Below are 72089 nucleotides of genomic sequence, written 5' to 3'. Positions count from 1 at the left end.
AATTTAATTGCAACTCGCAGCAGAAATAAATAAAGTGATTAATAAACTATATGATCGAGACTTCTAGGTAGACTGGCTGAGTCCTCACGCATCCCCATAAGCTCCCAAGTCAGCTAATCTTAAGCACCTGCAAGTGTGCTCCCCATTTATGGTTCATCACAGGTGTTCACGAATACACGGTCAACCTCGCGGTTGAGTAGGATAACAATCTCAACACAGATAATATAATTAGTATAAAGATTCAAACACAAATGCCAAATCAACTATTCTCATAATCAGCCCTCAACCTCCCATTGAGTCGTAATTCAGCCCTCAACCTCCAGTTGAGTAGACACACCAGAGACAGATCTACGGAACCAGCTTGAGGCCTTACACCACCACGAAGGTATTAAACGGTGTCTGCTAGTAAGTTTATAATACATCACCTGAAGGCTCTTACCATGATGTCTACCTCAGCCAATACGTTTATATCACATCACCCGAAGGCTCTTACCATGATGTCTGCCAGGCTAAACCTGATTACCAATTTATAATCAAGCCAACAGATACAACAACGATGACTATAAACCACACCATTCTCAAAGATAACCCAACCAAAGCTATTAACCACAATGTGCAAGACATACGATAATCAAATAATCCAAACAATTCAATCCACAACATCCAATTAAATGACAAGATACACAAATAATAAGTCTAGTAGAATCGTTATCCTACCTGGCAAGCAAATACTCCGTATACAGCAATTCAACAAGTAGAAATCCAAATAAAGCTTCTCAACAATTCCGTCACCTAACATAATCAATTATTTAATTATAAATTATATTCATTATTCATTATTTTAATCAATTATAATTTAATTATATTAATTATGGTGGTCTATAATGCGACGGTCCACGAAGGGTTCTAGTCACTCCCTGGTAGTCCATGGTCATGGTCACGGTCACGGCTAACCTTACGGTGGTCTATAATGCGAGTTATTTTAATTACAAACTCAATACATTATAATATAAGACGGTCTTACCTTCAGACGATAATATAAGCTGAGTTCTTCCATTTTCTCCTTTCTAAATCTCCCTCTCTCTGATCTTTATAGTGAGATTATGAATTTTAGGAGTGAATAAGGTCTCTAACTAGGTCATACCATCTATTTATAGTGATAAGGTAGGTCATATAGAGCGATATTAGGAAACTACTATATTATTATTATTATTATTGTTATTGTTATTGTTATTGTTATTGTTATTGTTATTGTTATTGTTATTGTTATTATTATTGTTATTGTTATTGTTATTGTTATCATTATCATTATCATTATCATTATCATTATCATTATCATTATCATTATCATTATCATTATTATCATTATTATTATTATTATTATTATTATTATTATTATTATTATTATTATTATTATTATTATTATTATTATTATTATTACTATTACTATTATTACTTTTATTATTATTATTATTACTATTACTATTATTATTATTATTATTATTATTATTATTATTATTATTATTATTATTATTATTACTATTACTATTAATATTAATATTATTATTTTTATTAAAATAAATTAATTATTTACGATTTTTTCAATTAAAACCCATTTTATAAAAAAAAAAAATATTACTTTATGTTAAAAATTAACCACTTTTCATATTATAAAGTTAACCCTTCTAGATTATTATAAAATTACTTCATTTTAACATATAGCTATCACTTTTTATCATAAAATGATCACTTTTTTTTTTATTCTTTGCACCATACAGTTGCAGACAATAACTACCATTCTCACTTTCTTTAGGCTTTAACTAAATCAACAAATAGCAAATGACAAAAGAGAGTTTTAATGATTATAATTTCTGAAGTTTAATCTAAGATCAATATCAATCAATTAAATATAAATCTATTTAAAATTGTCCTATTCATTATGGGTAGGACATGAATCTTATAGGACAAGATTTGACTTCACTGTGCGTGTGTATTTTTGTGAGAGGTAGGGGTAGGGGTATGGCGGGTTTTTGGGGAGGGGGTGAGTTTCTCGAGGGGTAGGGTTAATCTCTAACGTTTAAAAGTGTAATTTAGAGAATATAAGCAGATATGGATAGGGAAAATTGTTCGTGGATAGAGATGGGGTTGGGTAGGAAGGGTTAGGTTGGGTATTAAGGGTGAATGCACATGAAAAATTGATATGGTGAGGTAATATTAGAACAAGTAAATAAGTATATTTTATTGAAGGTCGTACTATGAGAAAAGGAGAAAAACTCACATATTATATTATTTGAAAGGGTAAGTTTCTCTGAAGTATCATATATATAAACGAAACCATATATAAGTATCTAACATGTATGTTTTATATAACAGAAAAAAAAATACAACAATATTGGAGAGGGAAAAAGGAGTAAGAACAACAATAGAGAAATAAGGAATGGCAAAAGAGAATTTTGATGATTATAATTTCAGAACTTTAATCTAAGATCAATATAATTTCAATATAAACTATTTAATATTGCCTTATTCATTATGGGTAGAACATGAATCTGATAGGGTAATTGGTGTATTTTTTTTTTAGGAGTAGGAGTAGTGTTATGCTGGGCTTCTAGGGAGGGGGTAAGTTTCTTGAGGGGTGGGTTACTCTCTGACGCTTTATGAGTGCAATTTAGAGAATATAAGAAGATATCGATAGGGGAAATTGTTTACGAATAAGGATGAGGTTGGTTACGATGGGTTTAGGTTGTTTAGTTTGATGGGAACTGGAAAGGGTGAATGCACGTGGACAAATAGTTGATATGGTGAAGAATATTTGAAAAGGTAAATAAATAAATTTTATTTGAAGGAAGTACTACGAGGAAATGAAAAACGTAAACACACTATAAATATAGGCTAAATGCCTCTAAAGTATCGTGTATATAAACGGATAACTTTTGTACGTTTTATATAACGGGGGAAAAAAACAATATTGAAAAGGGAAAAGCAAGTAAGGAAGAAAATGAAAGAAATGGGGAATGACAAAAAAGGGTTTTGATGGCTATAAGTAGTTTATCTTGAATTGATTGATATTGATCTATTTCAAGTCATGTAACTTACTTACACTTTGTTTGCAAAATTAAAAATATAAAGGAAAAGAGAAGGAATAAGAAGAAGGGAGAAAAAAGGGATGAAAATTGGAATATGATAAGTTTGTTTCAAATTTATCCTATGTTTGTGGGATTTTGATTTGTATTTGAGATAAAAGTAGATCTCACAATTTATATCTTCATTATCTCTCTATTTTGCCTCCTTTGTTAATAAAACTCAAAATAAGTAATGCAAGACACTATAGTTGCAACTTATCTTAGTATCTGTGCAACGCACGGGCATAAAACTAGTAATAATTTAATTCGGAGTACTTGACAAATTCCTTGGAAAAATTCTATTATTATAAAAGATGTGAAATTAGACCTTCATTATCTTATGAAAAGAAACACCAACAAATTATTGGGGCCATAAAAGACAAACATGGTAATGATCATCATGGTTTGGATGCTATATCCTCTGCTTTCCAGGACTATTATCAAGATCTTTTAGGTAGGAGTTTTGTTCTTCAGCAACTTGATGCTGATTTCTTCTCCCAGGGGCCTTGTGTAGCTGAAAATGATAAACAGGGTTTAATTACTCCTATTACTTGTGAAGAAATTAAGTCTGTTGTTTTTAGTATGGATTCTCAGAGTAGTCCTGGGTAGGATGACTTCTCAGCTGTTTTTTCAAATCAGGTTGGAGCATATCATTGAGAAGGACTTTTGCAAAGCTGTCCTCAGTTTCTTCAGAATTAGCCACATGCCAAAGCAAGCTACTCCACTATCATCTCTCTCATTCCTAAGAAAGCTACTCCTAGTTCTATTCTTGATTTCAGGCCTATTTCTTGCTGCACAGTTTTTTATAAGACTGTAAGTAAGATCCTTTCTAACAGACTGAAGCATGTTCTTCCTTATCTTATAGGAGATGAACAAGCAGCTTTTGTTCAGGGTAGGAGTATCTTTGAGAACATTCTTCTTTCTCAATATCTAGTTAAAGGATATAGCAAGAAGTTTATTTCTCCTAGGTGTCTCATTAAAGTTGACATTCGTAAGGCATTTGACTCTTTGCAGTGGGATTTTGTTATTGATATGTTAAGAGTACTGGGGTTTCCTCCTCAGTTTATAACTTGGGTTCAGGGATGCATCACTGGAACTTGGTTTTCTCTAAAGATTAATGGTGGATTGTCTGGTTACTTCAAAGGTAGAAGTGGAATTAGACAAGGGGATCCTTTATCCCCTTATCTTTTTGTGTTAAGTATGGAGATCCTCTCGAGGTCTCTAAGAGTGCTTTGTTCAAAACCCCAAGTGTCCTACCATCCAAAATTTAGTAAGCTCAATCTGACTCACTTGGTTTTTGCTGATGACCTTATGATTTTTACTAGAGGTGATGTTCCCTTTGTCATGGCAGTTAAGGACACTTTACCTGAGTTTGCCAAGTTTTCTGGTTTTGAAGCTAATATTGCCAAGACAAACATTTACTTTGGGGGAGTTTCTCAGGCTCTTAAACTGCAAATTATTCAGGGTACGGGTTTCAGTGAGGGATTTTTCCCCTTCAGGTATCTTGGCATGCCTTTGGGAACAACTAGATTTTTTGTTAGTATGTTTGATCCTTTAGTCACTAAAGTTAAACAGCCCATTCAGCATTGGTCATCGAATCTGCTTTCTTATGCTGGCAAGACACAGCTTATTAATGCTGTGGTCTTTGGTTTGGAAAACATCTAAAGCTCAAGCTGTCTTCTGCCTCAGGAGGTGATAAAAAAGATTAATAGGCTTTGTAAAGATTTTTTTTTTGGGTATAAAGGATGGGCAAAGAAGGCTAGTTTTTCAAAGTTGGGCTCACATTTGTACTCCTTGGGAAAAGGGTGGTTTTAACATTAAACATCTTCGGATATGGAACATTGCCTTGCTTCTTCACTGGGTCTGTAAGCTCCTAGAGCATCAATTTGGTCTTTGGATTAAATGGCATCAGGCCTATGTTCTTAAGCATGAGAATATATGGTCAATATTGCCAAAAACCTACTTCTCTTCTAGCTTCAAGGGTATTTTAGCTGCTCGAGATTATTTAGTAGCAAAGACTGGTTCTATTCATATTGCTCAACATTTGCTGCACTCTTGTAGCTCAAATCAGCGTCTTCAGACTAGTACTCTTTATGGTTATCTCCTGGATGCTCCTCTTCAGGAGGACTGGTATAATGTTTTGCTGCACCCTAAAATTGTGCCCAGTCACAGAATTATCACCTCTCTTGCAGTTCACTGCAGATTAGCTACTATTGAAAATCTTCAAGCTCGAGGATTTCATCTTGCAAATCGTTGTGTTCTCTTCAAACAGGCTTAGGAGGATCATCAACATCTCTTTTTTGGTTGTTTCTATTCTCCGAAAGTTTGGAGTGGTTTACTGCATTGGATGAACCAATTTCATCAATCTTAAGACCTTATTTCTGTGCTCAGATGGATCCATCAACAAGGGAGGGTGCATCATTGAAGGATCATTTGGCTAAAGGTTACCATTTCAGCTGTTGTTTATGCTCTTTGGATGGAAAGGAATGCTCAAATTTTTCAGCAAAAGGAGACTCTTGCTACTGTTCTCATAAATCGTATTAAGTTTGTTGTAAGTGTTAGAATGTATATGCTCAAAAAATGCCCAAATTACTTCATAATGGTGGATGGTTTGTGTGCTTAGGTTTGTGGATCTATTGTTTAGTATGATATTATTGCAAAATTTGTAATTTCTTTTCAATATGAAATGAAATGATAATCTTTTTGCAAAAAAAAAAAAAAAATTAGACCTTCATTTTTTCTATGAAGTGATAACTAAACATTGCTTTCGTGAAGACAAAAAGGTTGCTGACTTCATGGATTCTATTGGACATTCATGTCCAACTCTTTCGAAGTGGTTTCAAAGCCCGTGGCTTTAACTTACCTCTTTCATTCAAAAGGATAAGATAGGTTGATCTTATCTCAGAGGATCAACCTAGTTTTCTTACCTTATAAAAAAATGAATACACTTAACATTATGTTTATCACGTGGATATGATGTTCTTTTTTTTTTCCTACACACAAATTTCAAAAATCCAAACCTAAGAAGATTCTAAATCTAGATTTGATTTTTTTCTCTTTTTTTCTTTTACCTCCATTGTGTACCAAATTAAATAATTAAAAAGAAAAGATGGTTTTAACACGCCTTACCATAAAACAGTCACGGACAAAACTTGTTGTTTTGCTAATACTTTTTGGGTTATTTTATAAGAATAATCCAAACTATACCTCTTCTTCCCATATTAATCAAAACTATGTTTTAACTCAAAATAATTTGCACCATGCCCTCATTTTTCTCAAAATGCACCAAGTAACCTACCACTTGTTAATCAGGCCACATTAAAAAAAAACTAAGGGGGTGTTTTGTTGAGGGGTTTGGAATGGATAGGAATAGATTTGGGAAAATCTAGTGTTTGGTTGTCTTGTTTTGGAATGGAGTTAGATACCTGATGGATTCTAACTCCATTCCAACCCCCTAGAATCTCATACCTAATTCTTCATCCAAGTTTCCAACTCCATTCCCCCATAGTGTAAAATATAAACATACCTGTAACACCCCCATACTCAAAGTGCCTTACCAGGACCACTCAGGTATAAGGATACTACCATCTCGGTTGCCCGAGGCAATGAATATCATAAGACAATAAAGAAACGTACTTTAAAAGTAATTATAGTTTAAGTGATTACCTTTTCAAAACCAAAACTGATAAAAGGAAATACAAGTTCTCAAAACTATCTACTATCAAAATACTATCAAGCGTCAGACACAGCGGAAGACTTCTAAACTGCAACGTGGTGACTCATCCCAGCTATCCCATACGCATCGTCTCATACCGCTCAATAGCGCTCACCACCCCGAATGGATCACCACAGTTTTTAAAACATTTAAACGGGGTCAGTACTAATCACACAATTTATATGATCCAACAACACAACAAAAAACATAGCTCAAATAGTCACACACACAATCACACCCACTCCGATCAATCTCCATCACCGACTGTCCACTGGACCAGCCCTGCCAGTGGGGGACCGCAGCCGTTCCCACCTAAGCCCCGCTCATTATACCGAGCGATAACCCTGTCCCATTAATGTGCACATCCCCTTCCGTGGCGGGTTCCACGAAGGGCGAAACTAGGGCGTGAGATCACTCCCGCAAGTGACCCCACTCAGCCGAGAACGCATCTCGAGAACCATCAACAAACACAACCACAATCACAATCACAATCACAATCATCATATCAAACAACTAACTACATCACATCACCAATATCCCATTATGGGACTAATACTGAGTAGGAAATCCTACCTGGAAAGCATAATTATCAGACGGTCTCTACAGCTGTATCAAAAAGGCTCTTCTACAAAACCTCCTCCCTCGACGCAAGGAACTCAACGGTATAATCAACGACAAGAATTGACCGTCTGAACTCCGGGAATTGCTAAGAATGCGATTAAGAAGATGAACTTGTTTGCTTTCTCTCTTAAACAGAAATTTAGGTTTTGTAAAAGTGATTTAGAATAATGACGACGAAGCTTAAATACCTTAATCGCATAATTGACAAAACCCGAGAAAACTCCCCGTAAAACCGGACACTCGATCGAGTACCCAAGGTACTCGATCGAGTACCCCCCCTACTCGATCGAGTACCCCAGCTACTCGATCGAGTACCCAACAGGTCAGAAACTATTTTATTTCGCAACTTACCCTTACTCGACAGAGTAAGGCCTACTCGATAGAGTACCCCAAGACTTATAAATACGGAGTATTACAGTAAATGCAACATTCCGTTTGACGTCTATGATTGTCTTGGTATTGGGTTTGATAGTTGATGATATTATGGAGCTAGCAGCATTAGAGGATGGTAGTTGATTATGTATGGAATTGGTGTCGTGAGAGATATATATGTGGTAGATACGATATAGTGAGTCATGTTGTGGAAGTAACATAGTTGGTAGAATGGGGGTTAAGAGTTCATGTTCTATGTTCGGTCGAGTTCTTGAGTCCTTAGCTAAGTTGTTGTGTCTTGGTCGAGTCAGTATGGTTGTTTTTCTGTATGGGTTGAACTTTGGGGACGAAGTTCTTTTAAGGAGGGAAGACTGTAATACTCAGTATTTATAAGTCTTGGGGTACTCTATCGAGTAGGTCTTACTCTGTCGAGTAAGGGTAAGTTGCGAAATAAAATAGTTTCTGACCTGTTGGGTACTCGATCGAGTAGCTGGGGTACTCGATCGAGTAGGGGGGTACTCGATCGAGTACCTTGGGTACTCGATCGAGTGTCCGGTTTTACGGGGAGTTTTCTCGGGTTTTGTCAATTATGCGATTAAGGTATTTAAGCTTCGTCGTCATTATTCTAAATCACTTTTACAAAACCTAAATTTCTGTTTAAGAGAGAAAGCAAACAAGTTTATCTTCTTAATCGCATTCTTAGCAATTCCCGGAGTTCAGACGGTCAATTCTTGTCGTTGATTATACCGTTGAGTTCCTTGCGTCGAGGGAGGAGGTTTTGTAGAAGAGCCTTTTTGATACAGCTGTAGAGACCGTCTGATAATTATGCTTTTCAGGTAGGATTTCCTACTCAGTATTAGTCCCATAATGGGATATTGGTGATGTGCTGTAGTTAGTTGTTTGATATGATGATTGTGATTGTGATTGTGATTGTGGTTGTGTTTGTTGATGGTTCTCGAGATGCGTTCTCGGCTGAGTGGGGTCACTTGCGGGAGTGATCTCACGCCCTAGTTTCGCCCTTCGTGGAACCCGCCACGGAAGGGGATGTGCACATTAATGGGACAGGGTTATCGCTCGGTATGATGAGCGGGGCTTAGGTGGGAACGGCTGCGGTCCCCCACTGGCAGGGCTGGTCCAGTGGACAGTCGGTGATGGAGATTGATCGGAGTGGGTGTGATTGTGTGTGTGACTGTTTGAGCTATGTTGTTTGTTGTGTTGTTGGATCATATAAATTGTGTGATTAGTACTGACCCCGTTTAAATGTTTTAAAAACTGTGGTGATCCATTCGGGGGGGTGGTGAGCGATTATTGGCGGGTATGAGACGATGCGTATGGGATAGTGGGATGAGTCACCACGTTGCAGTTTAGAAGTCTTCCATTTGTGTCCGACGCTTGATAGTATTTTGATAGTAGATAGTTTTGAGAACTTGTATTTCCTTTTATCAGTTTTGGTTTTGAACATGTAATCACTTAAACTATAATTACTTTTAAAGTACGTTTCTTTATTGTCTTATGATATTCATTGCCTCGGGCAACCGAGATGGTAGTATCCTTATACCTGAGTGGTCCTGGTAAGGCACTTTGAGTATGGGGGTGTTACAAATGGTATCAGAGCGACGATCCTGAAACCTGTAACCAATGAATCTAATGAACTTAGGGAGTCTAATTAAAATGAACCCGGGGTAAAAGTTGTAGGAGCTAATGCAAAGGCTTGGGAGACGTCCTAAAGTCGCGAACTCGCCCTACAATTTTGAACCGGTCACCATGGGATATGAGTCGGGATCGCTATGTGTTTATCTTGTGAATTGTGTACCAATATGGTGATGTATGGCATGAATAAGGGTGATTTTGTATGCTGTTGGTTGAAAGCATGTTGGATGATACTTGGTTTACCATGTTGATTGGAATAGTTGGAAAAGTATGTGAGAATGACGAATGATGTGGTGGAAAAAGGAAATAGTTTATATGTGATGAATAATGATGTGTAGGATGAATGATTTATAATGTGTACATACTAGTAACTTGTGGTTAGAAGATGTGACATGATTTTTCATAATCCTCTTTGCGTAAAGTTAGATAATAAGTTCATATAATTGTCTACTGTGGTATCGTATGCACTTGTAGATGAAGAATGTGGATGAAATAGATGAACTGATTGGAAAAGATGGGGTGTCAATTGCATGAGAATATGAATTTTGTGATTATGAATATGTTTAGGTGATGAAGTTGGTTTGTAATATTGTTGCATTAGTAACATGGAAATATGATTTGTAAGATACGAGTATGTTTTGTGTTACGAAAAGTTATAAAATTAAAACATGTGGGTAATATGTGATTGGTAAGTTGAATGATATATGTGCATCGAATTATTTGTTGCTTGGCTTTTGAAGTTAGTAACATGTGGTTAGGGATACTGGTTTTATGAGCATCGAGTTGTTTTTGTTTACCATGTTGTCATTTAAGTTGTTTAGAAGTAAAATCAAGTAGTTGTGTTTCCGATTATAGAAATGTTGTCTTTAAACTGTCATAACTTGAGATGTATATATATGATTTTGATGTGATTCCAATTGGAGGTGATAGCTTGTTCTTTTACGATTCTAACGATAGGTCACACGCCCAAAATGACCAAGAAATGAGTGAGTTATGGCTGTTTTACGAAAACTGGACAGTGCTGAGAAATTGGGTACTCGATCGAGTAGCTGGGGTACTCGATCGAGTAGGGGGGTACTCGATCGAGTACGTCAGTTACTCGATCGAGTGTCCCTGGTAATTTGTTTTACGTGCTTCTGATCTTCACCTACTCGATCGAGTAAGTCCTTTACTCGATCGAGTGGCCTGTACTCGATCTAGTGACCCCTATTTTGGGTCATATGCTTATCTTTTGACTTCGTTGCATATTATGTTTAATTCAAAGGCGTTATTTTGCTTCTTTATGCATTGTTTTACATGTATGTTGGTCTTGACGCGTAAGTTACCCAATTTTGTGGTGTAAAGAGTGGCACCTATGATGAGTATGAGTTCGGTGGGGAGGACATAATTTATATGTGTTGGGATTCGTAAGACTTAATTGAGGCATAGAGCATGTTGTGTGAGACGAGATGAGTGACATGATTGTATGTTGAGTAATGTAAAAGTAAATGAATGTGGGCAAGAGTGATGTAAGTCTAAGGAACGTGAGAATAAAAGGATTGAGAGTAAGGATGTGGATAGTGGCAACTTGAGATGTGTAAAGAATTATGGAGGAGATGGTTAGGAGTCGTGTGGGACAAGAATATATGTAGTGAAAGTTCGTTTTAAAGGGGTTGAGAAGAGTGGTATATAGTGAACTTTGTGGAGACATGTCGCGAGGTGGATTTGTAGACAGTGAATGAGTTTGGGAGATTTGGTTTATTAAGAGATGAAACTACGGTGTGATTTCCTTGGGCAATTAGCGGTATGAAAGGAATTTTGATTTCTAGAGATGTAATTGTTGAACAGTAAACGTTGATTCTATGGATGGATTAGTGGCAAGGGTGATTGATGACATAATAAGAGAATATTTGTGGTAAGAAAGAGTGAGATGATATCGATATGAAATAATTAGATGTGAGTTTTGGAGCAGTGAGAAAGTAACCGGAACACTAAAGAGTTAGGTAGAAGTGATAAGGAGTTGAATGGTTAATTGATTTTGTAGAGTGTAAAAGAAAAGAATGAGAGGAATAAAACTAAGAAAATGTTGACCGGAGTTATGTGATATAGAGGTAAGGAGTCGCCGAGATGTGTGCTACCAATCATGAGGATGTTAGTTAATGGTTATAGAGGAGTTTCGGGACAACATGATTAGTCTTGAGTTTTGAAGAATTCAGGAAAGTAAGAAGTTGGTAGAATATCTGCATGATATGAGATTTTGGTGGAGATTTAGATGATGATACAGTTAAGAATGGTATTGGGAAGAATGTTGAAGTAATTTTGTTGATGGATTTTATGTTCGTTATTTGGGATGTTAACCAAAGATAGGAAAGAAATCGTGATATTTAGAGATGAGTGTAAGGATTTGATGTCCGGACAGTGGTAGTGTTATGGTTGTGACTAGTGGTTAAGGGTGATGGTACATTAGAAAGGTAACAATTCTGAAGCGGTTGATTTTGCAGAGACCAGATTGATATATATGGTTGTGAGAGAGTGTAAGATGTGGTTATATGAGGCGGTTGTTAGTAGTTGAGTATTAATAGTATGATTATACTTGGCATGAGGTGATGGTTATGCGAATGATGGAATATGCTATGAGGGGCATATGAGTTAAGCTCGGGCGACAGGTAACCTTTGTTGAGTGGTAACTTACGTGATCAGGATTGACTAGGTGGATGTGATTACGGGTCTATGATACGTGTAAATGTTTGTGTGAGGTTCTGACCTCACAAGAAGTGGTATGGTGTGATAATTATAAAGTTGTTTTATGAATGTTCTGTAATATATATGTTGGACACGGTAATTTAACTGAATGATATCCAAAAAGGTAATAATTTGATTAATTTGACATGGCTAATTATAATTTTATGTGTATTAATAACACATGTGTATTCCGTGAAATAGTAGAGATGATGTTCATGAGATGCTTATCTATGTATCCATAAAATATGTTGTGTTATGATTTAGTAAAGTGGATTTGAGTAAGTTTTTCTTGTGCGAAAAGTTATTCGAGTCGGTGTTTATGGGAATTTGTATGCGGTTGTGATATCTATCGGTGTGGTTGTGGTGCCTCGGGTGGTGATCCGGGCACGGTACATAGTCTTTGTGATACGGGTATTTTCGCACTACGGTGTGGCTGTTGGTGGCGGTGTTGTGATGCCGTCACCGGTTGTGGTGGAGTAGGCGGGATGATTATGATACGAGTTTTCGAAAGTGTATACCAGTTATACATAGATTGTTGTTTTGTTTGCTGTCGTTCTTTGTGAGTTTTGGTTGAACATGTAGACAGTTGCCTTGCTTATTGATGTTTTCTTTACCAGGTTAAGTTAAGAATGAGGTAGAGTATGATATGAAACAGAGTTGAATATGTTTTCGTTGTTGTCATGGTATAGTGATGTTCTTTTGATGGGACACGGTTGTGAGAGGTTGTTACAGTAATTTTGATCTTGTTCTAGATAAGGCTTTAGTAGACATGGTAATGGAAAATGATTCGTGGAACATGTGTTGTAATGATCCGAAAGCGGCAGGTAGTTCATAATCTTTTGTTGGGACAATGAGTGTAGGGTTTTGGGGGAATTAGTGTCATATTAAGTTATGTATGAGTTTTGCGGTAATGAAGGAAAGAACTTGAGGATCTGGAATGAGTGCACGTAACAAGTGTGGATCGTGAGTTATGCTTTTGATGATGGGAGTTTCATATAGTTTATATAGAGAGGTATGTCATGTTGCGGTAATGTGGAAAAGTTGAAGTTTTGGGTTAAGATAAAGATTTTGAGGTATAGGTTAGGTGGTGTGACGAGTGAATTGAAGTATGAGAATTGTTTAAGTAAGAGAGCCTTGGATGCATGCATGGCGAGTGTTTAGAGTATAGGTGGTTATCTATGACATGTGATGATGATGAGAATAATGAGAAGATATAACTAAGGATATAGTATTAGTAGGTTACGAGGACGTAACATTTATCTTAAGAGGAGTAGGATGCGATAAAAGAGATTTTGATGGTTGTTCATATGGTAGTATATTTGGAAGTAGAGTGTTGGTATAGCATAAGATATGGATTTGTATATGTTGTGGTTGATAGTGTTAAAGGTCATGACCGTGCTTGTAGTAGCGTGATGTTTAGGAGTGTGAGAATATTTCGCTAGTGTTGACAGTTGGATGATGAGGTTACGAGTGTGAGTAAACTTCGAGGACGAAGTTCCTTTTAAGGGTGGTAGAATGCAACATTCCGTTTGACGTCTATGATTGTCTTGGTATTGGGTTTGATAGTTGATGATATTATGGAGCTAGCAGCATTAGAGGATGGTAGTTGATTATGTATGGAATTGGTGTCGTGAGAGATATATATGTGGTAGATACGATATAGTGAGTCATGTTGTGGAAGTAACATAGTTGGTAGAATGGGGGTTAAGAGTTCATGTTCTATGTTCGGTCGAGTTCTTGAGTCCTTAGCTAAGTTGTTGTGTCTTGGTCGAGTCAGTATGGTTGTTTTTATGTATGGGTTGAACTTCGGGGACGAAGTTCTTTTAAGGAGGGAAGACTGTAATACTCCGTATTTATAAGTCTTGGGGTACTCTATCGAGTAGGCCTTACTCTGTCGAGTAAGGGTAAGTTGCGAAATAAAATAGTTTCTGACCTGTTGGGTACTCGATCGAGTAGCTGGGGTACTCGATCGAGTAGGGGGGTACTCGATCGAGTACCTTGGGTACTCGATCGAATGTCCGGTTTTACGGGGAGTTTTCTCGGGTTTTGTCAATTATGCGATTAAGGTATTTAAGCTTCGTCGTCATTATTCTAAATCACTTTTACAAAACCTAAATTTCTGTTTAAGAGAGAAAGCAAACAAGTTCATCTTCTTAATCGCATTCTTAGCAATTCCCGGAGTTCAGACGGTCAATTCTTGTCGTTGATTATACCGTTGAGTTCCTTGCGTCGAGGGAGGAGGTTTTGTAGAAGAGCCTTTTTGATACAGCTGTAGAGACCGTCTGATAATTATGCTTTCCAGGTAGGATTTCCTACTCAGTATTAGTCCCATAATGGGATATTGGTGATGTGCTGTAGTTAGTTGTTTGATATGATGATTGTGATTGTGATTGTGATTGTGATTGTGGTTGTGTTTGTTGATGGTTCTCGAGATGCGTTCTCGGCTGAGTGGGGTCACTTGCGGGAGTGATCTCACGCCCTAGTTTCGCCCTTCGTGGAACCCGCCACGGAAGGGGATGTGCACATTAATGGGACAGGGTTATCGCTCGGTATGATGAGCGGGGCTTAGGTGGGAACGGCTGCGGTCCCCCACTGGCAGGGCTGGTCCAGTGGACAGTCGGTGATGGAGATTGATCGGAGTGGGTGTGATTGTGTGTGTGACTGTTTGAGCTATGTTGTTTGTTGTGTTGTTGGATCATATAAATTGTGTGATTAGTCTTGACCCGTTTAAATGTTTTAAAATGTGGTGATCCATTCGGGGTGGTGGCGGTTATTGAGCAGGTATGAGACGATGCGTATGGGATAGATGGGATGAGTCACCACGTTGCAGTTTAGAAGTCTTCCGCTGTGTCTGACGCTTGATAGTATTTTGATAGTAGATAGTTTTGAGAACTTGTATTTCCTTTTATCAGTTTTGGTTTTGAACATGTAATCACTTAAACTATAATTACTTTTAAAGTACGTTTCTTTATTGTCTTATGATATTCATTGCCTCGGGCAACCGAGATGGTAGTATCCTTATACCTGAGTGGTCCTGGTAAGGCACTTTGAGTATGGGGGTGTTACAATACCAAACAAGTTTAGAGTGGTATGGGGATCTCAATCCATACCTCTATGGTATGAGATTCTAATCCATTCCATTCCACCTTCTTGAACCAAACGACCCCTAAAATCTTTAAACTCTCGTTAAGTCATCTCCCTCCTTTCTAAACCACTTTAACTTCTTCATCAGATGAACATTTACACTCAACTTTTTCATCTTATTATTCATTATCAAATCAGTGCCGCATCTAACCAGATTCGAGAAAATACTAGAGTGAGCGGTGACTAAAATACAAAAACTAGACCTTAACAAATAAAAAAAGACTCAGTGACTACTCAAGTTCAAATGCCAGTGCGCAGTACATTGAAAATTAACAATTATTCAACTAATCAATGACCTCTTCCTATCAACAATTCATCCCTTACTCTGAACAATCCATCACTAACTACTCAATTCATCCAACTTTCTAAGCTATCAACGAAGTCATTAACCAGTGCCGCATCTCATCTACCCTTATATTTATGATTCTAGAGGTTATCGTCGTCCTCATAGATGCAATTCAACTAATCAACTCCCAGATCTAGATTTTCATTCCCCTAAATTAAACCGCTACAACTTGTAATGTTGTAATGGTGGTGGATGCGGCGGTCGAACCACAACCAATAACCCTACTTAGAAAGGAAAAAGGGCTCGGGTGAATGGAGGTGGTCATACCTCTCCGTCCTCAAATCAGGGATATTGTGGCTTATTGGCGGTGGTGTGAAGGTGGAGAGGATGATGTTATGGTGGATTGGTGGTGGGTTTAGTGGAGAGGTGGTGCCGTGGTGGTAGTGTGGATGAGGGAATTTTTCAGATTGTTTTGAGTTGGCTTAGGTGCGATTGTGAGAATGATTGATTAGTTTTATTTTGGTTTTAGTTTTGTTTATTATAATTATTGTCATCGCCACATCATTATCAGGTCATTTTTTACTGATATAACAAGTCAATATTGGCTGAGTCTATTTTGGTAGAAGGGCATTTGAAGGTGGGTTTATTCTGAGTTAAAATATAGTTCGGGTTAATATTAGAAGATAAGGTATAGTTTGGAATACGTAAAATAACCCATCTTTTTTTCAATTATTATACCATACACCCATGTGTATGCTGTATGGTACTCCAACCTCCCATGATCTTTTCTACTGTAGTGGTTAGTGGGTAGTTTGTAAAAATTGTAAATTCATTTAAATGGCTAAAAAAGACTACTTAAAAAAAATTAAAAGTAATTATTAGTGTTTATATTTTTTTACTCTATAAATAGAGATCACATTTGATATACTTTATGCTCATTTATGATATATTATATATTCATAAAATTAAGGTGACACATTCACATGTTGTATCTAGTGAATATGCAATAATACTTTGTGAATGTAAAATTTATACGTTGTGAATATGTAGTTATATATTGTGAAAGTAACATTTATACATAGAATATGTAACTATATTTTTGAATATGTGTTATTTTGTGAATATGTATAGTTTTATCGAATGAATATTTATGATTAGCTTAGTGAATACATTTGTTATTCTTATGAATTAATAAGTTGTGAATACATTTGTTAAACTGCGTGAATATTTTATATTAATTGCGTGAATATGTGAGCTTATTTTGAGAATATGATTTTTAATTTACGTGAATATGTTAATTATGTGATGTGAATATCTCAGTCTTATGAATGTGTTACTTATGTAATGTGAATAAGTGAGTAAAGTTAATATAAACACAAAAATATATCAAATGTGTGAATGGAAGTGGTCAGATCTCGAGAACTCCGTCCTCAAATCAGTGATGTTGTCGCGGTTTGGCGGTGGTGTAAAGGTGGAGAGGATGATGTTGTGGTGGATTAGTGGTGAATTTAGTGGATAGGTGGTGCCGTGGTGGTAGTGTGGATGAGGAAATTTTTCAGATTGTTTTGAGTTGGCCTGGGTGTGACTGTGAGAATGATTGATTAGTTTTATTTTGGTTTTAGTTTTGTTTATTATAATTATAATTATTGTGATCACCACATCATCATCCGGTCATTTTTTACTGATATAACAAGTCAATATTGGCTAAGTCTATTTTGGTAGAAGGGCATTTAAAGATGGGTTTATTCTAAGTTGAAATATAGTTCGGATTAATATAAGAAGATAAAGTATAGTTTGGATTATTCCCGTAAAATAACCCTTACTTTTTTTCCAATTATTATACCATACACCCATGTGTATGGTGTATGGTACTCCCACCCCCATGATCTTTTCTACTGTAGTGGTTTGTGGGTAGTTTTTAAAAATTGTACATTCATTTAAATGGCTAAAAAATACTACTTAAAAAAATTAAATGTAATTACTAGTGTTTATATTTTTTTTACTCTATAAATAAAGATCACATTTATTCGGTGAGACAAAGCATCAAACTCAGCCTACATTGCGGTCATGTATTCGGTGATGGACATGTCATCGGTGATGGAAATGTTCTCGAGACGATCTTTAATTTGAAGGTGATGGTCTCGAGAAGAGTTGCAAAAGTACGGGTCAATGTGGTCCATGCGGCCTGAGAAATGGTATCATTGACGGTAAGGGCAGCAGTTGGAGGTGCGAGAGTCTCGGTTAAAGCACCGAGCATGAGTTGCTCTTGCCTATACCAGGTGGAATAGGCCGGGTTGGGGGCGATGGTGGAGGCATTTTTGGGCGGGACGGGGTTGACAGTGATGGTTTTGGGTGGTGGAGCAGTGGTGCCATCAAGGTAGGATAAGAGTTCGAGACCATTCATGATGGCTCGAACTTGAAAGCGCCACTGTCGAAAGGTAACAATGTTTTTGAGTTATATGCAATGGGCGAAATTGACGAGGGTGAGAGGGTAATTTGGGTCAGCAGCATTGACAAGTTGCAGTTGGTTATTGGCCATGGTGGTCGGATTAGAAGATCGAGGAACTGATACAAGAATGAAGACACAGATGATTATGATCGTGATGATCGTATTAGACTCGTGATACCATGTAAAGAATGAGACGGAAAGTATAATTAATTGAGTGAGTAAAACTAATTACATGAGCAACTATATATACTAAATATACAATAACTAGAAGCCTAAAAGATAGCTAACAAACATACAAACAAGGGATACAATATTGACTAATACTATACACAAAGTGAAGAGAAGAAGTAGGAGCCGTGGACTAGGTTGTTGGTGTTTTATTGTGTGACTTTGACTTATCCTTGACATACATGAAACTTGTTCAATAGACTAACCGTTCTCAAAGAGATATAGTTCAAAATTTCAAGTATATCACATAAAATATTTATGTTACAAGAGATATAGTTTACAAATTTTAGTATTAGTTATTCAATTTTAGTTTGCAAATTTTAATTTATTTAATTTGAGTGTTTTAAAAACCTTGGAGACTATCACGTGCCTCGAAAAAAATCTTCTTTTATATATATACTAGATTTCAAGCCGGGCATTGCCCGGATCATATCATGATAATGGCTCCCGAGAATTTAACATGAAATTGTTTAAAAAAGACTTTTTATAGCAATTGTGTACCCCACACATTGGTCCCTTTGTGTGATTCTATAATAAAAAAAGTGTAGGAAATGAGATAGACTCGATTTCATGTGAAATATACTTGTTCTAAAATTACATTTTACGAAATTAACATGATTTAAAATCACCTGTAAAAATTTAGAGGGTTACTATCCACCTTCTCCTTTAAACATTATCTCCAACCTTTTCCCTTTAACGGTTGAAAAGAGAAGTTGGATAGTAATGTTCAAATGTTTATGACGCGCGTAATTTATATAATATATTAAGCGATTGTGAGAGGAGATAGAAGAGAAGATTGAAAAGAGAGAATAGATAGCAATTCTCAAAAATTTATATTAATTTTACTAAGATAAAAGAGAATTGTCCAACACTGTCCATCTTATTAAGGGTGGTAATGTGCAAAACAATTTCTTCTTTATACCTGTTTTGGTATTTTGCTACCGAATTAGTTAAGCAAGGTCAATGCGGTCTTATTCGATGTATCTTAGTAATATTGTTTACGTGAATGCTAAATATGTAAATTAAAGATGCAAGGACGGAATGACACAAGAGATTTTGGTGACGCGAAAAACCCAATGTGGGAAACGACCGCGGGAAGGGACAATACCCTTCCAATGATTGCACTACCTTTTAATATGAGAATGAGTACAAGTGAGATGGTGCATTAATATGGCTAGCACGATCTATTGTGTTTGTATTCTTCTTCTTGAATGATCTTTCTTCTCCATCTCCTTGGCTATTTATAGGGTAAAAACCCTAGTCAAGTCCAAATCCTTGCACGGCAAGGAACCTTGTATCCGGGTCTTACTGGGCTTCTTTTCTTAATTCGCTAGCTTGGACTCTATTCTCCCTGATCTCCCTAAAATTCCCTAAAATCTTCCTCAGATCTTCCTGGCTTCTTTTACTCGCAGGCCTTTTGTGGTTACTAGATTGCTCGGCCCAATTCATCAAATAAGTCTTGATGGACCTACTTCCCTATTAGGCCAATATACAGATTTTGGCTCAAACAGTTTGCCCCTAATTCCTTGTGAGATACGTATCGAGACGTCGAATAAGGAATAATTAATCTTCAAAACCCGCGCCGTCTTTTGCACAGCTTCCTAATCACTCATCATTGCCCCTACTCCTTCTCCTCATTTCCCGGACCCTATCTCTCCATCTTCCTTTATAATCCCAAACACTCCACCTACCTCTTCTATTAACTCCAAAATTATAAACCCTTACTCTCTCTAAAACCCTTCCTCTTCTCCCCGCTTTCTCGCCGGACTTCCGCCATCCCACCGGAGCTTCGCTTCATCAGGTACTTCCTTCTCTCTTTTAGTTTTCGTTCTCTCCACCTTTAACCATGGGCAAAACTCGACACACCACCTCATGTTTCACTCCGGCTGACATAAACTCAAACCCCACCTTTCCGTCCCGCAATCTTTTCGTTCATCCCCACGACTGTGACTCTTCCCTGACCACCGCCGACATCCCCGTAATCAAAGAAATGTTGGGGCTTGGTGGCGGGGTGGATATTGCCATTCCTGAGCACGGCCAAAAGGCGGATGCGGTTCATGTGGGATGGGTCTGTTTATACTTTTACCCCTTTAGATACGGTCTCCGCTTCCCATTCCCCAAGCTTATGCAAGATTTTCTTCGAACCAACGACTTTGCTATGGCCCAAATCGCCGCCAACGTTTGGAGGGTTCTCCTTTACTCCTTGTCGGCCAGTCAGAATACGAGAAGCACCGTCAGTCTTTGTGAGCTGGCTCACATGTATGAGATTCGATCGCTAGGGAGGGGCAATTTTCCTTCCGCGGTCGTGGTGAGACCCCTTTCAGGCATGTGTCGAAGTCGAGAGACGAAAAATGGTTTGAGGAATTCTTCTATCTGAGGAAGGCCTCCATTCAGCCACCTGCCGATTATATTTTTGAAGACTGGGTCACAACTTCGAGTAAGTAGCTCTCCTGGCGTCCTTTTTGTTTTTCCAATGCTTACCGGCATACTTCCTATTTGTGTGCAGGCCCCCGCAACCTGATCCGTCTGGGTGATTCAGCGTCCACCCGCAACAAATTATTCTGCATCTCTCTTTAAGACAGGAAGTTTCCTGATCTGCTCTCTGGTTTCTCGCCTGACTCCTCCTCCAACCCCCAACAATCAGCTCACATCATGTCTTGTGGTATGTCATTATACATTGGCGTGCTAACTGTCTTATTTGAAAAATTCTGACGCCTGACGTCTCGCCGATTGTAGGTACCAAAGTTGATCCTCTGGAGGCTATCCTTCAGAGTGCTAAGAGAAAGAGAGCCGCTGGGAGCCCTGACGTGCCTTCTGCATCCAAGAGGAATGCCCCTGCTGCTTCCTTTCAGTCTCCACCTACCAATTCAAGCACTGTTCGTCCTGAGCCTCTGAAGGTCAGTCCTCTATCTCGTCATCCTCCTACCCCTCCAGTGAGTCCTGCTGCCACTGCTAGCGGCGGTATCATTGCCCATTTTCCCAATGGTTTTAGGAATATAGACAAGGTGCCATACTAGCCTGAGATCGACCAGATCCTTTTTCCTTCTCTGGTAAAAGCTTTTAAGGAATTCTCCCCTCTGGAGATGGCTGAGAATAACGTGCATAATGCCTTTATGGTACGTACTCCTCTTCTGGATCTTTCCATGCCAAATCTGCTAACTCTTTCTTTTTTGCTAACAGGCTTTCCAGTCAGCCCTTTATAATAGGAAGATGATTAATGTGGTGCAAACCACTAGTCGAGCTACCAATGCTAAGAATCAGGAGCTCTCTGGGACCATTGCTGACTTGGAGCAGCAGTGCCTTGACCAGAGGGAGCGTATGGCGGAGCTAAAGGCTGAGCTGAGTGGAGCCAAGAAGAAGTTGAAGGAGGAAGTTAATTAGTTAGCACACACTCAAGAGGTGTGCAGTACCTTTTCTGATGCCCTCAAGCGCTCTGACGAAAAGATTAGTGAGCAGATCTCCCTTGCCACCAACATTGTTGCTTATGCTACCTGGTGGGACAAGATCAGCGGGATGCGTGCTGCGCTTGCTGTGCCTCCTACCCTACAGTCCATAGAGGAAGAAGAGAGGCTGCTGGAGACCCTCTACCCTGTTCAGCCTGACTTGAGCGTGCTGATGCCTGAGGTCGGCGAGGTGAACTCCCTGCGTTGATGGAGCAGATTGTTGCTGAGGAAGCTGGTTCTTTTCAGGAGGTTGCTGTTGCTGAGGAGGTTCAAGAGGCTGCTGGTACTGAGGGCGTGCAACCTGGTCTTGTACCTGTAATGGAGGGTCAGGAAGAGGAGGCATGAAAAGTGCCTGAGAGGGAGGTCATTGACCTGGCCTCTAGTTAAAAGTTTTTTTCTTTTAAGTCTCTTTTTTTTACTGGTAGTCTGGCCCTGTGCGGCACAGATTTGTAAGAATTTTTAGACATTTTTACTTTATGTTTTCCGCCGTGGCGGCGGTTGTCTGAACTCAGGGCCATGCCTGCCTTAGTGGCGTGTTTGGCCGTATTTTGAAATGATCCTTGCCCAGTTTTGGCAAGTTTTATTTGCATCATGACTTGTTGATTTTATGTACTTAGCTTTAGGGAGCTGTCGTGTCAACCTACTGCCTGGTTTCAGTTGGTAGTGGCCGTGTCAACCTAGGAGGCTAATTTAAACCAGTCGTGTTAGCCTGAGAAGGCCGATTTAGACTCAGCTAGATGTCGTGTTAGTCCAATGATTGATTTAGGTATATGCTGAATTCTGGGTGGAAGTGGCCATGTCAACCCATGAGGCTGATTTAGACCAGTCGTGACAGCCTGAGAAGGCTGATTTAGACTCAGCTAGCTTCAGTCCAATGACTGATTTAGGCATATGCTGCATTCTGACTACTTAACCTTGTTCATGACGCAAGGTGTGTTCATCACGTTTAAAGCCAACAGGGGCGTAACTTAGGCAAGTTTATCGTCATTCTAGGACCAATGGAACGTTGCAGGATTCTGGTAGCTCAGACATCCTTGCGCTCCGTATGTTTGTGCATGCATGTTGGGGCCCTGATTGCGTCGAGTACTCGGTATTGAGAGCTACATTTGGGGGTGGTATCCAGGGTAGCTATGTGAGATTTAAGCTGTCAGCCAGGCTCCCTTTCGTATGTTCCACAAGCCGCCTGGTGAGGGTGCTCCTATTGGAGAATTAGGTTAGGCATGTTGGAGTGTCATGTGAATTGTCACCCAGCGTTTGCAGTTGGCAGTCCTGCTAGCAACACTTTCAATGTACCATAGATGTTAGAGTGCAGAGTGGTGTTTTCAAAGAATCCTAAAAATAGAAAAGTCCATCAGAGCAATGTGAAGTACCTAGCGTTATCTCATGGGGTGCCAGAGCAATTGTGGTCCCAGGAAACTACAGACCACATGACTCCAATAGTAGTTTTAGAGTTCAAAGAAACATAAAAAAAAATAGAACAAAGTTGGTAGTATGTCTACTGCAATTTTTTTTTGGCGTTTTTTAATACAAAACTATGTAAACTAAATTCTACTTGTTATTAAAAGTGATACCTCTTCAGGTGAAGTATGTTCCATGGTTTGTGTATGATTTGACCATCCATGGTCATCAATCTGTACGCCCCATGGCCAACAACGCCTTCAACCTGGTATAGTCCTTCCCATTTATAGGCGAATTTGTCTGCCTTGCGATTCTTGGTGTTTTGGAACACTTCGCGGAGAACCAGGTCTCCTATCTCCAGGAGCCTGATTTTTACGTTTTTTTGTAGCTTTTGGCGTCTGACTGTTTGTAGGCAGCCAGACGTATCTTTGCACTTGCTCGCAGCTTATCTATCGTATCCAGGCTCCTGATCATCTCTGCATTATTCAGTTCCCCTGTCACACATCCATACCTGTGGGTTGCAACTTGAACTTCTGATGGAATTACGGCTTTCGAGCCAAACAGCAGGCTGAAGGGAGTTTGGCATGTTTTTGTCTTTGGTGTAGTCCTGTCTGACCATAGCACTAGTGGCAACTCATCTGCCCACTTTCCTCCTAAATCCTGCAATCTCCTTCTTAAGTTATCCATGATGATCTTATTGCTAGATTCAGCTTGCCTGTTGGACTTTGGAGTCATGGGTGCTGACTTTTTCAGAGAGATGTTCCATCTGGCACAATATCCTTCCGAGTCGTTTGAGATGAATTGTGATCCATTGTCACATATATTTTCTGACGGGATACCAAACCTGCAGATGATATTACGTTTGATAAAAGAGATGACCTGTTTGTCTTTTACCTCCATGAATGCTTTTGCTTCTATCCTTTTTGAAAAATAATCTGTCATTGCTAGCATCCATAGTCTGTTCCTTGGGGCTCTAGGCAGAGGGCCCACGATGTCCATTCCCCATGTCATGAATGTCCAGGGGAAAATGATGGGATGCAAGGGTTCTGCTGGCTGATGGATCATTGGCGCTGAGCGCTGGCAGGCGTCGCATTTCCGGGCATATTCTGCCGAGTCTGCCCTCATTATAGGCCAGAAGTAGCCTTGTCTGAGGTCTTTTTTTGACAGACTCCTTGCTTCTATCTATTTTAAAAAAAATAGTCTGTCATTGCTAGCATCCATAGTCTGTTCCCTAGGGCATTAGCCAGAGGGCCCACGATGTCCATTCCCCATGTCATGAATGGCTAGGGGGAAATGATGGGTTGCAAGGGTTCTGCTGGCGGATGGATTATTGGCGCTGAGCGCTGGTAGGCATCGCATTTCCGGGCATATTCTTCCGAGTCTGCCCTCATTATGGGCCAGAAGTAGCCTTGTCTGAGGGCTTTGTTTGACAGACTCCCGCCCGCTGCATGGTTTCCACATTCGCCACTATAGAGGGCATGCAATACGGTATGTGCTTCTTGTTTATCCAGGCACCGTAAGAAGGGTCTTGCCAGTGACTTTCTAAAAAGCACATTGTCAATTAGTGTGAATCTGGAGGCTTTTATTTTAAAACCCCTTACCTCCTTCTTGTCATCTGGCAGCTTGTCGTGCCTCAACCAATCCAGGTAAGGCGTTCGCCAGTCGCAGTTATCTGCCTGATCAGCTGACTGGTCGTCTTACTGGTCAGCTGGCTGGCCATCTGTGCTTGATAGAACTGCTTTCCCATCCTGCTGATCTTCCATTTCTCCTTTATCTGCTTCTTCTAATTTTTGATTGACGGCTCCAATACATGTGCGATGGGGATGTTAGCCATCTCCATTGGCTTGAAGGTTGCCCCCAGGGTTGCTAGGGCATCAGCCTCCACATTCTGGTCTCTGGGAACCTGCCTGAGCTTGTAATCTCTGAATTTCTGTTGAAGCTCCTTTGCCACTTTTAGGTAGGCTATCATCTTTGAATCCCTGGCTACATACTCATCATTCACATGGTTAACTATAAGTAAGGAGTCACTGAATACCTGCAGGTTTCTGACTCCTAAATCCAGAGCTAGCTGCATTCCTAGTATTAAGGCTTCATATTCTGTTTCATTGTTAGTTGCCTTAAACTCACAACGCACTGCTTGTGCTATCAGATAGCCATGTGAAGATCGCAAAATCAGTCCTGCACCTGCCCCCCTTTGGTTGGAGGCTCCATCAATGTGCATCTGCCAGACTTCTACCTCCTTGTTCCCTTTGAGGGTTAGGATTTCTTTGTCTGCCAGGTTTTGGATAGCTGGGCTGAAGTCTAACACGAAATCTCCCAGTGCCTGCGACTTTATCGCCGTTCTTGGATCATACCTGATGTCATACCCACTAAGGTGTACGGACCATTTTGACATTCTGCCTGACAACTCAGGCTTTCTCATTATACATTTTAGTGGGTAATTGGTCACAACATGTATGGTGTGGGACTCAAAGTAAGGGCGTAGTTTGTAAGACGCAATTACTAGTGCTAGTACCAATTTTTCAAGAGATGTGTACCTGGTCTCTGCTGGCAGTATACACTTGCTTACATAGTAGACTGGCTTTTGCTCCTTGTTTTGTTCTCTGACTAGGACCGCGCTTACTACTACCTCCGTGACAGCTAGATAAAGGAACAGTGGTTCTCCCTGTTCTGGCTTTGATAATTGCGGCGGGGTGCTGAGGTAGTGTTTCAGCTCTCTGAATGCTTGCTCATGGTCTGCGGTCCACAAGAATTTCTGGCTCTTCCTCAATATATCGTAGAATAGCCTACATTTGTCTGAGGATCTCGAGATGAACCTACTCAAAGGTGCCACCTTGCCTGCTAGCCTTTGCACATCTTTTGGCTTCTCTGGTGAGTCTAGCTACAATACTGCCTTAATCTGCTCTGTGCTGGCCTCTATTCCTCTTTGAGTTACGATGTAGCCTAAGAATTTTCCGGATGAGACTCCAAAGGTGCATTTGGAAGGGTTCAGCTTCATTTTGTATTCTCTGAGGGTTCTGAATGTTTCTACCAGATGCTGTATGTGATCCTTGACCTTCTCCGACTTTACTACCATATCGTCAATATATACCTCCATAGTTCTTCCTATTTGTTCTTTGAACATCCGGTTGACCAGCCTCTGATACGTGGGCCCCGCGTTTTTCAGGCCGAAGGGCATGACGTTGTAGCAGTATATCCCCCTCTCAGATATGAATGTTGTTTTCACCTGATCTGCTGGATCCATTTTTATTTGATTGTAACCACTCCAGGCGTCCAAGAATGTTAGCATTTCATCTCCAGCTGTCGCATCCACCATTACGTCAATGTGTGGCAGTGGGAAGGGGTCCTTTGGACATGCTTTGTTGAGATCGGTGAAGTCCACACATACTCTCCATTTTCCATTGTTCTTGGGTACTACTACCACGTTTGATAGCCATTCTGGATATTTTACCTCTCTTATCTTGTTTGCTGCTAGTAGGCTATCCACTTCCTGGTTGATCACCTTATTCCTTTCAACTGCGAATTTTCTTCGTCTCTGCTGGATGGGCTTGCATCCTGGGTGTCATTCGAGGAATATATTTTCCCTCACCTTGACTATCACATTTGTATAATTTAATCTTTATTTCTGCACTTTATTTGTGTTTTAGATTTTAATGAACCCGCGCTTTAAATTTTAAAAGTTTCAAAAATTTCCTAATTTCCGCTTGAATTTTATAAATTATATTTTTCGCGTTATTGCAGGGGTTCACAATTTATTTGTCTAAAGTTGAGATCCGTAAGCCAACATATCTTCTAAAGAAAGAAAGCACGAACCAAGTAGCTTCAAGATCTCTTTAGTTCCAGCTCATTTATAGTAAGTGAATAGGACATAAGTTCAAGGAGAAACTCTCCTGCTAGCTCACACTCAAAATAAGCAAATAGTTTGTCCTTAGAAGCTGATGATATACCCAACCATCTCTTGGTTTTGAAAAGTGTATCGGGTTGATTCTTACTGATTGCAACAAGGAGGTTTTCTTTGCGCTCATCCGGTAGGTTCTTGATATCTACAAACTCTAAGAGTACCTATTAATGAAAACTTCAAGTTATTACTTCATGACAATAGTAAGTAATAGTAGCATATTAAAATACTTGCCAATTATTTCGCATTCTGAAATTTACAGCAAAATAGTTTTTTTTTTCTTTTGCGTGTAAAGAGAGCCACTTAAGCAATTTAGACGTTAACCCATTTTGAACCTTTGGTTATAAGGTTTTCGGAAAATCATTATACCTCGTGTTAGCGATGTGGGGATATCTCCTCTACTCATTGCACTAGCTTTCCAATAACTGGACCCAAAAGTTTGTTCTCAATGCCTTGTAGTTTCGGTGAATCTAGTGTCAAGTCTGCTCCCTTTTGATTTATCAGGATCAGAGTCATTGTGTGGAAGTAAACCACCCACCAATTCCTTCATGTCTTCGCAGTAAGAATCCGGGTACAGTTGGTGGGTGTGCCACATCAGATCTACATCGTAAGTGGGAACACAAAAAATTTGAAGGCCCATCGTTCGGTTTGTTCTAATAATATGAAGAAATCTTTTATATCTACCTTCTGATTCTTTGAAAAAGAGTTCATCAGACATGTGTGGTCTGCATGCCTGTCAAACAAGCAATTTTTAGTACCTTAAAGTAATTAAAGTCAGATTATCGTTAAACATATCTAAGTCTCTCTTTTGGGATCTAAATCCGTTTATTATAAAGTAAACATTCACGTATACAATCCGTATATGTTAAACCTTTTAAATCCGAACACTACTTACTGAACAAGGTATCCATTTACCTGATAAGTGAAACACGTTTGCCTTTTAACAGCAGCAATCAGATCATAACTGGTAAATTTTTCAGTTTGTGAATTTTTCTGCAAAGTATCTCCTGAAAAAGGCCTTTCTAACTCAAGCTCATAAAGTTCCTCGGGGTATAGTTTGTTCCATATTTCCTCACTTGTACTCTTCGATGTTGCTTGTATGGATGACATGACTTTGTGGTTAGTAAGTAGTCTTTCAAACAATTTCTCACAATCGAATTTATACCTGACCTGTAATATAAAGATACCAATTTAGATGAAATATAACGAAGAATTAAGAAATCATCAGTCTAAAGTTGACAACCATACCGGGTTTAACCTATGGCAATGCCATAACTGATAGATGAACCATCTCAACCAAAACCTTAAGGTGATGGTTGATGCCCAACTAGTATAAATATTCTTATTACGCTCTCTCACTCAAATGCCCGTTGGGCTTGAAGAGTGGTTAGTTGTGCACCGGCTCCCCCGTATCGTGTGCTGGGTTTCCACTTCGAGTTTTTGAGGAGTTTTGAGGTTGCCAGGATTTGAACCCATGACATTCGGTCACACTGGCTCTGATACCATGTTAAATTCAACAACGGGCCTGGGCTGCACCCAAACGGAGGAGAAATAGTCCACAACAGAGGCCTAAGAGGGTTCAGGTGCGGCCCAGGCCCGTATCATCAACCGAGGAAGTGGAAGGAGCAGCAGATGGGGTGGCCGTAGGTGGACCCAGATCCGCTGGAGCAGCCATGGGCGTAGGACCGGTAGGAGAGCCATCAGTAAGGGGACCCGCGGTGGCTGTGGTTGGACCCGTATCCATCGTAAGCGTGGGAGTGTCAGCCGACCCATTAAACTGCTCAAGGGTGTAGGGATCATTAAATGTGGAGTCGGGTGGCGAGTTGTTTAAACGGGTATCATTAGCAAAAGGAATATGACCTTCATGGAAAATAACATCACGGCTGACATAGAAGGATTCGGTTTCAATATTGTAAAGTTTCCAACCCTTTTTACTTCCCGGATACCCAACAAAAACACTCCTTTGACTCCTCTTTTCAAACTTGTCACCATTGGTATTTTGATTGTGTGCATAAGCTAAGCGCCCGAAAACGCGCAAATTGGTATATGAAGGAGCAACACCATAGAGACACTCGTATGGTGTCAAGTTATTCAGTAATGGAGTCGGTGTCCTATTAATCAAGTAAGCAGCAGATAGGACACATTCGGCTCAAAAAGATTTAGGCAAATTAGACTGAAAACAAAGGGCACGAGCAACATTTAAAAGATGTCTATGTTTATGTTCGACCCGCCCATTTTGCTGTGGGGTACCGACACAAGAAGTTTCAAATTTAATGCCATTTTGAAAGAAATACCCGGTCATGCAATTGAACTCTGTCCCATTATCGCTTCGGACAGTTTTAAGAGAGTTAGAAAATTGAGTTTTAACCATATTAATAAAACTCATAAACATGTCCGTGACCTCGGTTTTATCCAGTAGTAAATCGACCCAAGTTGCACGTGAATAATCATCCAATATTGTTAAAAAATATTTCGCACCACACGATGAAGCAAGACGATATGGTCCCCAAACATCACAATGGATTAACTTAAAAAAGTCTGATGCACGCTTATAATTTAAATCAAAACTGTCCTGATATTGTTTAGCCAAATGACAGGCATCACAAATAGTATCTTTATTGGAAATTAAACTATTAAAAGAGGGAATAGTCTTGACCACTTTATGTGACGGATGTCCACGTCGCTTGTGACATAGCTCAAATGTCTCCTTGCCCGACATCGAATTAACTGCCAGTGGTTTCTCCCCCGCCTGAATCCAAAATAGTCCGTCCCTTAGCTCACCTACTCCAATCGTCTTCCTCGAGGAAGGGTCCTGAATAAGACAAGAGGTCTTAGCAAACACAAAAGACAAATTGGAATGCAAATTTAGTTATGAAACAGACATTAAATTGCACGTGTGATTTGGAACAAATAAAACACAGTGAAGGACGAGGGACTCGTTAATATAAACGGAGCCCATAACCGAAGACTCGACTTGTTGGCCATTAGGAAGCCCAACTGTTCTGCTTGGAATTGGCGTTTGATTCGACAAAAGAGACAAAGAACCAGTAACATGATTTGAGGCAGCAGGGGTATTGCTCGTTGTAGCAGACGAACCCGATCCTCCATCATTAGTGGAATTTGAGCCACTACTGAGTCGGGAACTTTTGGAATCCACCCATCTTACATACCGCTGGTCGAGAGAAATCTCTTCAGGGGGGTACCTGAGGAAGATCCGTGCAGGCATATAGAGCTATTTATAGAGTATTTCTCTACCATTCCTCTTGCTTCTGGGGTAACACAGGACAAAGTGAAGGGAGTTCTCTTTCCCTTCTCTTTAGCTGATGATGCCCGGGAATGGTTGAGGGATTTAGATAGGGAAGCAGCTGGTGTGACCGACTGGAGTTCTCTTGCTTTGGCCTTTTACAAGCGATATTTTCCACTGCAGCGCACTAATGCGTTGAGAGCTCAGATTACTTCATTTGAGCAATGCCTACCGAATACTTGGATGGGGCTTTGACTAGGTTCTAGAAGCTCGTCCGTTCTGTGCCCATCACGGCTTCAAGCGCTGGTTCCTATGTACCCAATTTTACAACGGGTTATATCGAAATCAGAGAGCTATCCTTGATAGTGTAGCTAAGGGGAGATTCACGAAAAATGTGGAAGATGATCAAAGGTGGCATCTTATTGAGGAGATGGCCATCCATGTTGCCGAATATGGAAATCCCCGAGGAAGTGGGCAAGTTAGCAAGTTGGTTGCAGCCGAAGTGGAGAGTCCTAGCAAAAGTCTAGGTAATGTGGAGATTACGGAGGCTATGGGTGAGCATGCACAAGTTTGTGCGATTACTGAACATGTGGAGATATGCGGTAGGTGCGGCATGGAAGGGCACGATGCAGTTGATTGTATGGCGAGGATAGAGCGAGTCCTTGCTTATCAAAAATACAAGCAGGGAGTTCCTTTTTCTCAATTATATGAAGAAATGGCAAATGTTTCTATTCCTTCTACGCCAGTGCCGCAGCCTTCCCTTCAACAAACGAGGACATTGCCGAACTGAAGTCCTTGATGTTGAACTTAACACGACAATTTGGGGAGAAATACAACAAGAATGAAATTGTCATAGTGGAGTTAAGAGAACAAGTCGCGCAGTTAACACTCGCGAAAGACCAAGCTAATCATCCACCGACATGCGACCCAGTTAATGCCATCAATCTCCGAAGTGGCCTTGCTTATGAGGGGCCAAAAATACCAAATGATGGGGTTGTGACAGCTGATAATGCCTCGGAAGAAGAGCTAGACGAATTTGTGGACGATATCCCTGTTGTATATTGTCCCGGCACTCGATCGAGTGAAAATACTACTCGATCGAGTGAAATTTTCCATCAAGGTGGTCGATCGAGTAAAAATACTACTCGATCGAGTGATGCTCAATTTGAAGAACTCGATCGACCAATAACTTCTACTCGATCGAACAGTTTAGCTGATGAAGTTACTCGATCGAGTGAAAATTGTACTCGATCGAGCAGGCCAGAAATTCAAAAGCTCGATCGAGTGGTTTAAACAGCTCGATCGAATAATTTCCAAGATAAAACCACTCGATCGAGTGAAGAAAGGGGTCGATCTAGTGCTAGAGCCAGCGGATATCCTATTTTGACATCCAATTCCGCTACCGTGTCATCTTCCCCTGCTGTGAAGACGTCACAAGTCGATAAAGGTAAAGAGAAAGTGCTGGGTCCAGTCATTGCTACCAGGGTACCCTTCCAAAGTCGTCTGATGGACGCGAAGGTCGAGCGACAGTATGGTAAGTTTGTGGACGTTATGAAGAACCTCCAGGTAACTGTCCCTTTTACTGAGCTTATTACCCAGGTACCCACTTACTGTAACAACCCCATTTACTCAGGAGCCTTTAGCTAGACATTCCTAAGTAAATAGAACAGTTACCATCTCGGTTTCCCGAGGTAGTGAATAACAAAGTCCAACTCACCAAACTACTTTACATTTAAAACTTAATGATTACATGTTTATTACAAATTAATCAACTAAAACTTAATATAAAAAAATTACAACTCGCAGCGGAAAAAAATAGAGTGATATAATTGGTCTATGTGATCTTGACTTCAGCTATGGTCCAAGTCAAGCTCTCATCCCAATGCTCCCAAGTCAGCTAATCTTTAGTACCTGTCAAATCTGCTCCCCATAAAACGGTTCGCCGCAGGTGTTCACGAATACACAGTCAACCGCAAGGTTGAGTAGGAATAAATACTAACAACAAAAACATACGATAAGAATCCAATTTCTTTTACATTACACAACCCCCCTGACAACGTGTAGATACCCAATATCAGTACCTTCCAAAAACCACCCGATGATGATCAGACTATAACGTGTTTTTGATATGCGTGTGTGGATTGGCTATACATGAGACGGTTTAATGCACTACTCGGATATGAAAAATGATTTCAAAAGTTTTCTAACTTCATTTGCATTAAAATAACATTATTTAGAGTTAAAACCGTCTTCGGACCCAAAACCGACTCAGAAGCCCGCAACTCGTGTCAACCTGAGTCAACTCAAATCCCGAATGTCAAAAATAATGCCATGAATGTCTTTATCATTTCATTTCCATTAAAATGACCCTAATTAGAGTCAAAACCGTCTTCGGACCCAAAACCGACTCAGAAACCCGCAACTCGAGTCAACCTAAGTCAACCCGAGTCAAACCAAATCTCGAATGTTAAAAATAATGCCATGAATGTCTTTATCATGTCATTTTCATTAAAATGACCCTAATTAGAGTCAAAACCGACACTGGGCCAAAAACCGACTCGAAATTCAAATCCCGACTCACACGGGTCAAACCCGAGACAAGCACACAAAACACCTACCTCAAATAACACCAAAATCATCTTATTAGATGCCCATATTGTTACACGACATCCTATTAATTAACACAAACAAATAATGGATGGAGAATAGGCCACGTCCAAATTGAAAGGGACAATACACCCCATTGTATCACGGGGTGGCTCGCGCCTAAAGCAGGTGTCTCCTTAGCCTCCAAGCATAATCGACCGACCTACCATCCCACATTTCTCTATAAATACCAACCATCACACACCATAAACTTCACGCGAGATTCCGCCCCCTCCTTCTCTCTTAAACTTCTAGACCCGACTTCCTAAGTCACAAAATCGACACGTGTTTACGACCTACCGATCGTAAACACAAGCCTTACACATTTTGTTTGGTACCGTCGCTGTGCATTCGACCGACCCATTTGACCAACTCAACTAATCAATCAACATGTTTTAATTAACATATTTTCTCATTTTCAAAACAAAATCCTTTTCTAAGGCACTCTTTTTAAACTTCTTGATCGTGAGTAGTCGCTACGAGAAAACTTGTATCTAAAGTCGTCTACGTCGCAAAATGTCAATACACGTAAGTTTGAGGGTGTAAACAACTCACTTTATTTCATGTATTTACTGTTTTTATGAGTATATAAGCATGAAAAATGCATAACACGATTCAAATATAGGTTAGACAAGCCAAAACCGAGTTTTGGCCTGAGACAGGAGCTCCTTGCTATGCAAAGAGGCTCGCGCCTCTTGTGGGTGTCTGGGTCAGACTCATCCGTGTTTGATTCCGTCTTTCCTTCAACACTTTCTTTTATTTTTACTTCTTTCCTTTTACGGTTTTTACCATTTCAAATGTTTCAAATCATTTTTATGACAAACATTTTAGCCACAAATCAAAATCATCCTTGGTTCTTTATACCATGACAGTTTAATCCCTGACTCGATGATATTATTGGTTAATTACATTTTATTGGGTATTTTAAGACCCCTTTCTTTTATTTACCATTTTTCTCATTTATTTACATTTGCAAACATATTAGTCATAATTCATAATCATCCATGGTTCTTTATAACATGTCGGTTTAATCCGAGTACGATGACAAACATGACTAATTACAAATAATTGAACTTAACATATTTAGTTCAAATCAAACATTTTCCTTTTACACATTTTACTATGCCTTTCAAACTTGCAAATCCGACAACGAATGTTACTAACACAATAGTAATTATTCCGAGTCATGCAAACAACATTTGCAAATCGTTCATCATAAATACGGTTTTAAATAACCTTTTCAAGAACCAGGAGATGCCCCCTTAGGTCGGCTCATGGCTCGCGCCCCAAGCGGCCGTCTGTTTCTATCTTTCAAAACCAGGGCAGAGCCCTTTATCTCGCCAATAGGCTCGCGCCTTAACTGGGCTGCCTAGCACTGTTTTGTCCTATTTTGGTACTTGTCTAGGATGATCCCGATTGCGGTTTATCCGAATACGTGACGGATCAGATTGACAAGTTTACGTGTTTTTACACTTTGTCATTTAACACCCTTTTTTCACATAAATGGATCGTGTTAAGCATCATAATCCGAATTTAATAAATGGATGTTTAATTTAAGTTTTCACATGTAAATCAATCTAAATCCAACTTGAGATCTTATGCTTGATATTTGGATTAACAAACCGACTTAGAAATCTCACATGTTAGGTTAAAACTTTTCGATGTGCATTCATGCATTTACACAATTTTATCAACTTTTGCACTTAAATAACCACGATCGATCAGTAGAGGCCGCTAACGTGGGCGGGATTGGGTGTCCGATTAAAGGGCTTCCGAATACATACCCTCACCCCTTACTCAAAACCTTTGGATAGTGGATGGCCTTATCCAGGGCGCATGAGAGTCATTTTAGGCATAGAATGCTAAAAGGGGGACGAGTCCTTATCTTTAGTACCTATGCCAAACGCTGCTTTGTGCTTCGATTTGACCAAGGTAGAAAGTGGATTTCGAACGGGTTCCAAGCATCACACAAATTCTTGGTGGCGACTCCGAACATCTCTAATCGTTTCGAGACCTTTGTCGAGATGAAACCGACCGATCTAAAGCGATCCGGTCGAAAGCATTTTACGCCGCCGAGTGTGGCTTTCAAAAGACCGCTGCACGTCCACAATTTGGCTTGGCGTGCAGGTTGCCCGTGACCGCAGATCGGTAGGTGGCCCAAATCCACAGACCGGACTGTGGCCCATGTCCACAGATTGGCGACTCCGCTGGGGAAAACTAGGACACTTACGTCTTTGTGATCCCTAGATGGTGAGACTCAAACGAGTTCTTGATTAATGTGCATTAATTGATATTACGGTCACGGTCGGGTTCCTTGTCCGGGCCCATAACCTAACCCTTTTCGACCAGTTGGCTCATCTCGTCGGCGTGAGTTTTCTCATCCCTGCGTTTCGAATCCTGATTGAGTCAAGTATACCATTGACGTTACACATTTCTGTTTCGTCAAAGAGCTTTCATCACTTCGAGCACGAGGCTAGGGCACCCTCCTTACACATTTTATTTGGATTGGCATCCCTCTCGCAAATCGGGGTTTAATCGCTTGGTGTGTAACCCACCCTCTTAAGCCAAAACCCGTGTCAGCATAATGCATAATATAATGAATTGTGAGTGCTTATGTGCTACTTGATCGTAAGTCCTTCCGTGTCATTTTCAAAACTTTCAAAACACACCCTTTTGCGCCGTTATAATGGCCGTTTCAAACCTCGGTCTTTCGCCGACCGTTGCACGCCTTTCTAGGCCGTAGTAATGACGATTTTCAAAACCGGTTTTTATAACCATTTCAACACGCCTTTGTAGGCCGTCGTAATGACGATTTTCAAACTCGGTTTTTATAACCATTTCAACGCGCCTTTCTAGGCCGTCATAATGACGATTTTCAAACCCGGTTTTTATAACCGTTTCAACACGCCTTTCTAGGCCGTCATAATGACGATTTTCAAAACCGGTTTTTATAACCATTTCAACACCCCTTTCTAGGCTGTCGTAATGATGATTTTCAAATCCGGTTTTCCACAACCATTTCAACACACCTTTCTAGGCCGTCGTAATGACGATTTTCAACTCGGTTTAAACCATTTCAAATACACCTTTTCGTGCCGTTATAATGGCCATTTCAAAACCCGGTTTTTACAACCGTTTCAAATGCACCTTTTCATACCGTTGTAATGACGATTTCAAACGTTGGTTTACACAAACCATTTCAAAGTACCCTTTTTACGTTGTCATAATGGCCGTTTCAAACCTCGGTCTCTCGCCGACCGTTGCATTCTCAAAGCGCCCCTTTTACGCCGTCGTAATGACGAGTTCTACCCCCGAATTTTCAAAATTCGAAATCAGTTTCCAAACAAAAACGTTTTTCAAACCGTCCTAATGACGATTTCAATTCGTGCAATTTTCCAAATTTCAAATCTCGTTTCCGAAATCAAATTTGGCTTTTATAAGCCGTCATAATGACGATTTGCATACATTCTTTCAATGGTTAACCGGTTTTCTAACCCGTCGTAATGACGAATTCAACCCTCACAATTTCCAATTTCAAATCATTTGAAAACAAATTTAACCGTTTTCAAATTTCAATCCGAAATTAAATCTTTGAAAACAAATTTAATCGTTTTCAAATTTCAAATTCAAAATCAAATCTTTGAAAACAAATTTAACCGTCTTCAAATTTCAAATTCAAAATCAAATCTTTGAAAACAAAATTAACCGTTTTCAAATTTCAAATTCAAACGCAATCATTTGAAAACAAATCTAATTCAAATGAAAATCAAATATTTGAAAACAAATCTAACCGTTTTCAAATTTGAAATCCAATTTTAAATCATTTGAAAACAAATTTAACCATTTTCAAATTTCAAATTCAAATTCAATCGTTTGAAAACAAGTCTAACCGTTTTCAAATTTCAAATTCAAAATCAAATCTTTGAAAAAAAATTTAACCGTTTTGAAATTTCAAATTCAAACACAATCATTTGAAAACAAATCTAACCATTTTTAAATTTCAAATAAAAATCATATATTTGAAAACAAATTTAACCGTTTTCAGATTTCAAATTCAAAATCAAATATTTGAAAACAAATTTAATTGTTCTCAAATTTCAAATTAAAATTTCAAATATTTGAAAACAAATTTAACCGTTTTCAGATTTCAATCCAATTTCAAATCATTTGAAAACAAACTTAACCGTTTTCAAATTTTCAACCCAATTCAAATCTTTGAAAACAAATTTAACCGTTTTCATGGCCATTGTGATGGCGATACCAAATTCTTCAATTCTCGATTTTCAAATCCGTGATTCGGAATTTCAAAAACCGTCTTTGGAAACAACACTTTGTTTTCAGAGCCGCCGCAATTTCAACTTAAACTGTCTTTTGAAAACAAACCTAAGACAACCCTTTCAACTGGTCGACCTTTTAAAGATCCCTACTCTTTGCAAGCCGTCCATAAAACGACAAATGAATCTTTTTGAAAATTTCTATTTTCAAAAATTTCAGTCCACCTTTCCGATTCTGCCTCGAGTCGATTAAAGGCCAGTCGATTTCGAGTCAAGTCGTCTGGATAACGTCGAGTCTCTGCCGAAGTTAGTACCTATCTTCTTGTCCAGGTCGTGTCGCCTAATTGTCGAGACATCTTCAATGGAATTAGCAGAGTCAAAACCTCTCGGGTATTAAATCCGTCTTTCCCCTACATTACGGGTCAAAGGTCAAGTTTGTGTACATGTCTTGTCCAACGGCGTCACGCCAGCAACAAACCTCCAAATCTCGTCAGAAGTCGTATGTCTAGGCATCATTATGCCAAAGTCGACACTAGAGTCTAAATTCAAGTCATGCACCAAGAGTTCAAACAACATAGGTCATTCACGATCTTTAACGAACTCATAACCTAGTCGCACCATTGCGTCCCCACAACAAAACTGCCTTTTGTACATATGTGTCGTACTTGCTTTTGTTTGTGCAATCCCCTGCCAAGACAAGTTATAACGCCTATCGTTATGTCAAATAAGAATCCCTTGGGTGCCATCAATCGCCAACAAGGAACTCAAGAAGCTGATCAACCTTCATCCGCCATGACTTCTGCCGAAAGCAACAACGTGGTCCTTCGACTCCTAGCTACCGTGGAAAACATGAGCACTCGTCTCTCTCAAGTTGAGGACGACATGATAACCGGGAATTTCCCCACTTCTGATATTGAGCAAAGGGTTAAGCTTCTTGAAAGCCGACTACTTGCCAACAAAAAAACCAACCCTCCAGAAAACTCTATTGGACACAGTCAGGAACTTTCCTTGGATTGCTCCCATCTCATCCCTCCCAAAGATGAAAAAATTCGTGTAAATATTGAAGATGGACTACAAAGCGATATACCCATGATCTCCGTCTCCATCAACACCATATTCTCAAAGCTGCAAGTGGCTATCGATGATTTGAACACTCAGGTAGCTAATTTGGGGAAAAAGATCGGTAACGCCGAAAATGAACTTGACCACCAAGGAGAAGACCAACACCTGATTCCCCAATAAACAAATGTTGAAAGTGAGGAACCGTCTGATGGTTCCCACACCCAAAAAACCACCAACAAAGAACATGAAATTGCCTCGCCAAAATACCCTTCAAAATATCAAGAAACGTCCCCAAAACTTCCCATTGACAACAACCAAATCCTGCTTCCGCCTAGGATTGACAAAAACAAAACTCACAAAAACATCCCAAAAAACACCAATGTTGGAATCAGGGGAAAACATCAAAGGGTATTCATAGATCTGGGAATAATATATGGCACCGCTCTGAGGATACTTTCTTCAGAAGGATTACTGCAACCTATTGGTCCCACTCCGGATCCAAAACCCGAAAACATAACCCAATTTTGGAATGGCTATGCATATTGTCGATATCACAGAGGCAAGGGGCATAAAACTGAAGCGTGCTATGAGCTCCAGAATGTCATACAAGATGGAATTGAGGATGGCAGGTTTTCCACCTTACTCTTAACCACTCCAGACAAAGAACCTGGGCGGCCTAATAGGAAGTTCGTCGATTTGGGTGATCGAGAAGATGAGTATTCTGCCAATCATTTGGTAAAAAGGAGAAAGGTAGGCTCAACACCATCCTATCATCATGGAGATGAGGCTTTAGTTAAACATGTCATTGACTGCCTTCACCAAAATTATGCATCCCGTTTGAAGGGTTGTAACATCAAAAACGTCGAGGACCTATCAACAGAAATTTCTCGCATCGATGAAGTCATTAAAGGAGGCTCAACATCTGCGACCCCTCCCGAAAATAAAACCTTCCACATTACCGAAGTAAAATATGTGGAGCCTTCGCCAGAAAGAGCCACACACGGGCAAAGACAATTTCCAGACTTGGGCATGCCTTATGCCATTGCTTTTAGAGTGCTTGTCTCTGAAGGACTAATCCAACCAATTGGCCCCACTCCAGATCTTGCACCCAAGAAAAGAGGCCGCTTTTGGGACGGTTCCCAATATTGCCTATTCCATAGGGGTAATGGGCACAACATAGAGATGTGCTGGAAGCTCAAACATATCATCCAAAACATGCTCGATGGTGGCAGGTTGTGTTTATCAACCCTAAATCATTTAATGGAAAAGAAAGGTCCCCATGGACGCCTTACTCCTCAAAAACAGGACAACCTTCTAGGACCTCATCCTTCTGGCGTCGCAAACAACGAGGGTGAAGTGCTCAAGTGGGTCAATGCTGAAAACCAGACATTCAAGCTGCTGGATGTTGCGGGAGAAACCTTCGAGGAGGAACATGATGATTAGGAGTTCGTATCTACGATTAAGTCCGAGTCCGAGTCCGAGTCTTAGGCTTTATCATATCTATCCTAGCGTCTATCCTTTTTATTCCTAAACGACAACTGGGGGCTCTCCCCATGAGTCACATGTATCCATCGAGTCTATGCTAACATCTTATTTATCTAAATAAAAGCACGATTTCCATCTATCATATATTCCCCCCTTTACCAGTTCCCGTTGACAACGAGAATTGATTTGAGAAATGATTTAAAACAAAGAACATATTCCAATTCAATGTGAGTACACACGAGTGACGTTCCGTACCGAGTAAGCAAAGGACTCGAAACTCCCTGTGCATTATCTTTACCTATACCATGTCTAGAAATAGAAAGCTTTGATTACCACCCGATCTAAGAGCGAGCTCTCAATCAAAGGGATCCTTTGACGAACCTAGATAACAAGCAAGAACGTCTCCTTGTTCATGTCAATGACGGAAGGCAAGCCCATTCCTCATAAAAACTTTCCATCACGAAGAATCAACCTCTCACCAACGGGTACATCCCCGTCTGCACCTCTACCTTCCTCGAACGAAGGATGACAAAAACAATGCAACCATTCAGCCAAAGCCAAAGCTCAAGGCCAAAATCAAAGGCCTAAGCCAATAGCCACTCACCTGAAGCCAAAGCGAAAGGCCAAAATCAAAGGCCCAAGCCAATAGCCACTCACCTGAAGCCAAAGCGAAAGGCCAAAATCAAAGGCCCAAGCCAATACCCATTCCCCAAAGCCAAAGCGAAAGGCCAAAATCAAAGGCCCAAGCCAATATCCATTCACCCAAAGCCAAAGCGAAAGGCCAAAATCAAAGGCCCAAGCTAATATCCATTCACCCAAAGCCACATCGAACGTCCAAAATCAAAGGCCCAAGCCAATATCCATTCACCCAAAGCCAAAGCGAAAGGCCAAAATCAAAGGCCGAAGCCAATATCCATTCACCCAAAGCCAAAGCAAAAGGCCAAAATCAAAAGCCCAAGCCAATAACCATTCACCCCAAGACCAAAGCCAAAGCCAAAATCAAAGGCCCAAGCCAATCGCCAATTCACTAAAGGCCAAAGCCAAAGTCAAAGTCAAAGCAAAAACCAAAGTCAATTCACTCAAAGCAAAAGCCAAAACCAAAGGCTATCACCCAACGTAAAGGCCAAGACCCAAGCCAAAATCAAACAAGATTGAAACCCTTTTCCCAAAAAGACCAAAATCCAAAGAAAGCATCCAACACACAAAATCCTAGTCAAGTGAGTCCAAAACGCCAAGTCCAGGACCAACAAGTCCAAAGCCCAGGACTAACAAGTCCAACACACCAAATTCCGGACCAACAGACAAGTCCAAAACACCAAACACTCAAACCTCAACCAAAACTCCTTCACCCCTAAGTCCTTCTGTAGACTACTACAGGAGACCTGTCTAGGATCCTGGGTATTACTCTCAAAGATCATGACCAACATCGCTTCACCCTTAAGTCCTTCTAGAGACTGTTATGAGGAGAACTATCTAGGCTTCTCAGGATTCCCCTCAAGCTCGTAATATCACACCTTAACCTTTAAGGTCCATACATGGAAATCTGATCCCATGTTATTTACCAACCATTTCGTGCTCAGGCCACATCAAGCCGGAGACCCCATTCCGAACCACACTACAAGCCGTTACCCTTCGGCCTAAACACCATAAAATTCTTGCTCCAGATTTTTATTCGTTAAGAAAATCCATTATTACCAAGCTCCACATTCCTTAATGTTGAAGCCATTTTTCCCCACAATTCCCACGGAGTCCTCGAATGCTTTGCTATCGAGAACAAGGCATACCTAATCTACCCTTAGAGTCCACTTTTTAGTGTGCTCAAATGATAAGGAACATTTTCACAAATTACGCCTCTTCTATTCATGATCAAGAGGCATTTATCTCCAATCAACCCTCAAGTCACCAAACGGAATTTTCCGTCGTGACCCTTAACTCCAGATTTTTATCTGTTAAACAAACCCATTATTACCAAGCTCCACATTCCATAATGTCGAAGCCATTTTCACCCTGACCCAGATACGGAGTCCTCGAATGCTTTGCTACCGAGAACGGGATATACCCAATCTACCCTTAGGGTCCACTTTTTAGTGTGCTCACATGATAAGGAACATTTTCATAAATTACACCTCTTCGATTCATGATCAGGGAGGAATTCTCTCAAATCAATTTTTCGAGTCACCAAACGGCATTTACCGTCGTGACCCTCACACATTAAGGTCCTAACAACTCGCTTAGGCACACATTCAGAACTACGATCTAGTTTGATTTCACTTCACGTGAATACGTAGGCAGTCCTTCAAGGACACAACCATACACCTCAAAATCACATTAAGGTCCTAACAACTCGCTTAGGCACACACACTCAGAACTACGATCTGGTTTGATTTCGCACACACGCGAATACATAGGTAGTCCTATTACAAGGGCACAACCACGCCCCCAAATACATTGAATTTTCAAACCTTCAATTTGCAACCCATTACACACACAGCTTAGAACTACGATCTGGTTTGATTTCGCACACACGCGAATACGTAGGTAGTCCTATTACAAGGGCACAACCGCATACTCCTTTCATAACATTTCCAATTTACAATCCTCAATAACCAGCTCAGAACTACGATCTGGTTTGATTTCGCAAACACGCGAATACGTAGGCAGTCCTATTACAAGGACACAACCGCATATTCCTTTCAATCTCAACCATCAACATCAATCCTCAAAAGCAGCCCACCCAGCCGCAAAAATTAAGCTTATACCTCTTTACTGGGGGCTTCTTCCTTAAGACGTCGCCCATTCCTTGTTTTGTCAAATTCCCACCTTCTCACCCTAGGGGCTTCTCTTTCAAGATACCACCCAACCTTTATCCTCAAACATCTTTTGAGTCTCAACCACAGTCCAAAATAAACCACCTTCTTCCTAGTGCTCGTTTCGGACGACGACAAGGTCTTGGTTCCGCTCTCCGAATCATCAAAAGTCGAGAAGGGATCTCAAGTAAGCAAATAGGGGCAAAGATGTCTGGAGAAGTTAATCAATTCATGTTCCCCGGCCGAGCGGACCTTCTACCTCAGGGATTTGATACGGGTTTTCACCCTTTTCTTGGCTAAGGAGTTGCACTTACATGTGCAAAGTCTGTCAGAGTCACCCCCGTATCGTGTCAACACTAACTTTACATCAAGTTCCTGACACCCTGTTTGTCAGCCTGTCAGTATGCGTTCATGTGCATCAATGTCACATTGGTCACGAGTCTCGAATCTATCAAATCACAGATCTATGAGAAACAAGACTCGTCTTCAAGCTTCCCAACTTTCAAAACTTCAATCTCCCTTAGCGTGAGACATTACATGCTAGTTGCTTATACCCTAACTACTCACATGCTTATGTGCTTACGTGCTTATATGCATATGTGCTAGTTACTTATATACTAACTGCTCACATACTTATGTGCTTATATGCTTGCATTCAATGTGTTTGTCTATGAGACTGCGGATTTGTGTGGTCACTAACCATGCAGATAATCTTGAGAAGACAAACTCACTCCAACTGAGTACTGGGACCTTCCCAACAAGCGCCGACCCATCAGGCCCAAGGGCTTTAACCCCGCCGATTACATGGCACACGCCACCTCCCAACGAGCAGCAACTCATATCCCCGGCGAGTCCTGAGAAGTTTCTAACTCCCCAGTGAGTGTCGATTTTTTTTAAATGGATGCCACACGTGCTATTTTCCACAGTCGATCATTCGACCATAGATGGCTGGTGAGCCTTAAAACGCATATGGCTGGCGAGCCTTTGTCCGCAAATAAGATACAACTCAAGGACGTATCCCGAAGATGCCTCGGGCACGACTCCTTTTCATACAGCTGGCGAGCCTTTGTCCGCAAACAAGACACCATTCAAGGACATATCCTGAAGATGCCTCAGGTATGACTCCTTCTTATGGTTGACGAGCCTTTATACGTAGTCTAATGAACTTTAAACGACCCGAATCGAAAGTCGACAGACTCTAAACAGTTCCCGACGGAAGGTCCTTGGCTCAAACCCTTTTTAGTCGCCTCGACGTCGCAATGGTCTTTAGGTTGTAATCTTCGATTGACCTGGAGATCATACTTTGCCTTTCGCCCTGTCCAAGCCTCAATCAAAGTGAGGGCTCTGTAGATACCCAGTATCTGCACCTTCCAAAAACCACGTGATAGATGATGATCAGACTATAACGTGTTTTTGATATGCGTGTGTGGATTGGCTATACATGAGACGGTTTAATGCACTACTCGGATATGAAAAATGATTTCAAAAGTTTTCTAACTTCATTTGCATTAAAATAACACTATTTAGAGTTAAAACCGTCTTCGGACCCAACACCGACTCAGAAGCCCGCAACTCGTGTCAACCTGAGTCAACCCGAGTCAACCCAAATCCCGAATGTCAAAAATAATGCCATGAATGTCTTTATCATGTCATTTCCATTAAAATGACCCTAACTAGAGTCAAAACCGCCTTCGGACCCAAAACCGACTCAAAAACCCGCAACTCGAGTCAACCTGAGTTAACCCGAGTCAAACCAAATCTCGAATGTAAAAAATAATGCCATGAATGTCTTTATCATGTCATTTCCATTAAAATGACCCTAATTAGATTCAAAACCGACACCGGGCCAAAAACCGACTCGAAATTCAAATCCCGACTCACACGGGTCAAACCCGAGTCAGCACACAAAACACCTACCTCAAGTAACACCAAAATCATCTTATTAGATGCCCATATTGTTACACGACATCCTATTTGATTACCACAAATCAATAATGGATGGAGAATAGGCCACGTCCAAATTGAAAGGGACAATACACCCCATTGTATCACGGGGTGGCTCGCGCCTAAAGCAGGTGTCTCCTTAGCCTCCAAGCAAAATCGACCAACCTACCATCCCACATTTCTCTATAAATACCCACCATCAGACACCATAGACTTCACGCGAGAGTCCGCCCCCTCCTTCTCCCTTAAACTTCTAGACCCGACTTCCTAAGTCACAAAATCGACACGTGTTTACTACCTACCAATCGTAAACACAAGCCTTACACATTTTGTTTGGTACCGTCGTCGTGCATTCGACCGACCCATTTGACCAACTCAACTAATCAATCAACATGTTTTAATTAACATATTTTTAACTCATTTTCAAAATAAAATCCTTTTCTAAGGCACTCTTTTTAAACTTCTTGATCGTGAGTAGTCGCTACGAGAAAACTTGTCTCTAAAGTCGTCTACGTCGCAAAATATCAATACACGTAAGTTTGAGGGTGTAAAAAACTCACTTTATTTCATGTATTAACTGTTTTTATGAGTCTATAAGCATGAACAATGCATAACACGATTCAAATATAGGTTAGACGAGCCAAAACCGAGTTTTGGCCTGAGACAGGAGTTCCTTGCTATGCAGGGAGGCTCGCGCCTCTTGTGGGTGTCTGGGTCTGACTCATCCGTGTTTGAGTTCGTCTTTCCTTCAACACTTTCTTTTATTTTTACTTCTTTCCTTTTACGGTTTTTACCATTGCAAATGTTTCAAATCATTTTTATGACAAACATTTTAGCCATAAATCAAAATCATCCTTGGTTCTTTATACCATGACGGTTTAATCCGTGACTCGATGATATTATTGGTTAATTACATTTTAATGGGTATTTTAACACCCCTTTCTTTTATTTACCATTCTTCTCATTTATTTACATTTGCAAACATATTAGTCATAATTCATAATCATCCTTGGTTCTTTATACCATGTCGGTTGTATGGGCTAAAATTAACACAACAAAGGAGGCCCACTTAATAAAATGAAAGCTATGGAAGGAGTGATAAGGAGGAAGGAAGCCCGCGGATGGAGAAAGGGGGAACGGGCTCAAGGGAGATCAGGAGCCCATCATGGAGAGTGTCCGGATTAAGGAAATGGGAGTTAAGGAGAAGATAGGGAGATCAGGGAGAAATGGGAAAGGCGGCCAAGTATGGAAAGAGTTCTTATGGAAATTATATTCCCTTTCCATATTCGAAGTAGGTCATATCTAGGGTTCTTGCCCTATAAATAGCCCAAGGAGCAAATCAAGAAGGCATTCATTCAAGACACCATATTCACACATCCACACTCAAGATCACACCTCGACATATCATACTCAAATATACGTTCGTCTAGGATCTTGCAGGCCTGACGCCTAGGGCCAGCAGGATTAGCTTTGTGCCACGATTGTAATCATCCTCCTATTCATATAGTGCAATACTTGGCAGGGTACCGTCCCTCCCGTGGTTGTTCCCACATTGGGTTTTCCGCGTCACCAAATCTTACGTGTCAATTTACGTTACGCACTTTATTTTTCTATTTATTTATTGACATACGAACGATCATACAACCAACCAACGAGTAAGACTACATTGACCCTAATTAATAGACTTGGGTAAAAATACCTAAACAGTTTGGCGCCCACCGTGGGGTATTGTGGTCGTCAATCGTTGATATTCTAGATATACAAGGGAAAAGCAAGCATCTGAAGCCGTGTCAGGGAGCAGGCAACCACCGCCACCACCACCGTCTACCAAAAATCCAACATCAACAGTGGCCACGCAGCTCCCGGACACACCTCAAGAATCATACCGACAACATAAGCCTCTCTACCTTCAGGACTCCTGCTGTCGTGGCCCAGGCCAGGTCAGATAAGGGAACAGCAAGTTCAGGCCTCACTCCGCCACCTAGTCCCACACAAATCTTACTCACTGGCGTGGAAAATCTTCAATAAGCTGTGGAAAACATGAGAGAAGACCAAAGGAGAGCAGATGCTGAAGCAAGAAGGAGAGACAGAGACCTCTGGGCACTGATTGATATCCTAAAACAGCAGTCTGTCACTCCAGTAAGTGGGACAGGTGAAGGAAGATCTCCTTTGATAGATCTGACACGGGAGCATCGGGCAGCAGGCAGATACCAGCTGAACTAATAACAAGATTAGATTTGGCTATAGTACCGTTAGATGGAAGAATAACCCCACGAGGGTTAGGATACCTCACACCAGATAGCTGGCAGCCGGCTAATTGCATAGGGACACAGACAGGTGGCCTCCCCGTCAGCAAGCCCACAACAATCGATCAGACACCTGTAGCAGGATCCGAGTCAAACGAGCAAGTGAACTGGCAGCAGGGGACAATCGTTACTACAACCCCCCTGGCTGCCGGAGCCTATCAGAACCTTCAAGAACCCGGATCAGGAGGAAATATGTAGACAGCTGGCTGACGGACCCCAGATTCAGCCAGTATAACCAATCAGCAGTACTTGGAACTAAAAGAGATGTTGAGCAGGGTCCCAGGGCTACCACCCCACTCGAGAAAGCAAACTCAGACAACGATTACGCCGATTCACCATTCGTGGACACCATATCCATCATAGCAATACCAAAGGGATTCACAAATCCAAATATGCCTCTCTTCGACGGCACAACAGATCCCTTTGATCATATCAGCCAGTATAAGCAGAAAATGATGACGATAACAGCTATAGGGGAAGTCAAGGAGGCTTGCATGTGCAAAGGATTCGGGTCCACCTAACAGGACCGACACTTCGATGGTTTGTGAGCCTGCCCAACAGTTCGATATCTACATTTGCTGAATTGGTGAACGCATTTACTCAACAGTTCGCAAGCAGCAGAAAGCCACAAAAGCACGCAGAAGACCTATACAGAATAGCCCAGCGGGCAGGAGAAAGCATTGGAGAATACAATACTAGGTTCAATAACGAGAAGGTAGCAGTACGAGAATGTGATGTCTCAACAGCAGTAGAAGCCTTCAGAAGAGGCCTCCACCACGACTCTGACCTATACAAGCAGTTAACCATGCATCCATGCCATAGTTTCGAGGCAAGACAGAGAAGAGAAAGCCGCAATCGAGTTGGAGGAAGATGTCTTAGCGAGCCGGCTTTCTAAGCGCGCCTAGTATCTCTAGTACCTCACCGTGGAGAAATCGGGAAGAAAGCAAACCACCAAAGAAGAAGGATGAGAGGCAGACCATATGGGAGGGGAGTCAGAATCGAAGAAAATCGGCTACTCCCTACTCCGCGGAATACGGATTCACCACGGGAATCGGAGGAATCTTGAAGGCACTCGAGAGAGATGGGAGATGGAGTCGGGTGGCCCAACCCACCGAGAGGAGAGCAAGCATGGAGGAAGGACAAAGAAGAAGAAGTGCGAATTCCACCGGGATATTGGGCACAACACCGAGGATTGCTACACATTACGAAGAGAGATCAAGCGCCTGTACGAACAAGGAAAGTTGAGCCACCTATTACCACGTGGGGGCAAAAGAAGATAAGGTAGGCTCATGGCCAAGCAAACCCACCCACATGCACCAAAATCATAAACCTGATAACAGGCGCCTCAGACTTAAGCGGGCTGACATATTCAGCAGCTAAGAGACGTGCTACAGAGACCAAAAGAGATAGGCCAGCCAATTCGTGCAAAATTTCTCACAGTGACCTGCCAGCAGTCAGCTTTGATGAAGGAGATGCATACGATGAACGAGAACATCATGACGCACTTACTATCACCTTATCAATGGCTAATTGCACAGTTATAAAGGTCTTGGCAGATACAGGAAGCTCGGTCATCTTAATCATGCTGAAAACTATAGAAAACATGGGATTCAGCGAGAAGTATTTACAGAAGAAGACTATTCCGCTAGTAGGCTTCCGTGGAGAAAAATCCAGCTCGCTAGGGGAGATAGTCATCCCAACCTATGTGGGAGGAGTCAACAAAGCGGTCGTGCACTGGTTATAGACGGCCCCTCTACTTACAATGTCATCTTGGGAAGACCATGGTTGCACCAGATGAAGGCAGTCCCCTCAACATACCACCAGTGCATAAAATTCCCCACACCATGGGGAGTAGAAACGATAAGAGGAGATCAGGAGGAAGCTAGAGGCTGCTATAAGAAGGCACTCAAGTGCACTGCCAGCCCCCCGCATAGCAATTACAGATGCAGCCTATCAAGGACGAATACATCGAACCTCCAGCAGAAGAGCTGGATCAAATCAACCTGGATAAGCTGCACCCAGAACGAACTGTGCTCATTGGAGCAGGATGCACAGGAAGCTTAAGACAGCAGCTAGTCAAGTTCCTACAGGATAACATGGATTATTTTGCATGGTCACACGATGACATGATAGGAATAGATCCGTCCATCATAACACATAAGCTTAGTGTGAACCCAAAGTGTAAGCCCGTCCAATAGAGAAGAATAAAGTTTGCAGCGGAGAGAAATAAGGTAATCAACCAGGAAGTAGATAGCCTGCTGGCAGCGAAGAAAATAAGAGAAGTAAAATATCCAGAATGGCTGTCTTACGTAGTGGTGGTGCCTAAGAAGAATGGGAAGTGGAGAGTATGTGTGGACTTTACCGATCTCAACAAAGCATGCCCTAAAGATCCATTCCCGCTGCCTCATATTGATGAAATGGTGGACGCAACAGCTGGACACGAGATGCTAACATTCCTGGACGCATGGAGTGGATACACTCAGATCAAGATCGATCCTGCAGATCAAGAGAAGACGACATTTATGTCTGAAAGAGGAATATATTGCTACAACGTCATGCCATTTGGCCTAAAGAATGCAGGCTCCACATATCAAAGGTTGGTTAACAGAATGTTCAAAGAATAGATATGAAGAACAATGGAGGTGTATATCGATGACATGGTGGTGAAATCAGAGAAGGCCAAAGATCACATGCGTCATCTGGCAGAAACATTCAGCACCCTCAGGGAATACAAAATGAAGCTAAACCCTCTAAATGCACCTTCGGAGTATCTTCTGGCAAATTCTTGGGCTATATCGTAATTCAAAGAGGGATAGAGGCCAGCATCGAGCAGATCAAAGCCATCTTGCAGCTGGAGTCACCTGAAAAGCCTAAGGATTTTCAAAGACTAGCCGGGAAGGTAGCAGCCCGGAACAAGTTCATTTCAAGATCTTCAGATAAATGCAGGCTGTTTTACGACGTACTAAGGAAAATCCAGAAGTTTGAATGGACCTCTGAGCACGAGCAAGCCTTCAGAGAGCTGAAGCACTACCTCAGCAGCCCACCGCTGCTGTCAAAGCCGAAGCCAAGAGAACCATTATTCCTATACCTAGCCGTCACAGAAGTGGTAGTGAGTGTTGTCCTGGTCAGAGAGCAAGAAAAGGAGCAGAAGCAAGTATACTACGTGAGCAAGTCTCTGCTGCCGGCAGAGACCAGGTACACATCTCTTGAAAAGTTAGTACTAGCATTGGTAGTAGCATCTCGCAAACTGCGCCCCTATTTTGAGTCCCACATCATACATGTCGTGACCAATTACCCGCTAAAAGCTATCATGAGGAAGCCTCGAATCGTCGAGCGTAATGTCAAAATGGTCTATACACCTCAGTGGGTACGACATTCAATATGACCCCAGAACAGCAATCAAATCACAAGCACTGGCCGACTTCGTATCAGACTTCAGTCCTTCCACCCAGAATCAGGCAGATGCAGAGATCCTCAGCTTAGAAGGAAGCAAGCAGACAGAAGTCTGGCAGATGCATATTGACAGAGCCTCCAACCAAAGGGGGGCAGGTGTAGGATTAATCATGTGGTCACAACAGGGAGACCTGATAGCACAAACAGTAAGATGTGAATTCAAGGCAACCAACAATGAAACAGAGTATGAGGCCTTGATATTAGGAATGAATCTAGCTTTGGAGTTAGGGTTCAGGCACCTGCTTATATCCAGTGACTCTCTATTAATAGTCAACCACGTGAATGATGAGTTTATAGCCAGAGATTCGAAGATGATTGCATAACTAAAAGTAGCAAAGGAACTAAAACAGAAATTCGAAACTTGCAAGCTTAAGAAGATCCCAGAGATCAGAATGTGGAGGCAGACGCCTTAGCAACTTTGGGGGCAACATTTAAACAAACAGAGCTATCCAGCATTCCAATAGCACACATGCTGGAACCGTCTATTCAGAAGGCGGACGAAATAGACAGAGGTGAATGGAGGATCCACAGAGCGAAGAACGAAATCAGCGATTCTGAGAGGAAGGTGAGAACTCCCAGCCAAACAGGCAGGCACCTAACCAAATAGCCGATCAAGCAGATGACTGGCGCACACCTTATCTAGACTGGCTGCGCCATAACAAGCTACCAGATGACAAGAAGGAAGTGAGAGCTTTCAGAGTAACAGCCTTTAGATTCATACTTATTGATGATACATTGTTCAGAAAATCGCTAGCAGGCCCCTACCTACGGTGCCTGGAAAAGGAAGAAGCACAGACTGTGTTGCATGCTCTCCAAAGTGGCGAATGTGGAAATCATGTAGGGGGCAGGAGTCTAGCAAATAAAGCCCTCAAACAGGGATACTATTGGCCTACAATGATGGCAGATGCAGCTGAATACACACGAAAATGTGACGCCTGCCAGCGCTCAGCACCAATGATCCATCAGCCAGCAGAGCCCCTGCACCCTATTATTTCCCCCTGGCTATTCATGGCGTGGGGCATGGATATAGTAGGCCCTCTACCACGGGCTACAGGAAATAGAACCTGGATGCTAGCAATGACAGATTACTTCTCTAAGTGGATAGAGGCAGAAGCATTCACGGAGGTAAAGAACAAACAGGTCATTTCATTCATAAAACGAAACATCATTTGCAGATTTGGTATCCCATCAGAAATCATATGTGACAATGGCTCACAATTCATCTCAAACGATACCGAGGGATACTGTGCCAGGTGGAACATCACCTTAAAAAAGTCAGCACTTAGGACTTCAAACTCCAACGGGCAAGCTGAATCCAACAACAAAATCATCATGGACAATATAAGAAGGAGGTTACAGGAAATTAGAAGGAAAGTGGGCAGATGAATTGCCACTAGTGTTATGGTCAGACCAACGACACCAAAGATAGCAACAGGTCAAACACCCTTCAGCCTGGTGTTTGGCGTAGAAGCAGTCATTCCGTCAGAAGTTCTAGTTCCCACTCACAGGTATGAAAATATGACAGGGGAACTAAACAATGCAGAGATGACCGAAGCCTGGACACTGATTGACGAGCCGCGAGCAAGCGCAAAAATCCGTCTGGGCGCCTACAAACAGTCTGTGGCCAGGAGTTATAACAAGAATGTGAAAGTCAGGCTCCTGGAGGTAGGAGACCTGGTTCTCCGAGAGGTGTTTCAAAACACCAAGAATCGAAAGGCAGGTAAATTCGCCTACAAATGGAAAGGACCATACCAGGTAGAAGGAGTTGTTGGCCATGGCGCATATAGACTGATGACTATGGACGGTCAAATCTTACAACGCCCATGAAACATACTTCACCTGAAGAGATATTACTTTTAATAATAAGTAGACTCTAGCTTTCAGAATGATGTACTATAAAAAGCCAAACCGTCTTTTAAAAATTAAAATTAAAATCCGGTAGTAGGCATACTGCCAATTTCACTTTTATTTCTGGTGTCTCTAGTTATTTTAAGATTTTAAACTACTATTAGATGGTGTGGTCTGGCAGCGTCCTGGGACCATAATTGCTCAGGTACCCCATGAGATGGCGACAGGTACTTCACATCATTTTAATAGATTCTCTTATTTTCAGGCTTCTTTAAGTACACCACTTTGAATTCTGGTATCTATGGTACTTTGAAAGGATGTCTAGCAGATCATCAATCGCAAACGCGGGGTGACAAGGCACATAGCACTCCAACATGCCTAACCTATTTTCTCCACAAGGAGCACCCTCACCAAAGCGGATCGTGGAACTTACGAAAAGGAGCCTAGTTGACGGTGAATACGCTTACCCGGCCTACCCCGATACCACCCCCTGGACGTAGCTCGCACTAATCGCAATTAATCAGGGCCCCAGCATGCATGCACACGAACATGGAACGTAGGGATATCTGCGCTACCAGAATTCTGCAGCGTCCCATCGATCCTAGAATGACGATAAACTTGCCTCAATAACGCCCATGTTGGCTTTAAACGAGATGAATACACCTTGCGTCATGAACAAGGTTAAGTAGTCCAAAACTGCGGCATACACCTAAATCAGCCATCCGGCTGACACGACAGCTAGCTTAGTCTGGATCAGCCTTTTCAGGCTGACCAGGCTGGTCGAAATCAGCCTCCTAGGTTGACACGGCCACTCCTCCTTACATTGCGGCATGTGCCTAAATCAGCCATCAAGCTGACACGGCAGCTAGCTGAGTTAGAATGTCAGCCTTCTCAAGATGACAGGACTCGCCTAAATCAGTCAAACAGGCTGACACGGCAAATTTCCTAAAAATAGGGAAAATAATCAACAAGCACACGATTTGTAAGCTAAAGCCTTGCCAAACTATGACAAGGGGTATTTTCAAAATATGGCGAAAGTACGACCCAAAGTTTAACCGCCACCTTGGCGGAGCAAACACAGAAAGAGTTTCAAAAATTACAACGTCTGCCACCTCTGGGCCAGACCGCCAAAAAGTTCATCAAAACATAAAAATATTTAATTATCGGTCACATTAATTACCTCCACCTCTGGCATCTCCTTTGCCTGCTGACCTCCCATTTCAGGTACCGCACCAGCCTGTGCATCCTCAATCACCACAGCTCCCTGAGCTCCGTCAACAGCGTCCTTGGACAGTCTAGCTCCGTCCCCAGCATCTTGCTCAGCCAGTGCAGGAGAATTCACCTCCCCAACTTTAGGCATCAGCACACTCAGATCAGGTTGAGTAGGATAAAGCATCTCCAGCTGCCTCTCCTCTTCCTCTATAGCCTGGTGGGTAGGAGCCTCTTCGAGGGCAGCACGCATCCCATTGATATTTCCCCGCCAGGTAGCATAGGCAACAACGTTGGTGGCCAGGGAGATCAGCTCACTGATCTTCTCATCAGAGCGCTTGAGGGAGTCAGAGAAAGTATTGCATACCGCCTGAGTACGCGCCAGCTGATCAGCCCCCTCTTTCAGCTTCTTCTTGGCGACAACAAGCTCAGTCTTCAGCTCCACAACACGCTCCTTCAGATCGATCCGCTGCTGTGCCAGATCAGCAACAGTCTCTTTCAGCTCCTGATTCTTGGCGCTGGTAGCACGGCTGGTCGTCTGCGCTATGTTGATCATCTTCATGTTGTAGAGTGCAGACTGGAGGGTCTGGGGCAGGAAAAATCAAGAGTCAGCAAGGAAGTCAGGAGGCAGAATCTAAGTAAAGCAGACAGACAGACATGTAAAAAACGAAGAATATTTACCATGAAGGCGTTGTGCACGTCATTTTCAGCCATCTCCTCTGGGGAGAACTTCAAAAACGTTTCCTCAATAGGAGGAAAGAGCAGCTGGTAAATCTCCGGCCAGTAGGGCACCTTGTCCACATTCCCAAAGCCCTCTGGGAAATGAGCAATAATGCCTCCGCTAGATGAAGCCCGAGGACTGGCAGGAGGAGTAGGCGGATGGCGAGATAACGGGTTGACCTTCAAGGGCTCACGTGCAGCAGAACTGGAAACTGTGGAAGGAGTCTGGAAGGAGGCAGCAGGAGCACACCTCATGGAGGCAGAGGCCACATCAGGGCTGGAAGAAGGTCTCTTTCTTTTGGCACTTTGGAGGATGATTTCCAACTGATCAACTTTTGAACCTGCAAGCATATACAGTCTCAGACGACAGAATGCTTAAAACGTCAGCAAAAACAAAGATGCAAATTAAAAACAGTTTGTAGATGTCTTACCGAAGACAGACATCGTGAGCCGACTGAGGAGGATTGGAGGAGGAAGCAGGTGAAAAACTAGGAAGCAGGTCTGAGAACTTTCTCTCAGATTCAGAGATGCTGAACAGTTTGCTGCAGGCAGGGATCTTGGTACCAATACGGGTAAGGTCACTGGGGCCTGCACGAAGACGATGAAGTAAGCTAGTAAGTAGCGAGATAAAATAAATCAGGTGACAGGAAGACTACTTACTCGAAGTTAGAACCCATTTCTCGAAAATATAGTCAGTAGGAGGTTGGATGGAGTCCTTCCTCACGTTGAAGAAGTCCTCAAACCATTTCTCATCACGGGATTTTGACACGTGTCTGAAGGGAGCCTCTCCACGGTCCCGGAATGAGAATTGACCCCTGCCCAGGGATCTGATGTTGTACATATGGGATAGGTCGCCCAGATTGAGAGATTTATAAGTATTCTGACCGGCGGCAAGAGAATAGAGAAGAACTCTCCAAATGGCAGCATAAATTTGTGCCATGGCAAAGTTGTTGGTGAAGATGAAGTCTTGAACGAGTTTAGGAAAAGGAAAACGGAGGCTGTATCTAAATGGGTACAGGTAAAAACTAACCCACCCTGGACGGAGCGCATCGGATTTCTGTCCCGGTTCAAGAATGGCAATGTCCACCCCATCACCAAGACCAAGCAGATTTTTGATCGTGGGAATATCGGCCGCAGTCAAGGCAGAGTCACAGTCGTGGGGGTGCTTAAAAAGTCCCCGAGAAGGAAAAGTGGGGTCGAGATTACGGTCAGAAGGTGTGGAGGATTGACGAGTTTTGCCCATGGTGGAGGGAGAAAGCGAAAATTAAAAGAAGAGAAGAGGGTGGATTACCTGATGAAGAAGACGGGGAAGAGGAACAGTGAAGCCGGAAAAGGATAAAAAGAAGGAAGGTTGAGGGTTTAAGAAAGAAGAGTAGTTTTTTAAATGATTTGAAATGATTAATGAAAAGTGGAAGGTGGAGGTCGGAGTTATAAAGAGGAGAGAGGGAGTCGGGTGCGAGAAAAGAGGAGTAGGGCGGCTGACATGATGGATTGCATGGGAAGGAGTGTAAAAGACGGCTTAGGGTTTTTAGCATTCGATTACGTAAATTCCTTGCTCAATATCTAGAAGCGTACTTCACAAGAAATTTGGGGCAAACTGTTTGGGCTAAAATTAGCACAACAAAGGAGGCCCACTTAATAAAATGAAAGCTATGGAAGGAGTGATAAGGAGGAAGGAAGCTCGCGGATGGAGAAAGGGGGAACGGGCTCAAGGGAGATCAGGAGCCCATCATGGAAAGTGTCCGGATTAAGGAAATGGGAGTTAGGGAGAAGATAGGGAGAAGTTAGGGAGACCAGGGAGAATTGGGAAAGGCGGCCAAGTATGGAAAGAGTTCTTATGGAAATTATATTCCCTTTCCATATTCGAAGTAGGACATATCTAGGGTTCCTGCCCTATAAATAGCCCAAGGAGCAAATCAATAAGGCATTCATTCAAAACACCATATTCACACATCCACACTCAAGATCTCACCTCGACATATCATACTCAAATATACGTTCGTCTAGGATCTTTCAGGCCTGACGCCTAGGGCCAGCAGGATTAGCTTTGTGCCACGATTGTAATCATCCTCCTATTCATATAGTGCAATACTTGGCAGGGTACCGTCCCTCCCGCGGTGGTTCCCACATTGGGTTTTCCGCGTCACCAAATCTTACGTGTCAATTTACGTTACGCACTTTATTTTTCTATTTATTTATTGACATACGAACGATCATACAACCAACCAACGAGTAAGACTACATTGACCCTAATTAATCGACTTGAGTAAAAATACCTAAACATCGGTTTAATCTGAGTACGATGACAAACATGACTAATTACAAATAATTGAACTTAACATATTTAGTTCAAATCAAACATTTTCCTTTTACACATTTTACTATGCTATTCAAACTTGCAAATCCGACAACGAATGTTACTAACACAATAGTAATTATTCCGAATCATGCAAACAACATTTGCAAATCTTTCATCATAAATACAGTTTTAAATAACCTTTTCAAGGACCAGCAGACACCCCCTTAAGTTGGCTCATGGCTCGCGCCCCAAGCGGCCGTCTGTTTCCATCTGTCAAAACCAGGGGAGAGCCCTTTATAACGCCAATAGGCTCACGCCTTAACAGGGCTGCCTAGCACTGTTCTGTCCTATTTTGGTACTTGTCTAGGATGATCCCGATTGCGGTTTATCCGAATACGTGACGGATCAGATTGACAAGTTTACGTGTTTTTACACTTTGTCATTTGACACCCTTTTTTCAAATAAATGGATCGTGTTAAGCATCATAATCCGAATTTGGCAAATGGATGTTTAATTTCTGTTTTCACATGTAAATCAATCTAAATCCAACTTGACATCTTATACTTGATATTTGGATTAACAAACCGACTTAGAAACATCACATGTTAGGTTAAAACTTTTGGATGTGCATTCATGCATTTACACCGTTTTATCAACTTTTGCACTTAAATAACCACGATCGATCAGTAGAGGTCGCTAACGCGGGCGGGATTGGGTGTCCGATTAAAGGGCTTCCCAATACGTACCCTCACCCCTTACTCAGAACCTTTGGTTAGTGGATAGCCTTATCCAGGGCGCACGAGAGTCATTTTAGGCATAGAATGCTAAAAGGAGGACGAGTCCTTATCTTTAGTACCTATGTCAAACGCTGCTTTGTGCTTCGATTCCACCGAGGTATAAAGTGGATTTCGAACGGGTTCCAAGCATCCCACAAATGCTTGGTGGCGACTCCGAAGATCTCTAATCGTTTCGAGACCTTTGCCGAGACGAAACCGACCGATCTAAAGCGTTCCGGTCGAATGCATTTTACGCCGCCAAGCGTGGCTTTCAAAAGACCGCTGCACGTCCACATATTAGCTTGGCGTGCAGGTGGCCCGTGACCGCAGATCGGTAGGTGGCCTAAATCCACAGACCGGGCCTGTGGCCCATGTCCACACAACGTGCTCCTTCCCTTTTTCTTAGCACACTAATCATCCCGCCAATCCCTGACCGGGGCAGCCTTAACCCGAAGGTGAGTAAACACACACTACATTACCAAAATATAATGTCTGCCTCAACATATAGTTGAGTAATATCCACCAAATGGCGTGCATACTAATATGGGGCCTGCCTCGAGTAAATACGATAAAATATCGTCTGCCAGAATAAATCTGAAATACGTCACCCGAAGGCTCTTACCATGACGTCTTCCAATATAACCGCAATAATAATCTACATCACCACGAAGGGATGTCTGCCAGTATTAAACTGAATAACCAATGCAATAACAGTAACTCCATCATAACTAATCCAACCAACATATATAATATAATTCTCCCTTCCAACAATTTCAATGATATCAACCAACACAATTCTCATATGATCAATTCACTTTAATATAAATCAACCAACAAACATTATCGAGTAAAAGTTGAGTAGGATTTATCCCTACCTGGCAAGCGGTTCCAATTATGCAACTTAAGCAATCCAAATAACTAAAGCAATCCGATTATAATTCTTCACAACCCGTCACCTAATCAAAATATCATAATTCAATTCAATTTAATTATTTATTTATTTATCCCGTTTATTTAATTATTCAAATTAATTATTTATTATAATTATTAAAGATTATTATAATTATTAAAGGTTTACGATAAATAAAAACCCGATTCAATTATAACCCGATTCTCCCAAAAATAATTAATTAAAACCCGTCACAAAAACAAACAAACACCACCCAATACATGGTTTAGAACCCGTGACCGACACCCCTCATAAAACCCACCAAACCCGACACCACAAGCCACCGCAGCCACCACCCGACCTGTCTACCTGCTCCCTACACCAAGGCCCATCCAAACACCCACTCACCACCCATCAAACCACCACCAACACCCCAGAAATGCATGCCCTAAAACACGGCTTCCACACGCCATTAACAACCAACCACCACCCCCACCGTGTATAAAGCCCACGACTACAACAACTACAGCAAGTCCCACACCCAACGGCCACCACTATTGTCATCCCTAGTCTACGACAGTTCTAATGGTACCCTTCATCCTCACTCACGGTCAGAAACACGGCTATAGTGCGCGTCTAAAAACAGCCAAGTCAAATCCCCTGTTTTCGCGATTTCCGGCCACCACCAACACCAGCCGCAACCTGCCACCACGCCAACACCTCTAATGTGGTCGACTACTTCCCCCCATCACAACTCTACCATGCCCAGGTCAATACTCGACCATTAGAGGGTTAAATTACTCCCTAAAACCACCCACGACCTAACCCGCAACACCCCTTAACCAGCCACCTTTAGCCGCCTGCCACCGCAACCCTAAGCCTTCACTGACACCACCACTACACCCATTCCAACCCTTGAAACCCCACATACCACCTCCCAAAGTTTGGTCTGATTCCGTCAAGGTTTGGGTCAGTTTCTAAGCGTCTTAAGATCGTCTCACATTCAGCTTAATAAGAAAATAAAACGAGATTAAAAGTTGTTACCTATTAATTACCGCTTGCTAATTCCATCTCCAAAAGTTCTTCCTCTTAATTTTTGATTTATTTCTCTGATTTAATAGGGTATTTATAGTGTAGGATTATAGAGAAAGCAAGGCCAAATAGGAAATTATTATAACTTACCTTATTCTAATTAGTATAGGAATTGTCATTACTATTATATTTTTATCATTATTATTATCATATGTTATTAATTTTACCATAACTAGGATTTCCTCACACAATATTTACTAATTTATTATTGTCATAACTTATTATTATTATTTATAATTATAATTACCTTTATATATTATTATTCCCAAATTAATTCCCGATACAAATCCCGATTATAGTCATACCAACTTAATAAGTTTTGGTCCAATAAATAATAGCACACGGCCCATATTATATTAGCTAAACCCAATTCCCGACTTGGATACTTAATTTATTATTTAATTAATGTCATATTATAATTACTATTAGAAATGTCTTTAATTAAATTACATAAATTACTTTCATAAATTATTATCAAAATACAGAGTATTACACTTATGCTAAATTCATGAAAGATATTGTGACGCGTAAGAGAGAGCTAAGTGAATTTGAGACTGTTTCATTTTTGGAAGAGTCTAGTAATTTGCTTTCAAATAAGGCTCCGCCTAAAATGAAAGACCCGGGTAGCTTCTCTATTACTTGTGTTATAGGCAATGTAGTTATTGATAAGGCTGTTTGTGATTTAGGAGCCAGCGTCAGTGTCATGCCCCTATCTATCTGCAAGAAATTGAATATAGATCATCTTAAATTGACTAATATTACCCTACAGATGGCTGATAGATCTATTAGGAGACCCTTGGGTGTCTTAGAGGATGTGCCTGTGAAAAAAGGCAAGTTCTTTATACCAGTAGATTTCATTATTTTAGACATAGCTGAGGACACTCGGACCCCAATTATATTAGGAAGACCGTTCCTTTGTACAACGGGGACCATTATTGATGTCAAACAAGGGCGTTTGACTCTTGCAGTAGGGGATGACGCGATTACTTTCAGTCTACCTAGCACTTTAGCTCGGCCAATGATAGAGGACACATGCTATTCTGTCGATATTATTGACGAGTCTATTTATGACTTTTGGGCGGGTTCTTTTACAAAGGACCTACTAGAAGCTCTTATGCTTTTGGATGAGTGTGCAGATAACCCAGATGACGATGGTGCTGTTTGGATTTGCTTAAGGATGCTTTAGAGGAGCGCGAACTCACCGATGCTGAGGGAGAGCATGTGGAACAGATGATCAGTACCCTTTGCTCCATTGAGATAAAGGTGCCTGAGCGTAAGCCTCTTCCCTCTCAACTAAAATATGTTTTCTTAGATGATACTGAGCAATATCCAGTCATTGTTAGTGCTAAGCTTGATAATGATCAGCTGACTTCTTTGTTAGTTGTACTTTAGAAAAACAGGAAAGCTTTGGGTTATTCCTTGGACGATATCAAGGGATTAGTCCCGATATCTGTATGCACAGGATAGAGCTGGAAGAAAATCACAAACCATGCAGACAGGGTCAGCGCCGGCTGAACCAGAAGATGCAAGATGGTGTGATGGCTGAGGTAATGAAGCTGCTTGATGCATGTATTATCTATTCTGTTGGTCATTCTAAGTGGGTGAGTCCAGTGCAGGTAGTCCCTAAGAAAGGAGGGACCACCGTGGTTAAGAATGACTAAAATTAATTAATACCTACTAGAGTAGTGACTGGATGGCGGATGTGTATAGACTACAGACAGCTGAATGTCGCCACCAAGAAAGATCACTTTCCCCTTCCTTTTATTAATCAAATGGTAGAATGGTTAGCTTCTCATAAGTTTTTCTTCTATCTAGACGGGTATTCAGGGTTCTTTCAGATCCCTATTCACCCAGATGATCAAGCTAAGACTACTTTTACTTGTCCTCAGGGCGTGTTTGCTTATCGCAGGATGCCTTTTGGTTTATGTAATGCCCCTGCCACCTTTTAAAGGTGCATGATGGGGATATTTTCAGAGTATATCGAGTCTATTATGGAAGTTTTCATGGACGATTTCAGTGTTTATGGAAGTGATTTTTCTAACTGTCTGTCTAACCTTGATAAAGTGTTGCAGCGCTGCCCTGAGGTTAATCTCGTTCTTAACTGGGAGAAGTTCCATTTCATGGTCAACAAGGGAGTTGTCTTAGAGCACTTAGTTTCTAATAGGGGAATAGAAGTTGATAAAGCAAAAGTGGAAGTGATTCAGCAATTACCCCCTCCTGTTAATGTTAAGGGAGTGAGGAGTTTCCTTGGTCACGCCGGCTTTTATCGCCGGTTTATCAAGGATTTCTCAAAAATTGCTAAACCACTTACACAGCTGCTACTTAAGGATGCCCTTTTTGTATTTACTGACGAGTGTCTTTCTGCTTTTAACAGGTTAAAGCTGGCGTTGGTCTCTGCGCCGATCATACAGCCTCCCGACTGGGATCTGCCGTTTGAGATAATGTGTGATGCCAGTGATTATGCACTAGGAGCGGTGCTAGGCCAACAGAAAGATAAAGCTTTAAATGCAATCTACTATGCGAGCCGAACTCTGGATGAGGCTCAAGTGAAGTACACCACCACTGAAAAGGAGCTGCTAGCTGTAGTTTATGCCTTAGAAAAAAAAAATTCTTATTTGATTGGGTCAGAAGTTACTGTTTTTACTAACCATGCAGCTTTGAGGCATCTCCTTGCTAAGAAGGAGGCTAAACCACGGCTATTGAGATGGATACTTCTTATCCAGGAGTTTAACTTGCAGATTAAAGATAAGAAAGGAGTTGAGAATGTTGTAGCTGATAATTTGTCACGACAAGAAGGGGAAGATTCTTTACCTATTGATGAGTCTTTTCCTGGTGATTCTTTATTTGCTATATTATCGTCTATTGTTAACCAAGAGCCTTGGTATGCAGATATAGCTAATTACATTGTCAGTGGCAAGCTGCCGCCTGACCTTTCTCATCAGCAGAGGAAGCGTTTTTTGTATAACGCTAAGCAGTATTTTTGGGATGATCCTTATTTGTTTAAGGAATGTGCAGACGGTCTCTAAAGACGGTGTATCCCGTAGTGGGAAGGCTAAGGTACTTCAGTTTGGTTTTTACTGGCCTTCTTTGTTTGATGATGCTAAGTCTTTTGTTTCAGCTTGTGATGCCTGCCAACGATCAGGGAACATTTCAAAGAGACATGAGATGCCACAAAATGGTATCTTAGAGGTTGAGGTTTTCGATGTCTGGGGCATTGATTTCCAAGGACTGTTCCCGTCGAGTAAAGGTAACAGGTACATTTTAGTAGCTGTAGATTATGTGTCGAAGTGGGTTGAGGCAATTGCCTCACCTCATTATGGTGCCAAGACCATGATAAAAATGTTTAAAAAGGTCATATTTCCCCGATTTGGTGTCCCTAGGGTCGTCATTAGTGATGGGGGAATGCACTTTAAAGAAAAGAAACTAACTTCCATTCTCTCTAAAGTTAGTGTTCAACACCGGCGTGGTTTGGGGTATCATCCCCAAACTAGTGGTCAAGTTGTGATCTCTAATCGCGAGCTTAAAGAAATCTTTTCTAAAGTAGTTTCTAAATCACGGAAGGACTGGAGTCTTAAATTAGAAGACACATTATGGGCCTATAGAACTGCCTTTAAGACACCGATTGGTGCATCACCTTATCGGTTAGTTTATGGGAAATCATGTCATTTACCTGTTGAGTTGGAATATAAGGCTTGGTGGGCAATTCGTGAGCTTAACTTTGATCCTAAGTAGTGTGGTCAGAATCGTCTTTTGCAGCTAGATGAATTGGAAGAGTTTAGGCTCAATGCCTATGATAGCTCACGCATTTACAAGGAAAAGACGAGAGATGGCATGACAAAAGAATTCTACCTCGGGAATTTTATGTAATGCAAAAGGTGTTGCTGGTTAATGCCCGACTGCAATTATTTCCTGGCAAGCTGAAGTCCAGGTGGAGTGGTCCTTATACAATGACAGTTGTTATTAAATTTGGATCCGTTGAACTAGAAAGCCCCGAGGGAAATCGGTTCAAGGTGAATGGGCAGTATGTGAAGCATTATCACGAGGCAAATGAAACAGACAATCATGTTGAAGTCCTGTACTTCGACGAGCTTGACGCGCCAGTTAATTGATGGCAGAAAAGGTCGTGCGGGACCTCTTAAACCTGCGCTCTCCGGGAGGCAGCCCGGACCGTTTTGTTGTATTTTTGTTGAACTTTTTCCTTCACATTTAGCTTTTTGTTGAACTTTAAACGTTGTTTTATGCACCCTTTGTATTTCCCTTGCTCTTTACTCGTGGTTTGCTGGTGCAATTTAGTCGATCGAGTAGTTTTTCTACTCGATCGAGCACATTTGAGTTGAGAATCACTCGATCGAGTAACATATGTACTCGATCGACAAGCTGCAAATTCACGTCCACTCGATCGAGCCCTTTTGACACCAATTCACTCGATCGAGCTGTTCCAAGCTACTCGATCGAGTTGTTTCATCTTCCAGCTGCTTCTTTTCGTCTGTTGAGCTACTGCTAGGTTTCCTTTGACCTCTCATGTTCATGGTCGGTTTGGGGAGGTCCCTCTTCATGACGTTTTGTAAGTTTTCCGACTTCACTTATCCTTTTCTCCTTAGTTTGCATTTCTTTCCCTATTTTTGGTACAATGAGGGCATTGTACGGTTTAGTTTGGGGAGGTATGCATCCATATCTGTGTCTGCATGTTTTCCTTGCATTTCTGTTTGCACATTTATTTACTTCCGCATGCATTGTCGTTCTTAAATTCAAAAATTCACAAAACTTTCAAAAATTGTTTAATTTGAGTCGGAACGTTTGAACTTTGACGCTATATTGAATCCTTACCTCAGCCTTGCATATTCTTGACATTTAGTTGGCATGATAATGTGCATGATCTACGAGTTTTTGTTTCTCTCTTATCTGAACGAATAGACTTGACTCATATATTGGCAAGCTACATTACATTCTGAGGTTAGAGCTCTACAAACTGGTGACATTCATGACCGGTTTCATTTAGGATGTGAGTAGTACTCTCTGTAAAGCATGTAACATTAATTTGCATAAGCATGAGTCTAGTCTTCTTTACACTTGTATGCATTCGGTCTATGGATGGTTACACATGTTAGGAGAGGCAGTTCCCTTTATGTCATTCTACCCATGAGCCTTACATAGCCAATTGCCCTTTTTGTCCTACTAGCTACAAACTATAATCTTTCCTACCCTAGCCAAGCTAGTAATGAGTAGCTGTTTGGAATGCTTCACTGCAGTCTAGTTATATATCTGATTTCAAAAGTTGGTGGAAGAATCGAAGGGAATGAATAAGGAAATGCTGAAAAAAATGAATGAAAAATGAAAAAAAAAAGAAAAAAAAATTAGAAATATGTAAAAAGAGTTGAAAGAAAGAAAAATCATATGCGAAAGACGGAAAAAATTGTATGGATGATTTTCACTCCCATGGCCTATTTATATTTTATGGGGAGTTGACAAGTTTATGGTGTATTGTGAGTTGAGTGCATTGAATTTGTATTGTTCTGTATTATTATATTGAGTACGAAGTTGAGATACAGTTTCATAATTTGGATCCATATTGCTAGTTTGGCTACTAACTCCACATATCCAAATTCATCTTAGCCCCTTCTTACCCATTACCTCACTTACCCAAATGTAAGTCCTCGGCATGTGTCTTGGTCATTAGTATGGTTGGAATGCGTATGTACGGTTGTAGAGACTTTATTCATGTTAACTGCATGCATGTTCTTATAGGTCGAGTTTAGGTGAGTGTCTTTACTTCTTTCTATCTTTCACTTATATACTCACCTGGTGCCTGAATTTGAGTGATGAGCGACCCATGAGAGTTCGATATCTTTGAGTCTTTCAAGGTCGACGGTTTAGTAAGTTTGAAACATTGATTTAACTCGTTTGCACTTATCATTTGCCACTTTGTTAGTTGTTGCATTAAACTGGTTTTGGTGGATGATTTCTAGCTAATGCGTTGGTCCCGTTCCACTGTTTTTTTCTTAGTTGCATTCATAGTTTGCTTGGGGACAAGCAAAGGTTTGGTTTGGGGAGATTTGATGCGTGTATTTTATATAAGGTTTTTACCTCCTTTTTACACGCATTTCTATACTGTTTTACGTGGCATCTAGCTACAAATACGCCCGAATAGTCTAATTTGGTTCGTTTTGTGTAAATTGCAGGAATAGACCGAGAAGATAAATCGAGCCTAAACTCGTTCTATTTGCATGCATTTATGGAGAACAAGGAATCGGAGCTTGGAGTCTATCACTTTGAGAACGCGTGAGCTGGTTTCGGAAGGTGTCTTAGTGCCTAAACGTGCCAAAATAGCTCGATCGACTACTTTTCCAGTCGATCGAATGCTTTATATCATGAAGATTACACGATCGAGTAACATTTCTACTCGATCGAGAAGGCATTACAAGGAGTTACTTGATCGAGTGGTTTATTTCCACTCGATCGAAGGGATTACTGCTTAATTACTCGATCGAGCGGTTTAGTTCCACTCGATCGAGTGGTTTGCTTTATATTTGTATTTTTCTGCCTATTTTCGTATGGGCTTTTGTAATTAAGCTTTGGATTAGGTTTAAGGGGGATAATTTCGTGTGCTACTAAAAGGGGTAGACTACGTAACTCTTCCGCATTCACTTCTACTTCATCTTTTTCCACTGCTTCTTTCATTTTACTCTTCTACTACTCTTTCCTACTCGGATTCGGAATTGTAATCGGTATTATTACTCCCTTTATTTCTTAATCGTAATTGCTTCTTGAATTCTCCTTTTCTCTTATTGCTTTTATTATTGCCTTATTCGATCCCCCTGTTTTCATTATTAACATATTTAATTTTCATTATCTATATATTATCATTGTTGATTCGATAGTAATGTGTAGCTAATTCCCTTTTGCTAAGGCTAGGGAACCCAAGATTATGAAGGAAGAGTAATTGAATTATTAGGTTAATGCTTGTGTAGTCCTTGTTGTTAATCGCTGCACTTAAATGTATTTGTCTAATTGAGTCGACGCAATTAGGCATTTAAATCATAGTAAACCTTGACCTGGACTGGAAGGTTGGAAATGGTGAGACTCGTAGCGAACATTAGGGCACCGTAGTGAGGGCGGAAGCTAAGCTATTTGTGCTTTAGGGCGAATTGAGACCGGAAGGAGATATTCACTGCCCCTTTGACCATACTTGCATTGACCTGAGACCTAGATTGCTTGATTGAATGATCATGGTGAACCGACTGTCTTAGCTGCTTTTTCCTTCTCTGCTTAATCTTTATTCTCCTGCCTTTTTCTCTTTCTCATTCTCATTATTTTAAAACAACTCGATTAAAACCCCCCAAATCGATTACCGTAACGAACTTAGACAAAGTTGACATTTTCCCATCTCCCTGTGGAGATCGACCCGACTTCCCTAGCAATATTAGTTAGAGCCTATTGGTATTTTTGATAGGTATACGACTACCCTGTCATTTTGCACTCGGAACATCATGTGAACCGAGGTAATAGGGACTAAGAGGATCGATTTTTGGTGTGGAGGTGTCGGCATCACCAGCCATGGTGACGGAACGTAGGATCTTCGTGATGGAAAAATTTTTAGGGTAAATTTTTTGTGAGAAGAGAGTTCCCTGATACCATGTTAAGGAGATATGAGGGGAATAACTGATTGGTTTTAGAGTGGAACCCTCTTAGGCCTCTGTTGTGGACTCTTTCTCCCCCGTTTGGGTGCGGCCCAGGCCCGTTGTTGAATTTAACAATATCAATTCACAATAAAGAGGAACAACCAACGACTCGTCAGAAATAGGGTTCTCCTCATGTTTGGCGAGCAAAGGAAGCCAAAATGCATTGTACCTAAAAAACGTAACATTGTACTTCAAAAATCGAGAACAATATTATCTCAACGATCAATTGATTGTTCAGAATTAGAGATAGAAGTTGGCGTGCGGGCCGTTGGGCTGGCAAGCCCAGCACGGCTGACGACCCATTTTAGCACGACACAGAATTGGTACCGCACGCTATGGGTCGTGCATCGGCTGCCATTTTCATTTGACTGGTACGACACGACAAACCTGGGAACAACACGCTCGGGCACGCTAAAAATAGAAAGAAATTGGGTTAAAGTGGAAGAATTGTTAAGGCACGCTCAAGCACGGCATAACGGCACGACACAACACGCGTGGGGTGCCATTTTTATTTGACTAGCACAATACAGCACGACACGAAGTCCACTTTTATGGGCCTTGGCCGTGTCATTTTCGCCTCCAGACACGGTGGGCCGGCACGAGACACGGGCCAGTCTCATCTCTATTCAGAATGCAAAAAGCTCAACCAATTTATTTATATCATTTTTATTTTATTAAATTATAATGCACGATGAGGTTATAGAGGAAGATAAGGACATTTCACCTGTTGGCAGCCCTTTGTAATGCATGATCTTCAAACAGGAAACGATTACGGTGTTCCACGACATCAAGAAATTTCAGATGAGTTTTGGCAGCCTGAATAAGATCAATACTTATTATAATGTTTTGTGCTACGGCCTATGCTTTCGCTTGTCTGTTTTCCATCATCATGTCCTAACCAACCATCGAAACCAGATGTTGATATGTGATCAATGTATTACAAGACTACAAAGCTTAAGTATAGTTCTATTATAATTTGACCCTTCAAATTGACCTTTATAACGACGACGGTACACAACACTTTGACGCTCTATTTTAGAGAGGAGACGATATTACTTTAAAAGACACCTGTTGTAACGGAGGCGTCCCGTTACCCAAATAGTTAATTGATAAGGCGATAAGAACAATAAATAACGAATGTAAAAGTTGACACAAAGATTTACGTGGTTCACCAGTAAAATAACTGGCTACATCCACCCGAGATCAAATTTCACTATGTGGAGAAAATAGTACAACAGTAAACCGGTACACACGCGCTCAATATGAGCCAAAAGTATACCCTATTCTACCAACAAATATAGTAGTAGTCTCAAAGGAACAAAAGAGACTACCCCAATAAGACGAAGGACAAATAATCTTGAGGCCTAACAAGATCTGAACAAACTCCTCCGATCTTCAAAGACAGATGAACACCAATAATAGAGCCCGGAACAAACTGGGTTTTCTTCTTCAGAAGGAACCTCACAAATCGACCCTCTTTATTGTGCTCTCAAATCTCTCTCTTAATTAACCTAGAATAAAACTTGGGTCTTTATATATTTATTCCACCAAAGATAAAATATCTAGGCTAATAAGAAACACAAAATCTCATTGAAGACAGCACGTATCCGTCACTTTGGAGTGACGGATACCATTTCCTCTCACAAATGACCCAAATAAAGGAGAGAGGGAAGCACATGGGGGTGCCCCCACCTTGTCCCCCCTATCCGTTTTGTGAGTGGCATTACCCGTCACTTGCTCTGACCCGTCTTCAGCAAGACTAACTGAATAAGAAATACGACTAATAGGAAACTAAATAATTAATTTCCGAAACAAACACAACTTACGTACGAAGCCAAATCGCAATACAAAGTCCCCCAAAGTTGGAAAGTGGCAGGACCCACTTAATATCCAACACCAAGTCTTAGAACGTGGAAACTGGAAACTAAGTCAAAAGAGTAACAGAATGCTTAAAACCTTAAGTCAGCTACTCACGCTACTAATGGAAGTTACGGGCATGCTTTCTTTGTCTCGCCTTCTTTTGTTTGTCTCGCCTTATCTTAATCCGTCTTCGACAAAAATTCAAGACACAAATTCCGAACAAATCTCCACCTTAACTTGAATTACCCAAAAGCGAACTAAACCAAAAATGAGCCAAAGACAAACCAGCTTCAACAGAGTTGATCCTCAAGTCACTACCTGTCCCGATAGTCTCCACTTGACTTGAACACAACCCGCTTTTTGGCTTATAGCAAATCCGGGTTAAGGACATAAAGAGGTTAAGGACATAAAGAGGTTAAGGACATAAAGAGCTAGGCTTAGGACAAACGAACCAAGTGTACAACAAATGTGACCAATATACGAAGTACCCAATGTAGTAAGCTGAAAACTGCCAGTTGTACTAAGTACCCAACATATCTTCATATCAATAGGAAGGTCAAACGTAGCAAACTCCAAAGAGGACAAAAGCTACCAAATGCCAACACAAATATATAAGATACCCTATGTCACTATGATGAAACGGTGTACCAATACAACACACAAGACTCCAAAACAAAATCTCCTCCAAACTATATGGCTAAATGTACCGTCGTATCAAGCTGTCCTAAAAACAACACAAATGCCACGAACAAAACAAATGTCTCATTTGAGTAAACTAGGTGTCATGACCACCACAAAAAAATGCCTACACCAAAGCAACAAAACTCAAGTCTAAACCAAACAAAAGCAAACATTCTAAGTGAGCACAAATTACCTCCATCAAAGGTACAAATTGTTAGACAAGATAGTCCAACCCAAAAGTTCCAAAGAATAAACTCCCGTCGAAGTTTCAAATGATCCCTTACGAGGTCCCAAACAGCTCTCTTTCAAGAGCCACAAACAGCTCCACCTGGAGCCTTAAACCACCCCACCTCTTGGGCCGCAAATCGCCTCATTGAGGCGAAGAGACAAACCTAGATAGCCTGTCTTGAGAACCCTGTAGCTTGACCTGTACCGGAATAGACTCCACCTTATTGTCAACGCTACCATTCTTTCTAAAGCTATCCAAACCCGAATTATCTAGAATATCACCAAGTGACCCAAACTCGATGTGCTTCAAAGTATCATTCACATATCCACGTTGTATATGCCCCAACTTAGACTCGAGAGAGACAGAAGAATGATTACCTGATGCTCCAACAGTCAACATAGTGCCTTGAAGGACATAAACAGTTCCTTCCTTAACACCACTCCAAGTACTAGAAGAACCCTTACCAACACACACCAATCTACCATCACCTTTAAAACTGTAGCCCTGATCAACTAACATCCCATGTGATACAAGATTTCTCTTCAAACGTGGAACATGCCTAACACCTTCTAGGAAGACAACAACACCATCACATGTCCTAACCCGAATAGTCCCAACTCCAAACACCTCACAAATAGACCCATCACCCATGGCAACATTAGCCCCATGTGAAGCTTCATAAGAAGTAAACCATTCCCTAAACGGACACATATGATAAACGCAGCCCATATCCAAAATTCAACAACCCGAAGAACGTAGAACAACATCAACAACGAGAGCATAATCTTCCTGAAAATCGTATTTAGCAACCTTTTGTGCAACAGCAGAAACACCAGCTTCCTTCAACTTAGGACACTAATTTTTCCAATGACCGGTTCCTTGCAGTAATTGTAGACATTCTTACGAGGACCCTTAGACTTGGCTTTACCCTTACTAGAACCCTCCGAATTAACAACAAACCCTACAGGACTACTGTCTACAACACCACCTGACGCTACTCGGCGCAAATCTCTAGTGTGAAGCGCTGACCTCACCTCCTCTAGAGTCAAAGAATCTTTACCAACAACAAACGGCTCCACAAAAGTCTCAAACGAATTTGGCAAAGAAACTAACAAAATTAAGGCAGCATCCTCATCATCTACCTTAACATCTAAATTACGTAAATCAAGTAAAATAGAGTTAAGACGGTATAGATGGTCCTTGAGAGACGTACCTTCTTGCATACAAAGACCAAACAAACGCTGCTTAAGAAGCAACTTAGCGTCATATAAAAAGATTCCAACTTCAACCACAAACCTATAGCAGTTTCCTCATTGGCAACCTCAACCATAACGTGATCAGATACACATAACAGAATTAAAGAATGAGCCTTCTCCATCAAGACTACCTCTGCATCTGTCTTTGCTGCAACAGACGAAGTACCTGCTGAATTTGCCTTTGAGATAACAGACCAAACGCTTTGCTGTCTAAGCAAAGCTCTCATCTTTAACTGCCACAGCCCAAAACTATTTCTCCCAGTGAACTTTTCAACACTCAAAACATTCGTAGACGACATCTTTTCACCTGAAAAACAAGAAACCCAAATAACGCCTAAAAGAGAACTAATGCGGAAGCAGATCCCAAATCACAACCTTAGCTCTGATACCAATTGTTGTAACGGAGGTGTCCCGTTACCCAAATAGTTAATTAATAAGATGATAAGAACAATAAATAACTAATGTAAAAGTTGATACAAAGATTTACGTGGTTCACCAGTAAAATAACTGGCTACGTCCACCCTGCGTGGAGATCAAATTTCACTATGTTGAGAAAATAGTACAACAGTAGACCGGTACACACACGCTCAATATGAGCCAAAAGTATACCCTATTCTACCAACAAATATAGTAGTCTCAAAGCAACAAAAGAGACTACCCCAATAAGACGAAGGACAAATAATCTTGAGGCCTACCAAGATCTGAACAAACTCTTCCGATCTTCAAAGACAGATGAACACCAATAATAGAGCCCGGAACAAACTGAGTTTTCTTCTTCAGAAGGAACCTCACAAATCGATCCTCTTTATTGTGCTCTCAAATCTCTCTCTTAATTAACCTAGAATAAAACTTGGGTCTTTATATATTTATTCCACCCAAGATAAAATATCTAGGCTAATAAGAAATACGAGTAATAGGAAACTAAATAATTAATTTCCGAAACAAACACAACTTACGTACGAAGCCAAAACGCAATACGAAGTCTCCCAAAGTTGAAAAGTGGCAGGACCCACTTAATATCCAACACCAAGTCTTAAAACGTGGAAACTGGAAACTAAGTCAAAAGAGTATCAGAATGCTTAAAACCTTAAGTCAGCTACTCACGCTAATAATGGAAGTTAAGGGCATGCGTTCTTTGTCTCGCCTTCTTTCTTTGCCTCGCCTTATCTTAAACCGTCTTCAACACAAATTCAATACACAAATTCCTAACAATACCAATATTTGCCCTTTGACACAAGCACAAGTTACCGCATGCAACCTAGTCACAGTAACTAAGCTACATA

The 72089-nt window shown here is 41.1% G+C and overlaps 1 protein-coding gene and 1 pseudogene across 1 annotated transcript; both read right to left on the bottom strand.

The window, feature by feature from the left end:
• Nucleotides 1-23521: 23521 nt before the first annotated feature.
• LOC141628086 (uncharacterized) lies at nucleotides 23522-24912 on the bottom strand. The gene is made up of 2 exons (XM_074441270.1): nucleotides 24851-24912; nucleotides 23522-23915 (listed from the first exon to the last, which is right to left on the bottom strand). The coding sequence occupies exons 1-2, from the start codon at nucleotides 24910-24912 to the stop codon at nucleotides 23522-23524; spliced, it is 456 nt and encodes a 151-aa protein (XP_074297371.1).
• A 2059-nt stretch (nucleotides 24913-26971) lies between these two features.
• LOC141628084 (glycine-rich domain-containing protein 1-like) lies at nucleotides 26972-67665 on the bottom strand (annotated as a pseudogene).
• Nucleotides 67666-72089: the final 4424 nt, after the last annotated feature.

The sequence above is a fragment of the Silene latifolia genome, chromosome Y, assembly GCF_048544455.1.
Source record: "Silene latifolia isolate original U9 population chromosome Y, ASM4854445v1, whole genome shotgun sequence".
Classification (NCBI taxonomy): domain Eukaryota; kingdom Viridiplantae; phylum Streptophyta; class Magnoliopsida; order Caryophyllales; family Caryophyllaceae; genus Silene; species Silene latifolia.
This window is presented reverse-complemented; position numbering and strand designations above follow the sequence as displayed.

Bases quoted from the DNA above. Each gene is read 5' to 3' on its own strand.
- LOC141628086 (XM_074441270.1), bottom strand. From the start codon at position 24,912: ATGGAAGATCAGCAGGATGGGAAAGCAGTTCTATCAAGCACAGATGGC. The intron at 23,916-24,850 runs GTAAGACGACCA...ATATTGTGCCAG, and splicing joins GATGGCCAGCCAGCTGACCA to ATGGAACATCTCTCTGAAAA.